The following is a 72089-nucleotide window of genomic DNA, read 5'->3' as shown; positions in this document are numbered from 1 at the left end:
GGGCTGACGTTTCTGCCTCTGCGTTTGTCACTTTTTTTCTGATAGGTAGCATCGTGGCACTCTCGGTTTTTTAGTGTGACCTTAGCATCAACTTTCTTTCTCCTTTGGCTACAGCTCTTCTTTCTTCCAATTGAGGTTATATCTAAGTTATTAGGCCTTGGTAGTGATATGTTGGCTTGACTTGTCTGTGCGGGGGTCATGACATGCAACGGGATGAATGTGTCCTCACCATTAAATGTCTCAACTCCAAACAACCCCAATGGTACAGATGGCTCATTTTCCGCACTAGAGACTGGTCTTTGTCTAGGGCATTCGACAAACAGGTGAGTGATTCCACACTCTAGACATCAAAGATCGGCCTTTTCTCGATTAGCGTGCCCCCATTCGGGGCAGCGTGAGGATCACCGATACAGATCAATAATCCATAAGGATTGCATTGCCCTCTTTGTCATACGATACGTAGGGGTGCACATGAGACTCTTCATCGTTCGACTCCTCCACACAGTGGACTGGAGTGTCGCTCGAGATGGGTTACGTAGGGTCCAAGTGGTCTAGGTATGCCTGTGGGGTTTATCTCCATCCTAGGAATGGCTAGTTTGGCATCATTGAGTGCCGAAAGAGGCAATGGGGCTCCCGTTCCAAAGAAGTTTTGCGGCCTATTCCCTAGGTAAGACTATCTATGTGGTTGCGAGTATGGGAGTCTCCTCTCAGTAGTCGGCAATGCATGACATCGTGACCAAACCTACTGTAATTGGCACAAGGCCAAGACCTCGGGTCTTGACACTCGGCTGATAGGTGGTTTTCGCCACAATACACACATTGAATGTGAGGGTGTGTTGGTCGTCTCATCATTTCTTGTAATTTTGCTAGCTCAGTCTTCCTTACTTGTGTCCATGCCCTTTCCTTTATCCTAAGTACTTGGGCCTGATCTTTCACTTAACATTAAAACTCTCTCAGATTTTCTAGCATTTGTCTCCTCTCGAGTCAAGCTCTTAGAGCTTCTATCTTTGACTTGGTCATCCACTCTGATTGCCTCATCAAAGACCCTAGCTAGCACATCTTGCTGCAAGCTTCAATTGCCTACCAAGGCCTTGTAGAGTTCCTCACTTTGTATCCCATTGATGAAGACTGCAGAGATTTCTCTTTCGATAGGTCGCTCACCAGTTGGGATCCTCTTGAAGAGACTGCGCACATGGGTGACGTAGTCTCTTATGTCCTCCTTGTCTTTCAACTTAACGTTCATCAGTCGCACCAGGAGGTTATCAGAGTACTCTGGCTCAAAGAATCTATTAATGAAGAGACTCTTGAGGTTGTTGAAGTCAGTCTACTCAGCAGCGTCCAAACTCGTGTACCAAGTCCTACCCTTATCTCCTAAGCATTGACCAAAATCTTGTGAGCACAAAGTAAGATCGGTGAGGCCGTTGGCCTTGCAGTCTTGCTTGAACTGCTCTACTAAGATATATGGGTCATCGTTTGACTGGTACTTGTCTAGCTGCTTACCCATGATAGGGATTCTTGATTGGCTCTTAGAGCCCTAGTTAACCCCTAATTCTGCAAGCAACAAGGTTTCCATTATAGCGGTGCTCTACTCAGGTGTGACGCATTGTCTAGCATTCACTTTGTAAGAAGCTTGCTCAACGTGAGGTCGCCTTCCAGCACTCTTTTCCTTTCTGTGTCAGGTCCTATTCTATTTCTGCTTGCTAAGGCTAGCACTCACTAAATCTCCCAGATTTAGTGGATATGCTCACCAAGATCGCACATCTCATCCCTGTCAAGACAAACTATAAAGCTTCAGGCATCGCAAGATTATTCATCAAAGACATATTCAAATTGCATGGGTTACCCAGAAGAATCATTAGTGATTGTGACTCTCTCTTCACATCACACTTCTGGAGGGCTATCTTTGAGGCAATTGGAACTCAACTATGTTTCAATACAGCTTACCATCCCTAGACTGATGGTCAAACAGAATGAGTCAATCAAGTCATTGAAGATATGCTTAGGGCATATTGCTGTCGCGAACCCAAAAAGTGGATTCAATACTTACCGCTGGTCAAGTTTGCCTACAATGCTTCTTACCAACAAAGTATTCAGATGACCCCTTTCCAAGCATTGTATGGGCATGATTTTCATACCCCTTTGAACTTCTCATATCCAACTTTGAGGGTAGAAGCCTCAAGGAAAATGCTGGAAGACATGGATGATTAAATCAAATCAATAAGACAAGACATTCAATTTGCCAAATGTTTATTGGGCTGCTAAAGTAGTGGTTATTGCAGCTTGTGTGTTGAACCAAACACCTACAGCTGGGATTCATGATTTGACTCCGTATGAGAAATTGTATGGGCACAAGCCAGGCATTAGTCACCTAAAAGTATTTGGTTGCAGTGCCTACGTACATGTGCCTGATGAAAAGAGTAAGAAGTTAGACCTAAAGGCTATCAAAAGTGTTTTTCTTAGTTATGCATAGAAGAGAAAGGCTTATAAATGCTATGATCCATCCACTCGAAAAACCCTGATCACAACAGGGATGTAGTTTTTGATGAGTTGGACTCATGGTATGGTAATCCGAATGCAATGGTCTTTGATGGACCAGCCAACCCTACTTATGCTGAAAATTATCCTTCAGCTAGTACATCTATGAGTGGCCCCCGACAGGTGATGGTTCATCTACTGTTAGTCCTTGGACAAGTCCTTGGACAAGACGACTACGCAGTCATACTACTGCATCCACTAACACGCATATGTTAGTGAGGGGGAGATTAGATAAAGGCAAAGAAAATATGTTTGATAATGTGACTGGTCCACTTACATCTGGATATGAGTCACCTAGCAGTGATAGTCTTGATAGTGAATTGGGCATACCATCAGTTATGACACCTAGTGCGAGGCAAAACAGGTATGTGCCACCTCATGAGAGGCAAGCCCAGAGTGCACCGCAATTGAGGAGGTATGAAAAGGTCAGAAAACCAATTGATAGGCTGACATACAGTGGGTATTCGGCTAGACAATATGCATATATGACTAAAGTGTCAAGCTATAAAGAGGCTACAAAGTTCAATGAGGCAGTTACAAATGAGAATTGGTGTGCCGCCATGGATGAGGAATACGCAACAGTGGCTGAAAATGAGACATGGGAATTGGTTTGTTTGCCTGAAGGCAAAGTACCCATTGGCTGCAAATGGGTTTATAAAGTGAAATGCAAGTTAGATGGTTCATTGGAAAGGTATAAAGCCCGACTAGTTGCAAAGGGATGTGCACAACAGTATGGCCTAGATTATGAGGAGACTTTTAGCCCGGTTGCCAAGATGGAAACAGTGAGAATAGTTATTGCATTAGCGGCTTCTAAGGGCTAGAAATTATGGTAGATGGATGTCAAAAATGCATTCTTGAATGGTGACTTGCTTGAAGAGGTGTATATGGAGCAACCTAAGGGTTATGTACACCCTGACTATCCAACCTTTGTGTGTAAGCTGAAAAAGGCCTTGTATGGGCTGAAACAAGCACCGAGAGCATGGAATGCTCGCATAAGCACTTATTTGCAATAGCTTGGTTTTCAAATAGGTCATGCAGATCATAGCCTATTTACAAAGAATACAGAGCATGGTTATGTTTTTCTGGTGGTTTATGTTGATGATTTGATCATCACTAGAGATGATGATCATGGGATTACTGAAATTGAAGCAATGTTACAAGTTGAATTCAAAGTCAAGGATCTTGGTGAGTTGTACTTTCTCAGGATTGAGGTTGTGTCTACACCTCAAGGTATATGGGTATTACAAAAACAATATGCTCATGATATGTTGTTGAAATATGGTATGATGGAGTGTAAAGCCATGGAAACATCATTGGATCAGAGTGTCAAACTTGTAGTTGATGTTGGGACTGGGATCGAAAATGTCACTATGTACAAACAGATGGTGGTGGGTAGCTTGATTAACTTTACTATTACCCATCCTAACTTGAGTTATGCAGTGGGGCTGATTAGCCAGTTTATGCTTAAACCTCGTAAGCCACACTTAGATGCAGTCAGGAGGATTATGCAGTATGTGAAGGGTACTACTGATTATGGGTTGTTTTATGAGCATGGAAAATCATTCGAATTGACAAGTTATACGGATGTTGATCAAGCTGGTTGTCTCTATGACAGGAGGTCAATCAGTGGTTATGCTTTCAGTTTGGGTAGTAGTATGATCAGCTGGAGTAGTAAGAAGCAGCCGACCATTGCTTTATCTAGTACAGAGGCAAAATATAGGGGTGCAGCCTTAGTGGCATGCAAAGCAGTTTGGCTTGTGAAACTGCTACACAACTTGGGTATACAGTTAGACAGGAAGGTTATATTGCATTGTGACAATATTAGTAGTGTGATGTTGGCTAGCAACCCCATCTATCATACTAGATCCAAACACATAGAAGTTCATTACCATTTTATCACAAAGATGGTACTTGCTGGAAAGATTGATCTACTCCATGTGAAGATAGAAGACCAAGTAGCAAATATCTTTACCAAATCACTTGGTAAAGAGAAGTTTGTGCATTTCAGGGAGCTACTTGGAGTACAACAGTTAGCTTGAGCTTGAGGGGGAGTGTGGAGAATCAAGCTCGTGATCAGTATCACTAACATGACCATCTAGACATCTATTGTCTTAGCTGTCTCTCTACATGTGTGGTGTAATAACTGAGTCGGTCAGACTCAACCACAATTAGTGGTACGGTCAGTTCGTGACCTAGTGTGTTTATCAGTTATGTGTGATTAGACTTTAGTAAGCATTATGGAAGAATGAGAAGAAGAGAACAAGATAGTTCACTACTGTCTATTACAGCTCCATGTCTTTGTCTCTCTCCCTCTGAATCTCGAACACAATATGCATATATCTCTTGTAATGCTCAAGTACATCAATATCCCTTCACTATTTCCTAATGCTTCTTGCCAAGATTTGACATGTACATTCACTACTCCTATTACAAAAGCAATGTCCAAGTAAGTGAAAATCATAGTATACATGCAATAGCCCACATAGGGTGAATATGAAACCTTGGCCGTTTTAGCCCTCTCCTCATCACATTTGGGATAATCATCAGCATTATGTTTCATATATCGAGGCAATGTAGTAATCACCTTCCCCCATCCATATTGAAACACTGCAATACTTTGCCAACATAATCGTTTTGGGGCAAATAAAGTAATCTCTTTATTCTATCCTTGATACATACAAAAATGTGATTTGCATGTCCTAAATCCTTCATTTCAAAGGTTTCCATTAACCTTTTCTTCAGGGCATCTATCTCATACTTGTTTTTTCTAGCTATCAACATACCATCTAGATAAAGAATCAACGATATCAAGCTATCATCTTTAGCCTTTCTAGTACACAAGCAATGGTCTATCTCACTTCTCTAATAGCCATGAGACTTGATAAAGGTATCAAACTTAGTGTATCATTCCCTTGGGGCCTAATTTAATCTATAAGGACTCTTTTTTTTGCTTGTAGACAAGCTTTTCTTTGCCATGTTCCATAAAACCCTTTGGTTACTGCATATAGATCTCACCATGAAGGTCACCATGCAAAAATGTTGTCTTGACATCCAACTATACCATGTCATCCTTAGCTACCAAAACTAGCATAGCGAAAAGAGTAGTCAATTTCACCGCATGTAAAAATACCTCATCAAAGCCTACGCCTTTTTCTTACTTAAATTCTTTGGCTACGAGTGTTACCTTGTACTTTAGTTTAGCATCGCCTCCAATCTCCAACTTATATATCCACTTGGATGGCAAAGCATTTTTTCCCTTTGGCAAAGAAACTTGCTTCCAAGTCTAATTCCTCACATAATGGAATTTGTTTCAAATTGCATAGCTAGCTCCCACTTAAGTTTATGATCATGAGTCACAGTCCCTTTATAACAAGATGGCTTCCCACCATTTTTCAACATCACATAGTTAATTCTAAGCTAAAATCTCTCAAGGGGACAAGAGATACGAGTAGATCCATGTAGCACAATGGGCTAACATGGAGTGTGAATTTCAGCCTCCACTCTTTCTTATTGAGGCACCATAGGGCTCTTAACCTACAACTCAATAGATCTTATTGTCTCCTACTCACTAGTAGAAGCGTCACTTGTACCCTCTTTCTACACATGGTGCACTAGTACTTGCCCTACATCACAAAAGAATAGCCAATACTCTATCTTAGAAAATAATATTTCTTGTTTCCACTCCCTTAAAGATTGCTTATGCATCTTCTTCTCATTAAAGATTGTGTCATTACTACAAACAATCTTTTTACCTTTTAGATCCCAAAGGTGATAACCCATCTTACCACTCTGTCCATAGCCCAAAAAGATATGTATAATGGATTTTGGCTCTAATTTGTTGCACCTTTCCTTTCGTACATATACATTAAGATTCACATCCAAATACTCTTAAGTGATCACAAGAGGGCTTCTTGCCTAACCATGCCTCTTCAGAAATGCCATCATCCAAAGTAGCATTAGGAAACCGTGTATAGCAATCTCCATAGTCTCAACCCAAAAGCCTTAAGGCTACCATTAGATAACATAATCAACATCCTTTCATTTATCATCATATTCATATACTTTGCAATACCAAGTGTAGCGAATCCCCTTTTTATCCCACGTGCTTCACAAAAAAATTTGAACTCATAAGAGACATATTCTCCACATCATCAGTTCTACACACTTAAGTCTCTTACAAATCTAGTTTTTTGCAAGTGCCAAAATTTCTTGAAAACAAGACAAAGTCTCATCTTTCCTACCCATACTAAAATCCCACACTTTCCTAGTTGCATCATAAAAAATGTGATGAAATAGGATGCCCCATATAGACTTTGTAGGCATAGGCTCAGATATGTCACTGTACACTAAGTTAAGTGGCTCATTCCCTTTATTATTTAAGTTTTCTTATGGAATAATGTGAATGTTTTCCATAGATGAAATTCTTACAAATAAAAATATCAAAAAGATCAAGGCAAGTAACCCAAATAAGATAACATCTCCATTCCTTTTTTGGATATACGTCCCAATCAGCAAGGCCACAAAGATACATTTGGCTACTTAGTTTGCAATTATGTGATTTTTTATCAAAGATACATGAAGTGGATACAATGTGCCACACTTGGCTCCTTTAATAACAAATGATCTCTTGTGGACTTTCCATGACTGACTCCCAAAAGAAATAGAGTATCCCAAGTCATCTAGTTGATGAGTAAACATAAAAGCTCTTAGTAAGCTTGGGCACATAGCATACATTCCAAAGAGTAAAAGCACCTATTCTGAAAGGAAAATTGCACACAACCTATAGAACTATGTCGCATGTGTAGTCATTACAAGGATGGACTAATCCACACCTATTACTATCACATGAATAGCACCACTCCTATAAAAAGTCACACGAAAAAATACACTAGAATCAAGTATCCAAACTTAAGCTATTTGTCAATCTGCTACAACTAGCATGTATCCAAGAATATTACAAGTAAAGAGCACTTACATCATCATCATCCAAAATCCCTACATTCATTTTCTTAATCTTCACATTTCCTTTATGTTTACCACAATGGAAGCATTTAATGCCTTTTTTGGACCTCAATTTGTTGTGACATTGCCTACAATCATGATTCTTGCCTTTATACTATTGTTTATCTCTTTCTTCCTAAGTTGCCAATGCCTAATTATTTTCGCATTGGACCATGGTTTCCTACATATTTCTTTACTCGTTAAAATGCCCACAACATCATTGAACTTCAACTCACCATCTGAAAGCCAAATTATTAATGGCTATCCTAAACATATCCCATGATGCAAGTAAGGAGCACAACCAAAAGATTGCCTTAACCCCATTAAACTTCAACTCACCATCTGAAGCCAAATTATTAATGGCTATCCTAAACATATCCCATGATGCAAGTAAGGAGCACAACCAAAAGATTGCCCTAACCCCATCTTCAAACTTCAACTTTTGGGCCTACATCAAACTAAATATGATTTAGAATTCATCAAGGTGGGAAGCAATAGTAGTAACCTCCTTTATCTGTCACTCAACCTTTTTATGAGATGTTTATTAAAGGCTCTCATAAGTGTCATATAGCTTCTTCCATAAGTCATGTGCAGTCATTTCATTCACAACTATAAAATACATAGATTCTACCTCGTGTAGCCTAATAGTGGATTTAGCCAATGCACCAAGCTCTAACCAATTCTCTTCAAACATGTCTCTGCAAGTTTTGCATATGTGTCTGGGCCTCAATTGCTTCTTCTAAATAAGGATATCTTGGATTTTCTCATTTCAAAAATTGAAGCTAGTATCATCAAACTTTATGATGTTATACAATTTCCTATCAAATTCAAATGATGAAGCCATTTGTCCAAAATACGAACTAATTTTCAAGTAACAACAACCAAAAAATCAACAGACTACACAAAACTAGCAATATTTTTGTTGGCTCAACATGGTTAGAACTGAGATAAGATACATGATGAATCACTACTTAGCAATAATGCATACATTCCTATCCAAACACCATGAAAATAACTCTATGGAGTCAAAATATTATATTAGTGGATCAATACTTTCTCACAAAGATAGGAGCATAACAGTATCCAATGGTTTAGAAGTACCTCACTATGCATATCTCCTTGAAACTACTACAATATATCAAAGAACCATGTTCTTGCTCATTCATAAGAAAATATACATAGAAGTATGATAGTATATGCAATCGAAGAATTGTTATAATATATACATCAAAGTGCCTACTCATATAACACTTGTTGCATATAATAGCAGCCAATACTAAACTCCAAAACTCTTAGATCTATAATCTGCAACATGTGTCAAACAACATGTAACCTAAAACTATGTGTTTCTAACTATCTGTTACTGTGGTAACCAATGCCTAATAACTTATAGATAGTGTCTCTACAATGAACATTGTAAGTCTTGACCTATTTTGCAGGTTCTGAGTACAAGCTATGTAAAATTGCAGAAAAAGATGAAAGATCTTGTGCAAGTTTTAAATATAAAAAACAGAGCCCAAAACCACTCTAAATTGAAACACAAAGCAAACTAATCCCTTGCGATCTTACTCTAAGAATTTTTCAACCTCTTTGTGTATGATGAATCTAGTCCAAAAATAGAGATTATGAAGATTTTTGTTGGCCCCAATGCTGGCTAGAGATTCTTACTTACTCTAATACCAATTTGATTGAGTTGCAAGGAGAATGCAGATTGCATAGAGAGAGAGAGAGAGGGAGGGAGGGCGGAAGAGGGAGAGAGAAGACACTATGTTTGTGGTACCTCCAATGGGTCTATTGTGTGTAGTACCTTATTGCCTTACCACTCAAAGAACGAAGAATGACTATACATGTATAGTTAGGGTTAGTGAGTAAGATAAACAATTGGCCACATTGGCCTTTTCATCAATAAACCATGGGTTTTATGAATAATGTCTCATGATCATGATGTTGGAGCCTCTTATGCCTTCCTTTGACGTTGATGGTTTCTCTAATAACCTTGTGCTCTAATACCGATGCTATCCACTTTACTCTACAATAGACAATTAATCACCATAAATTGAAAGAACACTTGAGAGCAAGAGAGATATAAAGACAAGTGTGCACATCAAGAGAATGGATACAACCTTTCCCCATGCATGGGTACAACATTCCCCCATGCATGAATACAACCTCCCCCATGCATGAGTGAGCACCTCCCTCATGCATGTATTTATGGGTTTCTTTTTCTTAGCTTTTTATACTTAAATATCATGAAAATGATCATTTTGGCACTCAAAAGTCGTGAAAATTCTATTTTTGGTATTTTTATTTTCCTCCCATGAATGATTTGCTATTGTCCAATAATTTTTCTCTAATTTTACCAAAGCCAAAATTATAAATTTTGACTTACAAAAATAATTAACTTACACTATCATCATAATATAAAGGTTACAACAATAACAAATAATCATGCACAAGTACACAAATAAGTATGCTCAATAATAGTGCTCAAAAGAATAAACTGTACCTATAAAAAGTGGTCCAATGGTAAATATAAAACTATTGATCATGTATTACTTTGGATACTAATAATTTGCACATTGCTAACACAAAATGCATTAGTTTCCTACCATCTATGTACATAACACAGTCACTAGTATTATAGACATGCATATAAGCAATAGATTATTGTTATTTGGCAAGTATAAGATAATAATAAACATCTTATTTTCATAGTAATAAAATAAATATCATAACATTGTTTAGAGGTTAAAAAGCAATTGTCCTCAGTGGATTAGTAGCAAACAACACGGCTCATCAATCACATGCTAGTGTTGTCTTATGCATTGAATCTATACTAAATTGATTAGGATAATCAAAAGGAAAAATATGCTACCTCATGTTATGAATCTACATCTTCACTATGAAAATAAGGCACCCATGGATCTTTCAAACATTGCCTCATGATCATGATGTTGGGGGCTCTTATGTATGTGTATGATACCTTCCTTAGATATAAACCTTGTCCAATGACCTTGCATTCTAATGCCAATGCTATCTCCTTCACACTATAGAATAAGCAATTGATCACCATAAATTGAAAGAACATTTGAAAGCAAAGAGAGAAATAGAGATAAGAGTGGAAGATAAAGAGGATGGGTGCAATCTCCCCTCATGCATGAGTGAACATCTCCCTTGTGTGTATATCCTTGTGCTTCTTAGCTTTTTATGCTCAAAAATCACCAAAATAATTATTTTTGGGATTTTGACTTTCCTTGCATGAATGGCTTGCTTTTGTCTAACAGTTCTTAATGAATGACTTGCTTTTGTCTAGAAATTCCTATCTATTTTTACTAAATCATAAATCATAAATCTAGCCTTAAAGATCATTATCTTTCAATAAGGCCATCATACAAAGGTTACAACAATAATAAATAATCTCGCTTGCAACTTAGATAAATTTGTGCATAGTAGCCCAAATTAATGAATTCCACGTATCAAAGGTGCTCCACTAGTAGATATAAAAATGATTATTCTTGGATTACTCCAATGCTAATCATTTGCCCACTAAAAATACAAAACATATTAATTCCATGCCATCTGCTGCCTAACACAATGTGACTAGGGTTACACATGTACACATGCAAGAAGTCACTATTATTATGTGCCAAATACAAAATAATCATGAAAATCAACCAAATAAATAACTGATATATTATTGGCATACTATTACACTAAATATCATAACATAAATAAGGATAGATTTTACCACTCATATAGAAATAAGGTATTGTAAATACTTCCAAATGAACCATGGATAAGAAATTAACAAAAGAAAGTGAATTTTGTATGTTCAAAAATTATGGTAGCATAAACTATTTAGAAACCTATAGATAATCAAGGGAGTGTGAAAAATGAGAGATGTAATCCCAATGGTAAAACCAAATAAGTTTTGTTAGTTTCCAAGAAACCATTTCCGATCTTTCTCAAATGGGTGTTGAACAATTATATTAGGGTGACCCTTCAACATTTCCTTTGTGAAGTAGAGTAAGAACTCCCATCTACAATTTTTTGTTGATTACTAGAGAACACTTCAAAGGACATGAGGGGGAAGCTCTCACACAATCTCTCCTAAAGGTGTCACATCAGCAAGGCTGCCAACTTTCACCCCAATAAATTAATTGTTTATTTTCTCCCTAACATAATTTTTTAACATCTCAAAAAGTTCCTAACCATTTTATATGTTGAAACTATCATTTTGCAATCTGTATTTTGAACTTATGCCTCCAAACACAAAGTTCTCTCTTGCAAGTTTATCAATCAACTCTTCTTATCTATATCTCGCATACAAACAACTAGAAAGGGATTGGGTGGTGTTGGTTGAGTTTTGGCCTACTTCTAGGGGGCACCTCACACATCTCTCCTTAAAGTGTCACATTAGCAAGGCATGCAAAAATTGACCCTTAAAAATAAAATTCTCTCTTCCTCCTAAACACATTTTTTTTTAAATCACGAAAAGTATCATTTTACATGTTGAAATTGTCCTTTTGCACCCTTAGATGTATGAGGCAAGATGGATCTTAAGATCTTAGGACAAGCTAGGTGATGTATGACAACAAAAAAGTCCATGCTTGGACAACATTTTCTTGCCATGTGCAATATCCCAAGTACATCAAAATAGAGCATGCAAGGCTTCTCCACTTTTTTGTTAAAGCCCATATTATCCTAAATAATGTGATGCCATTTTTGCAACTTGCAAGAGATTCTCACCATATAATCCTATGAAATCAAGGAGACCATAACTCATATAATATTCCACGAAAATGCCAACGAGATTATGATTCATTCCCATGGTTATAAGGCAAGATTCTATAGATGAAGCACAATCAAATAAGTCTCCCATATCACAAGTTTTTGAAGGTGGTGAGATAATGGAATAGAAAGACCACACTCTTGCTTGTTCAATTAAACAAAGTCTCTATAAACATAACAATGCCAATGTTGTGGCTAAGCAACCCTTCATACACATGGCACTATAAAAAAGGAGTGGCTTTCACAAACATGGGAGCTAGGTTGCATGTTTCAAGATATTCGAAACATTTGGAAGAAGACTAGTTAAGGCAACATCTAAATCCACTATTAGGAAAACATCATCATGTTGGTATGCATGGCATTTAATTTCACAAATGCCTTTAGATGATAACCAATAATCCATGTTGTGAAATGTACTAATATTAAGACAATGTATTAGATTTCTCAAAATCCTACTACATTTCCTATGTATGTTGAAGACAACACATCATAGCTAGCAAGCTAGATAGCATGACGAGGATAAGATATCATTGTATGTTGCATTTTGTATTGATATAATTAATGTTATCCTTCCAACTGACACTAGCTTACCCATGAGTCTAGACAAATTGTCAAGGATATGGTGAGAGGGACACCCTTCTACAATCAAAAGACACATGTAGAGCACAACAAGATGATGTTCTAGAGAAGAAGGTATGCAACACATTTGTCCCATGCAACAAAAGTAGTCACAAACTAAAATAGAATTATACTAATAAACTAAGAGGGAGAGGAGGTCATTAAGAAGACTATACTCAATAAGTATGGTATACATCAATAAGCATTTCTCAAGTTGTACCAAATCGAGTCAATCCTAAACCAAGACCGTAAGATTCTTTGAAAGATAGTCAATCATGTATTTTGGGCAATTAGGACAAGCCCACATAATCATGCCAAGAGTTTTGGCTAAACACCTAACAAATAAAAGTGCAATGAGATTATAATAATGAGTGGATCTCCAATGGTAGCACCATGTTTTTTGTCTACATGTAAGCATCCGTATGGTAAGCCTAGAATACAAAGAATGTGATTTTTCAACTCCACATGCACACACATGGATTGTAGATAGCATCAATCCCTAAAAATGTATGCTCTACATGTACTAGGGAGATAATCCCTAAAAAATGTATCTCCTACAAGTGCTAGAGGGGCATCATGAATGCATATGGAAGTGGACATGCTAACACATGCTACATGTCAAGACCAAGGGAGAGCAATAGTATTGAACATGAGAAACTAGGAGAGTAACCTAATGTTAAGCGCTCTCAAGACAACCACCTCTACTACCACCACACCATCCATAAGGAAAATGTATATATTTGACATGTAAGCCTTCTTTCTTATAGCTTTGCTTTGGAAAAGTATGAATCCCACATGCCTCCTTGCAAATAAGTATTTTTGGGCAAGTGTACCCTATTTTTAAAAATACTCTCTTAAAGCCTATGTATCACCTTACAAAGAACCATTTCTAAACAATTTACCCTTCTTGCAAATTTATCAAGTGCATGCACCTCCATGTACAATGTTCTTGCCTTTTTTTTTAAAGGTTTGGACATTGTTATTTTGGATGCGATATATATTTGGCAAAATGTTTGCCTGTAAATTATTGGTGCCCCAATGACCATATAGATGCATGTGAAATTCTTCAAAATGCTCAACTAATGTATGATAATTTGACAAAAAAACTCACCTACCTTTGACAAGGATTTGGAGAAACATTGAAAAACATCACCTAACTTGGAGAAGATTTGAAAGAAACCTTGAAAATGCTCAACTAAACTTGAAAAGCTACCCCCTTTACATGATCTCCCTCCCAAGATATGCTCATCTTTACAAGCAAACTTGGTTAGAAAGCGTGTCTTCTATGTAAATGTGTATTATATCAAGCCCACAAGCTACATTGCAAGGCAATTAACCAACAAAATGTAGATCATTTTATGAAACTATTGATGATTAGGATGTGTGCCCATCTACTCAATTACTCTCATCGCTTAACATTAAATGTAAACCTCTCCCAAGAATGCACAAAGAGCCTTTTTAAGTTAATTGCTCTCTACACACTTGTGATTTTTGTAATTTAGTCTACGCAAGACTTCTTGTGAAATCAAATACAATATAAATTCAATTGTCATCAAAATTGCACATTACAGTGCATTGGAGTCATGTGTGACTTACTGAAATGTCACTAAAAATATAGGCTAGATAAATCTCTATCAAAAAAACAATGGCATTACAATTTTAAAGGAAACGTTGAAAAACAAAGGTAAAAGCAAACATCAATACAACGGCATTGATGCAACACTCTATCCCACTAAGAAGATTATTTACAATTGAGTAAACTCAAAGCTGAGGCTCAAGTTGCACTCAATGACAATGAGCATACAAACGAGTATGGCAAAGATAAAAGACAACCTCTTGATGATAAGATACAAGAATGAAGGTTATTTCTGTTTACCACCTCAATATGAACAATACGGTGTGTGTTTGGGTGTGTTGCGAAAGGATGAGAAGCCATGCAAAGTTCTTGAAGGTGATAAATGTTGATACAAGGTGAACACGAGGGATCAATGTTGAAAACTAAATAGAGTGATGGCAAGCCAAGTGCATGATCACATTGTAGAAGAAACCACTTGAGATCCTTTCGTGACAATTCTTTTAAAAATTATTCAAAATGATTGCCAAATTACATCTAACTTACCAAGTGGACACCTCAACAGTTCTCCATCCATTGCGCAACTATCCATTAAGAAAAATCCAAATTTATTAAAACTACTCACTTGAATAAACTTCCTTTGGCTACACATTAGGACATCTTTGCATTTCTTTATCAAACCTCACCACATGACAAAATTACTTGGTCGCCCAACGTACACGCACAAAAGGTGGGGGATTGCCCCAAAATATATACAGAACTGAACATAGTTGTGCATGAGAGCACTTGGAAAAAACAAAACAGAAGTCCCTTCCTCGATGAATAGGAGTCTTCATTACAGTCCAATTATAAAATAGAGTTTGAACCTCTTCTCCATAGAAAGCAGCATGTCATGTTAAAATAGGCTGTACATATAGCATAATCGACCCTTGCTAGTAACTTAACGGTCACACCATTGGCATTAATTACCCAATCGGACAGTCAACCATATAAATGACCCATGTTATGTTCTTTTCACCACTCCAAAGATTTCCCTTGATTAACACGGACTGTTAGCTTATTCATGATCCAGCAATTTAGTTAATTAACAATAAAACAAAAATGTATGAATGAATTATCACTTTAAGATAACCATCAATATACTGACCTACACGACTTATCTAGTATCCATGACTTTCAGAATCTTATCAACCGCTCATGGGTATGGCAAACCTCACTGGAGTGTTGATTTGATTTAATACTTACCCGCTTTGATGGCTTCAAAAATAATTGTATAACAATTATGTGCAGGAAAATTCAGTATGTTCTTCAAGTTAATACCCTAAGAAAGTCCTTGCTACATACAAGTAAGACTCCACTGAATGTACTAGTTGATGATAGCACTATTTCCACAACATTCTAAATCACTAATTTGCTCCACAAAACTAACACCAATAGCCACTGTTCACCACCATAAGTATATATAGAGCCCCAATTGCAAAGCAAATCAAATCTATACAAGTAACAGCTTGCTTCTTCCAAGCTTATAAAAATAATGAAGGGGAAGCTAAAATAGTTTCTGTAGATATGCTCCATTCTATAACTGTTCTATGGCCATTCTGATGTCAGAAGGCTTGCCCCTTAAATTGAGTTTCGATACTTGTGGATTGATACTTCGCAGCATGCATGCTTGACCTCAAGTTACAGCTGTTTACCCTGTACGCTTGCTCTAATGGCTAATACATTCTATCCTGCACAACTACTGGCTCCTGATGAACACAAAGAAGTGAGTTTTCTTGGGGGTGCATGGGGTTTTATGGCTTGTGTGCAGATGAAGACAATTTGTTAGAAATCTTTGCAGTTAACAGCATGCAGTTGTTTGGCCACACTAACCTGAGCTATCTATCTAGTACAACTCTTAAGAGAACCCATGCAAAGTCCAATATTTGTAATTTTCCAGTGTATTCTATCCCTCCTGGGTTCTAAGGTTCAAGATAGTTCGTCCCTGTAGAAATTCAGAGCACGACTGCAAAATGGAGTCAAACTTCAACATTGATTATGGCCAATTGAACCATCTAAGTATGGGGAAAGGCAGGAAGAGCTTCGTCAAAAGCATGTCATTGGTGGTACCTTCGTCGCTTTTTCCCATCAGGTGTTCCATGTACTTGCGTTGTAATCCCATAAGTCTTCCTCTGGAAATTTTCAAACGCCTCTGAAATTGCTTCAACCTACACACACACAGTTCTGGTCACACCTGGCAGCCCATTCATCACATCCTATCACAAACATATGGTACAAAACCGACAAACTACCAGCTCTGGCTTTTTTGAGTACACTCGTACAATTCTATCTTCAAAACAGTCAGGTAGTAGATGACTGACACGCTCTTTTGGTATGCTGAATTTTTCATTGCTTTCATAATCCTGTCGAGAGGATAACTATTAGATCAGCTGTGACTACTGACAAAATGCAAAAACTCCTAAGCTTCTGGCGGGGGCTAACCTGGAAAAAATGCACCCTTTGGTTTTGCCAATGTTGGTCCAGGAAAGCACAATCAACCCATAAAATTTTGAGATATTAGAATGAGTGTGAATTTGAATATAATACAAAAGAGCAACGCATGCAATAGGTATACCATTCAGGCAAATCAATTAAAGCAGATAGAAAAGAGAAAGCAAAGTTCAAGATAAAACACCTTTTGACAGGATCCTCTTTTCCACGTGTCAAGTCAATCTTTACATTGCTGACTACAATGTCATCACTGCAAATATTTACTCCAGAAGTCACCTGCAACCCTATATCAATCTCCAACTCCACGTCATATGAATGAATATCCACTTTGGATAAGTGAAGGTATGCCTCTACCTGTGAGCATGCAATTTGCTCAGGCGTTACATCTCTGAAATGTTCCAGCTGCTCCTTCGGGACAGCATATTCATTGCAATACTGTAAAAAGCAAGAGAAGAGACTGGTAAGCTTGCTGTAGCACTGGACAGCTACTTTCTCCTGCTTTCTCAGTCAAGTCATCTTCTTCCATGGTTCTGTTGAGTCCCCTACCCTGTAGAGGTCTCTCCGTCGCATACGCAAAACAAGTTTTTGAGCCTCTCTCAATTCTGGGTCATCAGAAGTCTCAATAGTCTTCAAGACACCATCATCTAGCTACACGTGGAAAAAATTTGACAGCATTGTAAAGCTCTTAGAATTGGGTCCAAGAAAAATGCTTACAGAGAGAAAAGTACCTTCCAAAATGATTCCGGTGAATCGACTAGCTCAGAAAACTTCAGATAGTTATTTGCAAGTAAGAAGCAATCAACAAGCATGAACTCCAATGCCTGGTACAATATCATATTTAATCTCCATCCTCCCTCCAGGAAACTTCAGATAACTATTCATAAGCGAGAAGCCCTTGGAAAGCAGAAGTTCCATCTCAAATCACATGATGTTACACAAACCCCCCCACCCCCCGCGGCAAAAAAACACAGAGACAAACCAAAGAAAAAAGGAAAAAACATATTTAACCTCCCTTCCTCCATCCAATTCAGGAAACTACAGAAATGTATACATGAAGTAAGAAACACTTGAAATGCCCAGGATACCAATAACATTACCAACAACTGCCTCAACAGAACCTCTTCATTTCATTCCTTTCCACCCCCCTCTCTTCTATCTTTGCTCATAAATACAGACCCCCCCCCCCCAAAAAAAAAAACAAAAAAGAAAAACGGAAAGCAATTCATATATTAGCATATTACTTTAGTTTACTTGGAACAGAGATGCACTATCTTTCCAATAAGCTGTACTGGGTAATGAGTTCTGAATGACTTTTATTACTCAAAAGGAAGCAACAAAATGCAAAAGATAAGGCCTAGTGATATATGGAAGAAAGATTGCATTGAAGGGATCGAATTTGTGTAAACCCATGATGAGACTTAAGGATTTTATAGACAAAGAATCGAAAGATCCAACTAAGTGCCAGTATGATGCATGGACTATCGTTCTGGAACTGAGGGGTGAATGGCATTTCTGAAAAAGGATTTGCGCAACCACATCACAATCAAGGTATGGATTAATGGATTTAGTAAATTGAAGTAAAGAGTCTGTATGAGCCTTGGTTGCAACTTAAGAAGGAATCGACTTTGTACTAACTATTGACGTAAGTGTGTGTGTGATTTCTCTCTGTTCAAAAAGCTTGGGTTGGCCAAGTCACTCTACAGGCTGTCCATATGCAAATGCCTTGGCCACTATCCATATGATATTGGACATAATTTGGAGTAACAAATTGGTTATTGCCAATGGGGTTGTAGCCCAAGTGGTTTGAGTGTGTGGGTGTGTACGCGGGTGCATGAGTTCAAACCTTGGACACATCCTTGAGGCAACTTTCAATGTTCAAGTCTTCTGAAATACACACAAGCTTGCACACGCATGCACACGTGCATATATACACATATGGCTTATTTGTTGTCTTGTGCATGTTGTGTGCATCTTCCCATTGTTTTGTCTGTGTCAATCTGGTATCAAAATTTTCTTTTTTAATCAAGCTGCTGCATAATTTTTTATTGCCTGAGCTGGCTAGCAACATTACTACCTGTGTATTCTCCATAAGCATCATGGTAACCACCAAATATGTTTCACTGGCCCTCAAACACAAAGCACCTGAAATGTTTCTCTGAAAGGTGTAATGCCCTGAGTAAAAAGGCTGACTGAACTATGATTTTTAAATTAAAATTTGTTATTTTGTATGAGAGTTTCATTGGCCCTCAAACACAAAGCACCTGAACCGTTTCTCTGAAATGTGAAATGCCTGAGTGAAAAGGCTGACTGGAATATGATTTTTAAATGAAAAATTTTATTCATCTTGCTTGTATTAGAATTTTTGCACACATTGATAATATAGAATACTATCCTTATTGATCTTGTATACCCAAAAAAAATGCATCATTTATTGGCATGTGTAAACGCCCCGAACAACGTAGTATGCTTAACAATTATGATATTCTCTTGTTTTCAAGATTTAATATAAAAGAGAATGAACACTTAAAGCTGAAAATGAAAATTACTTACAAAATTACAGCCATGAAAACGTAAAAGTAATGGAGACAAGATTGAGGGTTTGAAGATGGGCAAAACCCCCCCGAAGGAATGTATTTCTGCTCAACCCAAGTCCCTTAGGGAAGAGCTCAGTTACAATCAACCTGAGAGTGAGGAGAAGTAATTATCACTCTCACAAGATCATGCAAAGATGTACAAACACACATGCATTATCTATTATGCAATGATAAGAACTGATTTCTTTACAGTATGAGAGAAGAAAGAGAGGAAATCAGCCTTTCTTCATCGTTGATCAGCAGTACATGGATAGGGCTTGCTTCTTGTTGCTAAAATGGAAAAAAGAGCTCGAGAAGGAGGTGCTGTAATGAATTTACAGGCTTGCTGTCCTGTAAAACAGCAGTGATAGAAGAGGGAATATGGAGGAAGTTGATAATGGAGAAGTGGGGGATGATGATGGGGATGGATGGGGCCAGTTTCTGGCTATCTGTGGGTGCTGTACATGAGTTTAAAACAAAGAAAAATAATGCTGAATGAAGAAAAACGAGCTCTTATTTATAGGAGAGGGAAGAGCTAGTACAAAAGGGGAAAGTGGAGTAGCACAAGACAAGTGTCCAGCCACATGTCATGAGATGTGACAAGTGGTGGGACACTTGGAAACTCGTGTGACAAGTGTCTTGACACTTGTCTCTTCTCTATGGCCTTCCTTTTTGGGCTGAATACTGTCAAGAATAGAAACAACCAAATTTAGTAAGCACTGTCAGAGTACAGAATTTACTATTTTTAGAATGACATCCCTATTTTTTAGGACTAGCATTTTTAGGTTAATTCGAGGCTCCTAAAATTTAGGGACCCTCCCAATATGGGTATCCTATGAAAGCTTTTTCCGTGTACATCGCAAAAACGGTATCAGAATCTTCATGTGACTTTCCTATGCAAAGAAATCTGCATTTCAAGCTTTCAGCCCACACATGCACATTGTACAAGCATTTCATGATCATGCCATCTTGTTGATTGTAACTATCTGTTCCGGCGGATCTAGCCCACACTTCAAGGCATCAATCCTTTCTATGTGCGAGTCTAAACCTGATATTAAATATTAATTTTCAATCTTTAAATACTAAAAATTAATCTAAAAATTATTTCAGTGCCCTAAAAAATAATCTGACTAGCCAATATTTAAATCGGCTAAGCAACTCATTCCCGAGTGTCTCTGCGCCATCTTTGACCATCAAATTGACATTAGGTACCATTAAATGCCACTTCTCTGGTGTCACCAACTAACGCTTATGGCCAAATGAATGACCTAAGCCAACAACTGACACCAAATACCACTAAGTACCTATGCAACATAACTTATAGCAACTTTTGTCTTCGACATCCCATGATTTCCTCAGGTCCCGAGCTCGAAAATTTACTCTTAATCCCAGTTACACCTCACATGTACAACATTTACTTACCATGTGATTAAAAATTAATCCACATGTTAAGTGAGGTTTCAAAAATACATATCCTCATGACAACAGAAACAATAAATGACTGATTTTCTTCAACTCTTCTCACAAAGAAAGTCTGAATTTTCTCTCCTTAGTATTCTCTCTCATCTCCCAACATTTCTACAGCCTTGCTCCAGAGATTACAGCATTGAGATCACTAGAGGCTAAGAAATTTCAAATTTCTTTGTTGTAAACTCTAATTTGTAATAGAAATTAGGGTTTAGCAACAGTCTCGAGAAGTGTGCCAAAAATTGGAAGCTCCAAGACTTGGATTCAATAGGGCTGAAGCTGTTTTCGGTCAAATTTAGGTGGAGAGACTAGCTAATCAATGAGTTTGGGGCATTTTCCATCTCCATCAAAGCGAGTGAAGGCCAATTGGCTGCCCAAATCAAGAGGCAAATCAGATTGAAGACTTGCTAGTCATTTTGGACGGCAAGGGAAGTTGGAATACTGAAAGGGATTGGGAGAATCCCATTGTACATCAACTTTTTCTTCAATTAAGTTAAATAAATACCGAAAGGGATGCCAGTTTTGAGACCAATAGGGTGTCCATTGTCCAAGATTGTAAATTAGTTTGCATTTCTCAATTTTATAATAAATGTTACTGCTGGAAACTAAGGTGTAATTAGGGAATTACCACCCATCCACAAAAGGAAGGCCGGTTTCATGGTTTCCATCACCGGGATTACCCCTCAATCCCTTGATTTGGTAGGCCCAAGGCACCTAATTTCAAGCCAAAGCTTTATGCTAGTGCTGATTTTACTCTCAGCTGAGAAATTACAACAATATGTCTTCATACAGTGAGATAGACTCAAGCAATGATGATGCCTCTCAATATGAACATTCCCATGGGAACGAAGGAAATGCAATGTCTGACCTTGGACAAGGCTCAAGGACAACAAGCTGAAAATGTTGTTGTTGGGCAAGATGCACAGCCTTCAAGGCATAAGGAGGCTGATGACCAGCAAAGTGAAGAGGAATTTGATGACCAGTTCAAGAATCAAATGAGGACAATAGCAGATCTCTTTGCTGAATTAGCAAAGGATCCTCAATTTATCTGATTTTTGAATGCTTCAAAGAAGGACAGCAAAGGTTGAGAAAAGCGGCAAATCTGAAAAACAGCTTGAAAAGTGGCCAAAACAGCAAAGGCTTGAAAACATTGGCACAACATAGGGAATTGACGGCTGCAAATAAATGTTTTATTTGTGAAAAGGAGGGTGACATTGCAAGGGACTATCCCAATAGGCAACAAGCTAGAAAATCAAAAAATCAAGGAGATTCTAAAGGAAAGAAGCCCAAAACATCAATGGGATTGGTGCCCAATGTTGTTAGCGATCAGCCCAATGGTGATGCTACTGAGTTGGTGATGCTACTGAGTTGTGCAGAGCATGGGACAAAATCAGGAATCAGCATGCATTAACTTTCTTTGATAATGGTATACGGGCCAACTTCATCTCTCTTGACATGGCCACCCGTCTAGGCATCAGAGAGGATGAGATGGGACCCATGGGGAAAGTTGAAATGGCATGTAAAGGCCATGCAAAGCCCGTCACACTATCATTGGAAAGCTTCAATTGCATATACAAGGATATATGGACAACGAAGAGTTCTTCATTGCTCTACTTGAGGGTTGTGATGTATTGCTTGGTAGTATCACCGTATGTATGCAGTGATTGATACTCATGCTATTCAGCATAAGAGAAAGATACTCACACTTGATGTAAAGTTGAAAGGTAAATTTGTCCCTGTTGTATCTGCAACTGTCATTTCTAAAGTAATGAAAAATCATATTTCAGCGTACTTGGTTTTTACTAAGAATAAAGATGATAGTGAGAATGTTGGAAATGCGTCTAAGTTAGAGAAGGATTGCATGTCATTAATGAAAATGTAAGCTAATTTCTTCTCTCAGTCACTTCTAGGGCAGCTACCGCCTAAAAGGTCAAAAAATCATGGCATAGATCATATCCTTGGAAGTAGCCCACCTAATAAGCCATCCTATAGAGTCAGTGCAGCCCAACAGGAGAAGATTATGAATCAAGTAAATGAGCTGTTAGAAAAAGGGATGATTCAATCCAGCTCATCTTTTTTTCTCCAGTACTTTTGGTGCAGAAAAAGAATGGTTCATGACATACGTGCATTGACTATCGTGCTCTGAACAAGATCACAATAAAGAATCGCTTTTCCATTTCTCAGATCGATGATGTTATGGATAGATTGCAAGGGGCAACCATATTTATCCATATAGATTTGAAGAGTGGGTATCATCAAGTATGCATTAGACCGGAAGATGTACCTAAGAAAGCTTTTAGGACATCTTTTGGATTGTATGAGTTTCTTGTTATGCCTTTTGGACGTACGAATGCTCCTGCCACCTTTAATCGGATGACAAATCGTTTCTTCAAGCCACATAGAGGAATAATGGACACTTTCTTTGATGACATCATTGTCTATTCAAAGAACGAGGCAAAGCATAGAAAACACATTGACATTATGTTCAATGAACTGCGTGAGCGTAGACTGGTTATCAATGACAAGAAAAGTGAATTCTTCTTGCATGAAATCCACTTTTCGGGCATATTGTATCAGCTGATGATATTCGCATGGACCCTGCAAATATTGAGGCAATACAATCATGGCCACCTTTAAGCAATGTACATGAGATCCGCAGCTTCTTGGGTTTATGTTCTTACTACATTAAGTATGTACACGGGTTTCCTGAAATTGCATCTCCATTGCATGCCTTGCAAAAAAAGAATGTGTCATTTAGATGAACAATAATGGAAATTTCAGCATTTAAAAAGTTGAAGGAAAATATGACTTCAGATCCTGTGCTTGTATTGCCCAATCTAAGGAAGTCATTCATAGTTCAATGTGATGCATGTGGTAACAACATTGGGGCTGTTCTTATGCAGAACGACCGAGTTATGACTTATGAGAGCCGAATTCTCCACGGTGCAAAAAAGAATTGCAGGTCTATAAGAAAGAGCTTTTGGCTGTAATTCATGCATTGTCTACGTGAAAACATTATTTGTAGAGCGCTGATTTTACAGCGCAGACAGACCATCAAACTTTGAGGTACTTTTTTATCCAAACAAAGTTGTCAAAGAAGCATATGAGATGGGCAAATTTTCTATCTATGTTTCATTTTCAAATTGTACATATTGATGGTTAAAAGAATATTGTGGCTAATGCACTATCACATAAGCCACAAATTTCAACCGTCAGCATGGTTTATCACATTGAGTTCGATGCCATGAAAGAGCAATATGTTGCTGATTCGGACTTTGCTAATGTTTATGATCAACTTTGCAATGGCCAAAGGCATGAACACTTTGTGCTTAGAGATGGATTTCTGATGATGCATGGACGACTATGTGTCACAAAGCAGTTAAGACCTAGAGTTATCATTGAAAGTCATGCTCCTCCGTATGCAAGACACAAAGGTATTGATGCCACGGTCAAGGCAGTGGAGCATTTCTTTTATTGGCCAACTTTGAGACATGATGTAGAACAATTTGTTAAGACATGCAGTGTATGTCAGAAGGTAAAGCATGATAGGCAAAAGATGTAGGTTTGTTGCAGCCCTTGCCTATTCCATATAGGCCTTGGCAAAGCATTGCAATGGACTTTATTTTTTATCTTCCTAAGGCACCTACAGGGAATGATGGGATATGAACTATCATTTGCAAGTTTAGCAAACAAGCCTACTTCATTCTGATGAGTAAGAAAATAAAGACTGATTATATGACACGATTGTTTTTACAGCACATCTTTAAGTATCGTGGTATGTCAGAGTCGATCATTAGTGATCAAGACCCCCAAATGACCAGTATATTTTGGAAGGGATTGTTTGAGAATATGGGTACCACACTGAAATTCTCATCTTCCTTCCATCCCCAGATAGATGGTTAGTCTGAGAAAGCAAATTCCACAGTGTTAGATCTTTTGAGGTGCTATGTTTCATACCACAAGACACAGTGGGAGCAGTATTTGCCCTTGGTTGAGTTTGCTTACAACAACACAGTGCATAGTTCCACGGGCAAAGCTCCATTTGAAATAGTTGAGGGTGGCAATAAGGTACCACCTATTCTGCAAACTAAGGATAAGATCTTTGAGACTGATCGTGATATGAAAAACTTGGATGTAGCCTATACAAAGATAAAATATCCACTTCAGAGATCGCAAGAAAAGAAAAGAGGACAGTGATCACCACAAACGTGCTTTTCATTTTGCAAAGGGTGATTATGAGCCACTCTCCTAAGCATTTCCATTGTTCAAGCCTTGTATCTCAACTCTCTTGAAGCAATATATATTGTCATCTAGCATTCAACACGATCTGAGTCCATATACTCTAAGCATTTGTGTTCTATCTATGTTTCATCCTACGTGCAGTGTCTTTCGTGTCCACATTCTGCCGCATATCCTGTGAAGTGGTATCAGAGAAGAACCAAGTCAAACACTAATAGAAAAGAAAGCTAGGTTGTTAGTGACTAAAAAAGACTATCCTTATTTGCATTTAGACTATATAGCTATTGGCATAATTCCCTTGCTCCATAGAGGACTCAATGTTTCTTGCATGGCTGCAATACTGGACACCAAACATTTAGAATTGATGGATATGATAGTAGGAGTAGCAATATCACCTCTTTCAAATGGCCCTATATTTTTTGAACTTAGACCAAATTATGTCATAGCCATGGATGACCCCTATCTACCAGAGGTTCTTATGTTGCATATTTGTACCATGGGATTACAAATGAAAGCCTCATCTGCACATTTAGCCATCCAATATAGAATGGCATTCCGTTGTATGTCCTTAGCTATGCCTAGAGTAGTAGAAGGTATGAATTCATCCAAAGATAGAGGACAAACTATAATTGTGAGATCTGATGAAAGTACACAAAGGTTCTTGCCAGAATGCATCAACTGGTCTAAAATAGAGTTACCTCATGAATGGCAATTTGACATATCCTCTATGTAAAAGAAAGAGCTTTTGCCCCCTAAAGTTATTTCAATCCAAAACATCAAAGGGAAAACTCTCCAATTACCACAAAGAACCCTGAATGAAGAACATAATGGCAAATTTAAGTCATCTCCTCAACAACCACAACTGAGAATTTTCCCTTCAAAAAGAGCTAATCTCTTGAGATTCCATACTCAACCATGTACACATTCTTCTACTACACATGGAATCTGCCAACACTGCAAGAAATTAATTGAACAAGCAACTTCTTCATATGTTGTTAATGTCATAGAGGAGTTTGAATATGAGCACCACATGTACAAAGCTGCACCTTATCTTCGCCCTCAAGATACTACCTCTTGGACTGCACTACTACCGAGCAGGAAGGAGTTGTTATGCTAAAAGCTTTTACCCAAATGCAACAAGAGCTACATTCATTATGTAAAGTCTTCAAAAGAATTCTCAGCGATCAAAAGCAAGTTGCAAAAGACATAACAGAGGTAATAGCAGAATTGCAAGCACATGCCATTAAACAAGAAAATACTTTTAAGCGTGTCAATCAAGTAAGGCTTAGATCCCCCAAACAACCAACATACAAAGTGAATGCATTAACAAATGGAGGTCCCATTCCTATGATATGTGTATAGTTGAAAAACATGCCACAATTTTCACTATATGTAGATACTTTGATAGATACAAGATCCAGTTTAACTATAGCTCCATATGAACTATTTTCACCCAGCTATATAAAGATCACTAGCCCCATCATTGTTGAACTTTCTAACAACAAGAAGGTTACATTGATACATGTCACACAGGCTTATCTACATCTTGGACACATTAAGGTTCCCATAGAAATTCAGCTCATGAAGCAAAAACGATAGGATTTGTTGCTGGAAATATATATTCTCCAACACCTAGTCCCATATACTTATCTAAACTACATTGTCTCCATCTTCATCAAGAGAGGATAAAGTGTATGCTACATAATGTTGGAATGCAGCTTGGTCTCTATAGTACCATGCGGGTAAACTATCCGGGGGACCATTAGGTGGATTCTGATCAATGACTTCTCCCATTGCTCTTGATGGCTTTGATCATGGCTAAAATTTCTCTTTGGTAAGAGGGGTAATTTTGTTGGGTTTTGTTGAATATGCATGATGCATATCTACATATGTGAATTTGGGGAGATAATGAGAAATGTGTATCTTCTTCACACAGGATTGCACCCCAACCGAAATCAGAGGCATCAATGTAGAGCACTACTGGTAGACTTGTAGGAAGATGTAATGGTGGAAGATTTTGGATGAGGTTTTTAACGTTCTTCAAAGCAATAGTATGAATAGACCTCCAATGGAAATGGCCTTTTCGAAGGAATGGGTACATGTCTTTGGTGTACATTGCAAGATTTGGGGTTGCTGAATTTAACCAATTTAGACATCCCAGTAACTATTGTAGTTATTTAAACGAGGTTAATTCTGGGGGAAAGTCTAAAATCTTTCTTAGCACAAGGTCATGGAGTTTTATTGTGCCATTTTGAATATAGATCCCCAAGAAATCTACTATTGTGGTAAACATCACTAATTTTGTCGAGGAAAGAACCATCCCTGCTTCTTCAACAACCTCAGAAAAGTGGTAGAGGTGCTTGATGCATTCCTCAATTGTCTTTGAAAAGATTAGGATATCATCAATATATACCAAGCAAAATGAGAATTTAGATAAGATTGAATCAATCCATCCCAGAAAATATGTTGGGGCAGTCTTAATGCCAAAGGGAACTATTGTCCATTGTTAATGTCCATGCGGAACACAAAGTCCTATTTTATAACAATCTTCCTGTTTTAGGGCTAGTTGCCAAAATCTTAACTTCACATCAAATTGGCTGAAGATGTTGGCCTTTTTAATTCTCCTTATCAAAACATCCTTTAGAGGAATAGGATGTCCATGGCCAATTAGATAAGCATTTAGCGGCTTATAGTTGATCAACATTCTCTTTTTCCCCCTTTTCTCGTTTGAATGTTTGTTGACGTAGAAAGCTTGACATGCCCATGGAGAATTTGTTGATTCTATCAATCCTTGAGATAGAAGAGTCTCTATTTCTTGCTTGCATAATATCAGATCGTCATCTTTCATTCCTGAGTGTACTGCTTTTGTTGGTACTGCGTTGGTTTTTAGAGACAAGGAAATAGCATAACCTGTTCTTTTCTCCCTAAACATCAAGGGATCTTCATTCATGAAAGTCTTCAGATGTGATTTCACTCTTTCAATGTCTTCAGTGTGTTTTGTCAGCTCTGCTTGTATCCAATCTTCTGCAACTTTAACTTTCTGTGGAGTAGGTAATTCTGAAAGGGAGTAGATACTATGTCCAATTTTTTAAAGTAGGGAAATATTTGCTTGTTTTCCTCCATCGGAAGCAGTGAAATGACCTGACCAAAAAGTATATGGGACTAGGTGTTGGAGAATATGTATTCCCAGCAACAAATCAAGTCGCATTTGCTTCATCAGTTGAATTTCTATGGGAACCTTAATGTGTCCAAGATGTAGATAAGCATGTGTTCATCAGCTGAATTTCTATGGGAACCTTAATGTGTCCAAGATGTAGATAAGCATGAGTGACATGTATCAATGTAACCTTCTTGTTGTTAGAAAGTTCAACAATGATGGGGCTAGTGATCTTTATACAACTGGGTGGAAACAATTCATATGGAGCTATAGTTAAATTGGATCATGTATCTATCAAAGTATCTACATATAGTGAAAATTGTAGCATGTTTTTCAACTGTACATGTATCATAGGAATGGGACCTCCATTTGTTAATGGATTCACTTTGTATGTTGATTATTTAGGAGAGTTAAGCCTTATTTGATTGACAAGCTTAAAAGTATTTTCTTGTTCTATGGCCTATGCTTGTAATTCTGCTATTACCTCTGTTGTGTCTTTTGCAATTTGCTTCTGGTCTCTGAGAATTCTTTTGAAGACTTTACATAATGAATGTAGCTCTTGTTGCATTTGGGTAAAAGCTTTTAGCATATCAACTCCTTCCTACTCAGTAGCAGCACTGGTTTGGTGGAGAGAGTGCATTAACTAAGTAGCTAGGATAGGGTAGCTACTCAAGATTATGTGGGACAAACATATGTGCTTGAGATTTAGTTTCTGCACCGCTCAACATACCTCGTTTTGGAAGGTCATAGGGGTTGTGGAAAAATTCTTGTCTGAGGTTTTCTTTAGTCTTCTTGTCTGTCCATTCTTCAGTTGTAGAAGACGATGTCTTGTCAGAGTCAGAGTGATACGGTTGCTTATCCTTCTATCTTTGCCTGGAGATAGATGCTCCAAGATTAAGCTTATCCTTTTTGTTTCCAAAATGAATTGAATGGGCATTGACTAGTATGAAAGTATTTGGGTCAATAGGAACATTAGAAGCTTGTGTTGAAGAGTGAGAGGAAGTAGAAGTAGATAGAGTTTCTTTCAGACTAGACTCAATATATAAGGTATCATCAGAGTCTATTGAGTTAATAGTGATATATGAACTTTCTTCTTCAGAAAAAGAATCATAATCAAAAAGATTAGTATCATTTGAGGAATCATAGGATTCAGAGGAAGAGTACTCACTTGATGAAGTGTCACTCAAGTAGTCCATGTTCACTTTAGCAGTTTCCTTAGAAGAATTCTTCTTTTTAAGGCATTTGTTGTCAGAGTGCAGCGATGCGGAAGCGTGGGACCAAGACTGAGAAAGAGAGAACGCAGAGAGAAGAGAGAGGAGACAGTGGAAGATGAAGATCTGCTGTATAAAGTGTGCTGTATACAAAGATATGCAGATATGTACACGGGCGCAGTGCGCGGGACTACGTGTCTCCACCTCGACAATGCAACCTGCTGTTCACCTTGAAGTCCGCTGCAGTCTGCACGATCTCCAGCCTGAAATCTGCAAACAGAGATACAATCTGCACGAATCTCCAGCCTGACACCTGCGATCAGAAGTGAGGAAACAGTGCAGAACATTGGCTATAAATAGCCAGCCAGAAAGTGCCCAAAATATGCAGGTCGGCTGCATTAAGTGCAGCCGACTGGTACAGTACAGTCGGACTGCCACATGGCAGTCCGACTGGTCAGTCCGACCAGTCGCCGTACTGTACGGCCAAGATCTGGCATCGCTAACACCCCCTCTCATAGCCTAGACGGGGCATAAGCCTGAGGAATATGGCATGTCTCCGAAGTAGAGCCTGGGGAAGCGCCTTCGTAAACAAATCTGCAAGATTGTCCTCTGTCTTGCAGTACTCCACAGCGATGGTCTCATCCAGAAGCTTCTCTCTTATGAAGTGGTACTGGATCTCTATGTGCTTCGTCCGGCCATGGAAAACAGGATTCCGTGCCAAGGCAATGCAACTCTCATTGTCGCATTGCAACAAAGTAGGACCAGTCTGGGGGCAGCCAAGCTCCTCCAACAATCTCCGAAGCCACACAACCTCACATGTGGTGGAAGACGCGGCCCGATACTCCGCCTCAGTAGACAAAAGGGCTACGGTGGGCTGCTTCTTGCTACTCCATGAGATAACACCTACACCCAAGGTAAAACAGTAACCTGTAGTAGACCATCTGTGGTCCACATCACCAGCCCAATCGAAGTCGCTCCAACCTGCAAGTACAAGATCTGAACCACCTATGCCTGCTGGATAATGAATCCCTAAATCAGATGTCCCCCTCAAATACCGAAGTATCCTCTGGGCAGCCTGCCAATGCACCGTCTGAGGTTCACTCATGAACCCTGCCAAGAGACCAACAGCAAAACAAAGATCAACACGAGTGTTGAGGAGCCAAATCAATGATCCAATCAACTAACGGTAGCGGGAAGCATCCGCCATGGGAGAATCTGAATGTGAAGTGGCCTTCCAGTTCGAATCCATAGGAGTAGAAATGGTCCGACAATCCTCCATCGCAAAAGAAACCAAGAGCTCCTGTACATATCTCTGCTGAGAGATGAAAATCCCCCTCTGAGACTGATAAATCTCATGGCCCAAGAAAAAGTGGAGGAGACCCAAGTCCGTCATCTCGAACGCCTGATGTAAAGTTGCCTTCGTCTCTTTGACCTTCTGTGCATGATCACCTGTGACAATCAAATCATCTACATACAACACAAAAAGCACACAACCAGCCTCGGAAGTGTGTACATAAAGCTGCGGATCGGCCTTGGAACGCCGATATTCCAACTGTGACTAAAGGAACGAATCAATCTTTTCGTTCCATGCACGCGGAGCCTGCTTGAGGCCATACAAGGCCTTCTTTAACCTGTAGACTTGCCCATCTGAAGATCCAAAGCCAAGAGGCTGCTCGACATAGATCTCCTCCTTCAAATCACCATTAAGGAAGGCCGACTTCACATCCAACTGGTAGACAGGCCATCTCCTATGGCCAGCCAAGGCAAGAACAGCTCGAATAATCACCATACGAGCAGTGGGGGCAAAAGTGTCATGACAATCAATCCCTGGGCGCTGTGCAAAACCTTTAGCAACAAGGCGAGCCTTGTGCTTGTCCAAAGAACCATCGCTAAGGTACTTGGTCTTGAAGACCCATTTGACGTCAATCACCTTCTTATTCGAGGGGCGAGGCACGAGATACCAAGTGTCATTTCTCTCAATAGCCTCCAACTCGGCTTCCATAGCTTTCTTCCATGGTGCGGAGTGTAAAGCCTCCTTCACGGAGGTGGGCTCTCGATCCTGCATAACACGGGTCATCAAACAATAGTTAGAGCAAACAAGCGCCGTAGAATGCGCCTGGTGCCTCCATGACCGCCACGGACCATCCTGCGGTCCCCACTCCTCAGGGACCCCCTCGATCCTTGAATCTCGAAGTATGTCACGGGTCCAACGAGGAGGAGGCCGGACCTCTCCTCGTCTCTCTCCATCAGTTGAAGACTCTGGGATATCCACCGATGGTAACTCCTCAGGGGTGACCGGTGGAACAGTAGACTCTGTATCAGAAACAGAATCGGAATCAAAAGGCATTGGCTCCAAAGGAACTGTCTCAGGAGCCCAACTCTCCCTTGGATCTCCAAGAACGGGATGCTCCTCACCCGCTGCTATGGCCGAAACCTCCACGAACCACACATCTCGACTAGTGTACACATCCCGCTTGACGGGATCATACAAACGATAGCCTTGGGACTGAGAGTTGTAGCCAACGAACACCTGTCTTCGGGAAGCTGCTTCAAATTTATCACGATGAGTCTTGGGAATGTGAACATAAGCATCACATCCAAAAACCCTGAAATAAGAAACATCGGGCTTAGTCCCAAAATAAGCCTCAAATGGTGTCATCCCATCAACGACCGAAGTGGGGGATCCGTTAAGGATGTGGACTGTAGTAGCCACAGCCTCGGCCCACAAAAACTGAGATGTCTGTCGGTGCTCCATCATGGTGCGCGCCATCTCGATCACACTTCGGTTCTTCCGTTCAAGAATGCCATTTTCTTGAGGAGTGTTGGTGTTAGCAAACTCCTGGTGAATACCTTTATCTACACAAAAACGAGCAAACTCATTAGAAACAAATTCACCACCCTTGTCGGATCGCAAGGTCTTCAATCGCCGGCCCGATCGGTTCTCCTCAAAGAGAAGCCAATCCTTGAAGTGGGAGAAAGCCTCCGACTTCAACGCCAAGAAATAGGCCCAAGTCATCCGGCTGTAGTCATCTACGATCAACATGAAGTACGAGCTTCCTCTCAAGGACTCGTTCCTCATAAGGCCACAAAGATCCGTAGATACAAGCTCCATCGGTGAAGTAGACCGCCGCGAAGCTTTGGTAGGAATCGCATCCCTATGCTGCTTCCCACGAATGCAGGAGACGCATGGCTGCTGGCTCATCACTATGTCCGGCAACCCTCGAACAAGCTATCCACGTGACGCCCTCCAAAGATAATCATAGTTGAGGTGACCAAACCGAGCATGCCATAGCTCTGACTGTGTTTGAGAGGTAAGAAGAAGAGTAGGGAGGGCGGTAGAAGACGTCAATTTGTAGATGTCGTTCTCATATCCTGATGAGAGAACCTTCCTTGACCCACGATCAAGGACTCACACCGAATCACTGTCAAACTCCACCAAAAGTCCAAGTGAACAAATCTTATGAACCGAAAGTAGATGATACCCCAAACCTGGCACATGCAAGACCTCTGAGGTATGGGTACCACCACGTCCATCTGGAATAAGCTGCATCTCACCCCGTCCTGCAATAGACACCGAAGAGCTATCTCCAATGAGAATCTGCCCACGCGAAGGGCGCAACTGGGCAACACCAACTGATGAAGGAGTCATGTGCCGGGAGGCACCACTGTCAACGATCCACTCTCGAGCTTGGGGAGCTGTCATCGCAGCATCAAAAGCCTTCGGTGTAGTGTCTTCAAGGACTGCTAGATGAAGAAACGCAGCTGATGAGGGTACAGCCACCGCTCCAGAATCCTTGGAGTCCTTGTTGGTGTCCTTCTTGTTTTTGTCGGGGCAATCCTTCTTCCAACGTCCGGGCTTTCCACAAATATGGCATGTGGATTCTTTGTCCTTGTCCTTCTTCGACTTATTGTCCTCCTCCTTCTTCTTTTGGTCCTTCCCCTTCTTCTAAGAGGCTTAACCTGTCAAGGCTTCCGACTTGAAAGCATATTGTCCCTTCAGTTGTCCCTCTTGGTCCAGGACCATAGGAACCAACTCTTCCCACTGAAGAGTAGACTCTCGCCCCGAAGCAATAAGGGCGGAGTAGAAAGCACTGAATCGTAGCGGCAACTAAGACAAGAGTGTGATCGCCATGTCTTCGGAGGAAATCAGCTTCCCCGCATTCTGAACCTGCATCTGAAGCTGTCTAAGCTTGTTGATGTGCTCCCACAATGAAGAAGACTTGTTCACGGACAAGGTCCGCATCTGCACCTCCAAAGAAACCCGCTTCATAAGGGTCATCCAATTATACATCTAGTCAAGCTCTAGCCATATCTCCCGAGCCACCGTCAAGTGCTTGATGTGGGCTATCACAGCTATATTACAAGACAGAAAAAAAAAAAGAGCAAATCCGGGCATTCAGTTTGTCCCAGTGAGACTGTGTCTTGGCCAACTCCGCACGAGCATCGGAAAAGAGTTTGGACTCATCTCTCACCGAGGGCCAGTCGATCTCCTGTACAAGCTCCGCCAAATCGTAGGACTCGAGGATGGCCAACATCATCACGCACCAAATGAGGTAATTGTCGCCATCGAGCTTTTGATCTGCGGGAAGAGCCGGTAAGATAGGCACCTTCCGGTCCATGATCGTCTGGAACTCCAAGTCAATCTCCGTAGACATCTTCACCTGTAATGCCTTCACAAACGCAAAAGCAGCCCCCTCTGACTATGAAAACGCAGCCCGCTAGGGCTCTTTCTTCCGCGTCCCGTCTCTTCTTCACCAGCGGGAGGCGATGAAAAAGCAAAACCTGCACTAACTGAAAACTCAACCTTCCTCCTCTTTAAACAGCAGTAAACAACAGCAAATCCACCAACTGGACTCCTTTCCTGCGCGCCCACGCTCGCTTCACCTTGTTCCGATGCGCAGCCCTCCCGCTCGCCCTCAAACGCTGGAAACGCAGCCTTGTGTCGCGATGGAATCTCCTCTTCAGGTAGGTTTTTCACTCAGTCAGCCCTTCTTCACTGCTTTGATACCATGTCAGAGTGCAGCGATGCAGAAGCGTGGGACCAAGACTGAGAGAGAGAGAGAGAACGCAGAGAGAAGAGAGAGAAAGAGACAGTGGAAGATGAAGATCTGCTGTATAAAGTGTGCTGTATACAAAGATATGCAAATATATACACGGGCGCAGTGCGCGGGACTGCATGTCTCCACCTCGACGATGCAACCCGCTGTTCACCTTGAAGTCCGTTGCAGTCTGCACGATCTCCAGCCTGAAATCTGCAAACAGAGATGTAAACTGCACGAATCTCCAGCCTGACACCTGCAATCAGAAGTGAGGGAAACAGTGCAGAACATCGGCTATAAATAGCCAGCCAGAAAGCACCCAAAATATACAGGTCGGCTGCATTAAATGCAGTCGACTGGTACAGTACAGTCGGACTGCCACGTGGCAGTCCGACTGATCAGTCCGACCAGTCGTCGTACTGTACGGCCAGGATCTGACATCGCTAACATTTGTCTGCTAAGTGAGAGACGCTTCCACACAAATAGCATTTCAATTTGTGTGTCATGTTTCTTAGAATTCTTCTAGAAAGACTGCTTCTTGGAATGATGTCGAAGCAATGATTAAGAGTTGATTTGAGCCTGTGGTGGCTTTCTTGCAAATCTTCTCTGGGGAGATATTTGTTATAATTTCTCCTTCGATAAGCTCTCCTCAGCATTCTCTCTCATTTTCCAACCTTTCTACAACCTTGCTCCAAAGATTACAGCATTGAAGTCACCAGAGACTGAGAAATTTCAGATTTCTCTGCTGTAAATCCATATCTGCAATAGAAATTAGGCTTTAGCAACAGCCTCAAGAGGCATGCCAAAAATTTGAAGCTCCTAGACTTGGATTCAACAGGGCTGAAGCTGTTTTTAGTCAAATTCAAGGGGAGGGACCAACAAATCAATAAATTTGGGGCAGCAGGTGATGGCCAATTGATTGCCCGAATCAAGGGGCAAATCAGATTGAAGACTTGCTAGTCATTTTGGACAACAAGGGGAGTTGGAATATCAAAAGGGATTAGGAGAATCCCATTGTACATCAACTTCTTCTTCAATTCAATTAAATAAATACCGAAAGAGGCGCCAATTTTGAGGTTGTCCATTGTTCAAGCTTGTAAGTTAATTTGCATTTTTCAGTTTTGTAATAAATATTACTGTTGTAATTAGGGAATTACCACCCGTCTACGAAAGCTGGTTTCACGAACACTGCCTTGTTGCATTTCGAGATCTGTTCCGAGTACAACACACTCTCCAGCTCAGATATGAGAGTTCAAGATTCAATATTCACTGCATAGTGTGTTTGCTGTATGAGCATTGTATATTCAATATTCATTCACTTCATTATTCATTGTGTTCACTATCTCTGAGTTACCCTAACCCTAACTGTGTTATGTGTTTATCAGTATGTGCTTTGTCGTACGATTGGTTTTATGTTTTCTGCATTTAGAGCATTCCTTCACATGAGAGTCTCCAAATCAGCAAGGCAGCCTTTTAGATGTCAAAATCAACTATAGGAGTAAGTGGAATGGTCGCCAACTGATAGATGATGTCACCTACGGTAGAAATGCCTCCAAGTCTGGTCGTAGCTGGCTGAGACACCTCCTAAACAAGTGTGGCAGTAGCTGGAGCAGATCCTCCACTAATGACAATGTCCTCCAGGCGGGCAGCAGCAGGTAGATGATGAACATAGGTTGAAGAATGACCAGTAGCTCCTCCAGATGGGATGTGGGCAACAATGTGAAACAAGTGTGGCCGTAGCTGGAGCAGATCCTCCACTAATGACAATGTCCTCCACGTGGGCAGCAGCAGGTAGATGATGAACATAGGCTGAAGAATGACCAGTAGCTCCTCCAGATGGGATGTGGGCAGCAATGTGAAGGTGTAGGTTGATGATGATAATAAGGGATTATGGATCCACAAGCACTGCATTAAATGCCTTTCGGGGCTGTTTTATGGAGAATTCACTAGGAATTAATGCACAATAAGTATAAACTAGTGCAAACACCAACATTAATGGCTCAATACAAGATCAGATGAGTGAGATCAAAGCAAAGCCAACAGCCACTCAACATCGTACAAAACAAACAGGGCCTCTCAACACCTTTCTTGACAAAGCTTTGGGCCCAAGAAAATTCCTCTCTTCCTATGGCCTGTGCCACATATGAGCTGGTGGTTGGTATCTGGCTCAGCCATGGTAGGGCTCCCATAGCATCTAGGAGATACAGAGAGTTAGCAGAGACCCAAAGGCACTATCTCCGGGATTGTCCCAAAGCTCGAGAGGTGTGGATGAGAGCCTTTAGGATGGTCTTTCATGGCACAATTGAGACTATGGTAGCTACTAAAGGGGCAGTAGATTGGGTCATGGACAAAGACCCAACATATGCATAAGAGGATGTTTGGGGAGCTAATCATTCTGTCGTTGGCCAGCACTTGAACAAGATTCCCACACCACATTACTCGTAGACACAATGGAGTCAAGGGCACTATCAAATGGGATCTGATTGCTAGCATCATTGCTTGGTTTAATTTTGGACTGCTACTGTGTCATACTATTGACATTTAGGATATCTCCACTTCACACAGTCTTTCTAGGATCTAGACAAAGACTATTCATACTCCTTGCACAAGGCACCACACATGGTTTGGCATTATAGCCTACCAGATTGGTCATTCACTCAATCATTGTCTTTATGGGTGTACGTAGCAGCTCGATCATTATAACCTGCCAAATTGGTCATTCACTCAATCATTGTCTTTATGGATGTACTTAGCAGCTCCTTTTCTTTGGGGAAAAGTCACTCCCCTTTAGCTTGGGTATATCTTTCCCTTATTTTCTATTTATTATTTTCTATTTCTAGGGCTTGACATACCTCTAATGAGTAACAAAAGGGATGAGAAAGGGAGAAACAAGAAAGGGAACAGAAACATGGAAACAGGCAAATTTCAAAAACTCTTAGTTTCAGGGAATTTCTCGTAACTATGCCTCACATGGTTCCAGAAATTTTTGTCGGCATGTAGATTGAAGAGACACTATTAATGAGTGGTTAAGGGACAGCCTTTGGGACACTATTTGAGAAGATATTGAGGTACACGATATAGGAGAGTGTTCCAGACTCCAGTTCACAACCAATTGCAACAAGAACACAAGTGCATCATCTATCTTCTACATCCTATCCAACCCCCTTCCCATTAAAAAAAGGGATCAGAATCTTCTTCAACTAATGCCTTTGCTGCCCCCCTAATGAAAGAAAATGTAGCTCCGCCACTGCCACCTCATTGTCTTCACGAGCATTGGCATGCTGAATTTACCATGGAATCTCCATATCCAACTCCTCTCAATGTGGCATCAACCAAGACGTATCGATATACAAATAATATAGATTATCAGCAAAACAAAGAGAGAAGCTTGTAGAAGGAACATCATTTGAAGAGTCAAATAAGCCATCAAAAGTACTTCAAGAGTACATTGTAGATATCGTTTCACTTTCTAAAAGGCTCTCAGGCCTGTCTACATGCCAACACTCATACCAATCCATGAAGTCCCCAACACTTAGAAACCAAACATACTCATAACAAACTTTTACACTAAGTTATTCTATCAATGCTTTTTGATGGCTCTTGAAAGAAGATTGTCTCAAGAAGTAGAAAATGCAAGTGTAAAAAGCTGATGATGTTCAGTGAATAACTTTGCCTATTGAATGCTATATGACCTAAAGTATTTCAATCAGTTTTACATTTATCCAAACCATAGTTTGGCTACTTTCTTTTCTTCAAGCTTTGTAGATCCTAGGACTTGTTTTTTATGTCTATATCTTCCTGCTATGCACACAGCTGAGCATTGGGCATCTAAAGCCTTGATACAAGCCTATCAACTGCATGTGTACTATATATTCTCTGGTGATCATGCGCCAACTGGATGGCTTATTTTGCAATTGTTTTGAGTTGTTCTAGATACATGACATGTGATGAATCTTACGCATGAAGATGTGTGATCTGGCTCAAGCATTAACATGTGTTGTGTCATCATGTGTGATTAAACCAGGATGCTCATCCTATATTAGTCCAATACACTGAGCGAGAATGTCTCAAACTTCTTTGGGGCATCAAGCCATGTCTTTAGACTAGTAAGCTTCTCATGTCATCTTACCAATGACTACGGATCAAAGACAACGAGCAGTCATTTAGGAAAGGCAATCTCAAGTATAATCTCCTTGAATTACTATTGTTAACTTCACAACATAGTAGGCAGGAGTGTCTCCAAAAACCTTCACTTTTGCATGAGTGTAAACTATTCTGAATAAATCTGCTCGAGTTTGAAATAGCTTGTACACATTTACACCTATCAACAAACACACCAACAAAGAATCAGCTTGATAGAATCTCCATTGTAAGTAATGAAATGAAACAAAGGCTTATATCAGCAAAAATTACCTACATTCTTTGGCACGATAACAAATCTCATTGTCAATAACTCTCATATTCTCCATTAACCTGCATGCACCACATCATAGAACTGAAAGAAATATCAAAATTTGAAATACAGTGCCCAGACAGCCCACTTTGAATTGAGCCATCTAGTAATTAAAGGCTTTTTCAGCATTACTTCTTGTTAAAGAATTGAGTTAGTATCTTAAACTGTCTATCCAAATTAGTATTTATGTCTGCAGAAAAGGTGTGACTAATTATATTACCCAGAAGAAAAATACAATGAAGTACAAGTGCTCAACAGTCTAGCTGGACCTAACCAAATATGTCCAAGGCCTCTCAGGGAAGTTTAAGGGGAATGGAAGAGAGAATCCATGGTGGAGGGGTATGACACCACCAAGATTTGCCATCCTGTAAGGCCAACTTAGTCTGCATATCTCTGTAGTTTTGGCAATGGTCACCCCGCACAGTCCTCTGCTTGCGCCAGTGGTGGAGCCTGTGTTGGAAAGGGTGGAGCTCATGATGAGGATGAGAGTCTGTGTTGGAAAGGGTAGAGCTCATGATGAGGATGAGAGGGTAGAGGAGGTTATAATACACATAAGACAGAATTTACTGCAATGCCCAGGTTTAAAAATCTTGTCTGGAAGGATGAAGAAATAAATGAATAAACAATGTACAGGAATAAAAATAGCAGGCCTGCCAAAAAAGTGTTCAAGTTAGGGAGAATCTAGAACCTCCTCATCTCTGTGTGGAAAGCCGTAAAAGTAATACATAGACTGATGAGAGAAAGGTCTATTGCAACTTTGGGTCTTTGGTGTGTGATTTGTGTGATTTCCAGCAAAAAGTAAGCTCAAACTAGCAGATAAAGAGTGAGAGCTTAGTCAAATCTGGGCCTCCACCACATAGAAGCTTACCCCTATTCCTTCCTGCCTAACTGGATACTAGCTGCTCTCCACCTACTAGAGCCCATGAAGAATTGTGGTCCATCTTGTAAAATGAGTCACTTGCAACCTATTACTAGTGGATGCAGCTTAAACCACCCACCATCCAGTACTCTTCTCTTTGAAGAAGGCTGATTTCCTCTCTCTCTCTCTCTCTCTCTCTCTCTCTCTCTCTCTCATCCACTAAATTCTGAGGATAAGTAGATCTTTCTCTGATGGACTTTTGCCTCCCTTGAGAATAGCGCTATCCTTTTAGTACAGCTTGGATACAAGAATCAACTTTGAACTTCTAGATTGAAGATCCTTACAACACTTGGATCCTCCATAAAGAGCCCCCAACTAAATCACATTTTTAAAGTGTGTTTTTTTTGCATCTGAGTCACAAACTATGCCATCTTACAGTATCCGTCCAAGAGAGAGCAGAATCTCGTAAGTTGCGAACCGTGGCTAGCTGTACAGAATGCCTACCACCAGAGAACAGAGTTTGTAGTTGCAAAGACATTCCACCCTCTTGACATAGGCCCTTGGCACAACAATTGTAGATCGGGATCAATTACCAATGATCCCTACAGAAACCACCTCAGGTTCCACATCGGGAGGTCTTCCCATATGCTCCCTGCTTTGGTTAACATGTCGACAGGGCCTTGCATTCTACATGCTAGACTCTAGCCAATTCTTGTACAAGTTTTCTGTCTTTAGTTGATTTGCCTTCATTTATGAGTTATAGTATAGGTAGATATGACATCAATCCTAAGTTTTAAGCAATATTATGGGCCTTTGGCCTTTCAAAAGATGTTGATAGAAATGCATTCTCTTTTTTTTTGTAATGAGTTGATAGAAATGTGTTCTCTCCCTCCACTCTTTTTTATCCCTCCTCACACACGAATGGCAAAAAGAACACTAATATAAAACTTCCAACAGAACCATAACTAAAAAACCCAACATTATATGCAGTTGCCATACCGATCAAAACAGAAACTGCTGGTGATACCACATGCACGGCAGTCTCGATCAATATAATCAAATCTGGCATAAATAACAAAGAAGTCATCAAATAAATTGTTCGTACAAAAACTCCATGTTTTTCAGCAGCCATTTAGGAATAAGGTGTTGCACTGTTGAAATACAAAAAAGGACTTGGTAGCACTAGGTACATTGACTTCCCAAACAGAACCTAAAGAAAGCCTTTGTGTACCAAGAATAGCACTAGGCTGACATGTTTAGCAGAGATGATCTCCATTGTAGATGTATGCTCATTACTACCAGGACACAAACTTTATACATTAGAAAGCTGGTCAAGTACGTGGGAGCTCTAGCACACCGCTTATCAACTATGACTTGATAGTACTAGGTATATCATTTTAAAAGAACTTAAAGAAAGGCTTCAAGGACTAAAGGGAGCACTACACCGACATGTTCATCAAATACAAGATCCACCACAGGTATGTGGGCGCTTAGTGATCAATTTATTTCTCCATACACTAGTTACAGAATTTGTGTGTAGCTGAAGTTCCCATAATGTGGCTCTCAGTGGATATTGTAACAATTTAATCTACAATATGCAGTGTGTTTGTTTTAGCAGTATCACATGTGAAACGCTGAAGTTTGGGCCTATAATGCAAGAGGGTTGAGAAAATGTTCAATCCCCATTTCTGTGCTAGCGCTCAGTGACACCAGGATCCAGGCTGAGAGCAGGGACTGATGTAGCTGTATATGATGTAATAAAGATGACAACTGACAGAGTTACACACACAAATTTGATTGTCAACTAATGGCATTGAAATATAAGAGAGAGAAGCATTTGAAGTTTTCAATTGAGCTACCATTTAATTATCAGCTTTCATTCTTAAATGGAGCAACCCTAACCAGCAAAGTGACAACCTTACATGGATTCTTCACAAATAGAAAGAAGAGCACATAAAATGGCATATCAAGAAGGTCTTCCCCAATGGTTTGTCTCAAAATAACTAGACTTGGTACATATACATAAATTTATTTCTTTAACACAGATGATCTAAGCATACAAAAGTCATCCCTTGTTTTCTTTATTTCTTTGATATAACATCATCAAACCTTAACAGACAAAAGTTTGTTCCATGGTTTTGTTTCTTCCATAACAAGTCTATAACCCTTTTTATCGCATGCTATTGGGTTGCTTAAAAAACATTTATTTAGTATTAGCCCAGGTATGGGTAGATGGCTTTGCTGGCACAGTCAATATTTAATAAAGTACGTGGTTTCAAAGTGAGGATCTTACTTGTCAACGTCTATACTATTGCGCCCATTTGCCACTATATCATAGAGAAACTGTTTCTCACTGGTAATCTAAGTGACCAAAAATTAAGGTAGACAGTAAAAAGCAAAAATCAGCTCCAATAGATGTTTACACAAGCTAAAACTTCATCCTTGCTGTACCATAACAAAAAAAAAAAAAAGCCTCACTTGAGCATGCGACATTCTGGAGCTAGCAACAATCATATCCTGAAAGGAAAAGCAATCACAAGACAGAATTAAGCACAGGCCAAGCCACATCTTGAAATATAAGGCTTGCTTCCACATATTTTTTAGACCACTTACTTTGACTCTTCTGAGATCCCCAGCATCAATGTCAATATTATGTTGGTCCACAATATAATCCACCATTGCACGAGACATATTCTCATGACTCCTTTGATTACAGAATCAAGAAACGGACTTTAAAACAATGATAGAACTTCGTTAATGTATGTTCATCTCTTCATAATACATTATCTTTAGCAGTCAAACAGTAAACCATCATCGATGCATAACTTATCACACCACAAAGAAGACATCAGGCAAGGTCATATATGTAGCTACACCGCAGACAATACTCACCACTTTACACCCCCAGGTAATACACGTGGCAGAAACTCGTTCTCAAAAACATGACTGAAAGGGCCATGCCCCACATCATGCAGAAGGCCTGCAGCATCAAAAATCAGTAAATTAAATTGTTGTCAGAATGCATGATGTGTCAAATTATGCAATAATTGAAAACTAAAGCACTTTTCAAATTCTAGATGCAGAAGAATACTTTTTTTTAGAGTAGAACTGATGACAGTAGATGGAACACTGTAGAGAGACTAGAAAACGTGCTCAAAAAAGTAGATAGAGCAAGGTATAGAGGTAGGACACACACTTGAGGAAAGGTTGATGATGTATCACATGAAACATTGTATTCTCAATGTTCTCATGTCAGAAAAAAAAAATGTCCTCTAAGAGAATTCAGTGAAAAGAAGGAACTAAAGCTGAAGAAAAGTCAAAGACCTGCTAGCCTTACTGTAACTATGTCTGAGCGCTCAATCCCAAGTTCGTCTCCCTGATTTTCAAGAAGTTTTTGTTGGTGAAAGCATGCAATTTTTCACAAAATCAATAATAGTTTCATATGATGCCTGTGCATCAGGATCACATTTGAGAGCATCAAAATCTAGACTGTGGACCAGCTACCTGATATTGAGAAAGGCGTTGCACAGCCTGCCCAGCTAGCCAGTATACACCAAGTGAATGTTCAAATCTAGTATGCACTGCACCTGGAAAAACCATATGGCACATGCCTACAAAAAGAAACATATGCTGAAATCTTGACAAAGCAGACAGTGCATCACTCACTTCTATATAGCAATTAGAAGCTTAAACAGACTTCAAGAGAGACTTACCAAGCTGTTTGACATCCCGTAGCCTGCTTACAGAGATAAACACTGTCAAATTCTATGGTCATTACACATCACGTCGATGAAAATACAAGCTACTAGTTACATTAAAACAAGTGACATGGCACTAGAAATTCGCTTTAGCAAATGAATATTATCTTATGCTGCAGCTGACAATGCAAGTGTCCCATTGGTCTCTGAAAAGTTGAGAAATGGACTGAAATTTCTACCCTGCCAACATCGGCTATTTCCCCTTGCACCCATCCAGTGGAGTTTGTGGAGACCCAAAACATAAAAGATGCAAGTGAAAAAATGATCACATTGAGCAGAGCCTTATAACGTCCGTGTGGATCTATAGGAGCAAACACAGGCTTAAATATAAGTCCTAAGGTTAGTGTGTACAATAGACTCAAGCCATGCTACAATGTGATAGCTTTATAAGTGGAGTTATAGCTATTGAGCCATGGAGAGATTTTAACCACCTACAGACCAACAATTTTATGTGACGTGACCGAGTGTCTTAATGGACATCGAAGTGTCAAAATCTCTTGTTGAGCATGGAGACCTTTTCTCTTCAATGACCCTTGTGTCTAGGCACCTAGCATGCAAGTACACCTCAGCTATCCCTGGTTCAAGCCACTTGTACAAACAAGCTCCAGAGGCTTAGAACAACCCTTGATAAAGGTCAAAAAGTTATTCCATTGATTTAACTGTTAGGAGAATCTAACATGAGCTCACCGGTGATGTCATCTAAAAGTTGTATTGTAACTTGCCTACATTATGAAGCATTGCTCTCTTTATCATTACTATTAATCATGTCAATGATCATTAATCCTTATCGATTAGGCTTTTATCTCCTCATGCATTCTCTCAAACTTCACTCCAAGATGCTTCTCCAACTCAAGAGTGCAGCATTTCAGCACCTTATATCATGATATTCACTGTTGTTCCAATCCAACACTTCATTCTCCTCCAAATTCAGTCTCAATGACCTCAATTAGTGGTACACTAGTTGCAAACAACCTTCATGCATACTATCCCCAAGTCTATTTTTTAGCCATAACATGTGAATTTATTTATGTATTTTGTAAAAGAAAAAGGTCACGCTCTCCTCCATTATATCACCTCCTAGTAAGCCCACAAAGAAATGGATGATCCTCACAAAATAGCCATCATCAAGTTAAAGCTCACATACGTTGGCACCCTTTTGCATTGATGAAGAAAACATGTTTCAACATGAACATAACTCCTTCAGCACCCCAAGCCCTTGACCTTGTAAAGAAATGCTCTACCCCAAAAAACACAAAAACAATCATACAATGAATGCACATACTAATATAGAACACAATTAGGGTTGCACAATGCAGAGACAATGAGCACAATGAATAATGAAGAATGAATACTGAATAGAATACAATGCCCAATGCAGCAAACACACTATGCTGTGAACAATGCTAACCCCCGAACTCCATGTCTCAAGGACTGGGGCAGAGAGTATGAGCTAGAGAGTGTGTCATACTCCTAACAGATCCCTAAATGCAACAAGGCGGCCTCCAAAGGTGCCAGGCAGCATCAAGCGCAGTAGAGATGTGCCAAACTAGTGAAAAGCAGGCACCAAACAAGGTAGAATCAGCAAAGGCATATGATGATGATGACGTCATAGCAAAATGCAGCACAATAGCAACTAGGCAGCAGCTGATGATCAAAATGCAACCTCCAGAATGATGTTTGTGGCTGGGTGGTAGCTGGCTGGTCAAAATGCAGCCTATTATGCAGCCACCAGCAGTAGGCAACAGCTCCTGGCTGGTCCACACAGGCTGGATTCTGGAAAGCAATGAACAGCAATAAACACAGCCTTCTGGGCTACCAGAATGGAGGCAACAGCAGGTAGAGAGTGGACAGCAGCTGAACAGTGGTTGGAAACTGAAGAAATCTGCGGGAGAATGCGGGACAGCAGGCGCTGATGATGGTAGACAATGATTAGTATGATCGACATTGACTTGGCACTTCATCTTTAGATGCCTTTTGGACTTGGAGTAATGATCGAGAGCTAGAGTCTCGCAGTATTTCCAATGGTACATTCGCTTATTGCAAGTATCTCCTTCGAGCATCTCTTCTCATTGTTCTGTGTACTATGCTGGTACATGTCTCTGCTAGATCATTGTTGTAATATAGGATATGGTGATGGTTCCTAGGGGCTTAGTTTTCCCCATCATTATTTCGTTTATTGTATTAGAGAGAAACTAGCGTGCAACAGTAGAGTAGCCCAAAAATGCAATGTTTCCAATAGTCACAGGCAGCAGTAAGTCATCCAGCCCCGAAATAGGATAGCCAGCTCACAAATAGACGACCCAGAGTAGACAAGGGCCTGGAGCAGCAAAATACAAATCTTGGCAACTTCTGCTAGCAATAAAACAGGCTGCCCTTACAATTGACAAGTCACCCAACCCTAGACAAGGGGCAAGAAAAGTAAATGCAAGTTAGAACACCTCGCAGCAATAGAAAGCACAGTAATTTCAGACTTGTAATCAGTCTAAACAGCAGCACAAAGCACCAAAACCAGTAACATTAGTTGTGTGATACCATGTAAAACTGGATATCTGATAACCATGTGAGAATGAGCAGCAGAAGCGAATCACAACTATTGAACACTGAAGAATGATGCTGTAAAAGAGAGAACACAAGAACTCAAACAATGAATGAATAGGTGATGGAATCCATAATAGAACACATGAGATATCCGCTTCAACAAGAGTTGGGGAGAATTGGAGCATATATAGACTCAAGGATGAGACCTAAGACAAATGAGCTAGCCCTAAATGGGCCACCCAACCGCCTAGAAAGGTGCCCGATAACAAGCCTGTAAACAGCCTAACACTCATGAAATGTACACTACTAATAAGACTTGCTAGCTATCCTTGGGACAAGGGAGTAAATGGGCACATTCTAGAAGGGCCACACTCTCCAAATCACAACACCTAAGTGTTGAGAAACCCTTCACATGCAGTTTGCGTTCTGCGTTCTGCGTTCGCATTTTGCGTTTAGGGTTTCACATTAGAGAGCCCCAAAAAGGGGTTGGGCGCCCAGAGTGAGACGCCACCCTAGACAACCGGTGCCCTCCCTCCAATCGACACCCTAGACAGTCTCTTGCCTATTTATAGACTGCCTCTATCACTCATTCTTGACGGCTGATTCATTCAATCCGCCACCTCTTCTCTCCAGCCTCTCCACTACCCTCACACCCCTTCAAGATGACATTGCGGTTCGTGGTTCGTGGCTGTCTTCATCATTTTCCTTGTGCTACAGCACCCTTGTTCCCTTATATCACATTCACTCCATGATTCAAATCTTCATCATTCCATTCATCAGAGTTTCTTCTCTCTTCTCTTCTCTTCTCAGTGTTTACCGAGTTCATTCTGTGTTCCTCCCCGCAAACCCTACTGTCTCGCTAGTACATCATCTTTTGACACTAAGCCGTAACTTAATTATGCTAGAACTCCATACAATGCATTGGGACAGCCACATTACCGCATCCAACCAAGGGTGCAATTTTATCCTCCAAGATAGCGACAAACCTCATGATCTACACACTCCAAATCAAACTACACTTCTATACCATATGTAACAAGTTACTTATACAAAGAAGCATGACCATGTTATTTGCTCTCATCTAGCTGAGGCATAATTCAAGGAGAGTTGACAAAAGTCATGGCCTTTCAAAGTAGCTCGTGAATCTATCTTTCAAGGCTCACCACCGAATAAGATGTTTTGTGTTTTTGCATCAATGTTCCTTGCGCTTGAGCAGGTCAATTTATAAACAAATAGCTAATGCATGAAAGATAGTACAGCTGATTAGGATCATGTGTAAGTACATTACATGACTATCCAGTTTTCCTAATAACTATATCCTGTCCCAACTCTAGGCAGTTTTTCCAAAACTTTAGGATATTTGCAGATAAGTAGATAGTAGCCAAATTTTGCATAAAGGAAAATTAAAAACTCACACACTCCTTGAAAGTAATTGCAACTGGTCAAGAACACTTTTAGAAAAGCACAATTCTAGCAAGCTAAAAATTGCACTTGTTTGAAGTGTAGACACATAAGCTCAATGTGTCAGCCTCTCGCATAAATCCACAAAATAATAGTTGATCACAATAGGAGTCTCTATTACAAGGCAATATAATTCCTCATACTTACAAACAGAAAAATATTTCGTGCTAACATTTTAAAAGTGAAAAGGTTTTTTGAATACTTATTAGATCAAAGAATTATCGACCCCTAGAGAAAAAATTTTCAAGTAAAAGAGGGCATACCTTTGAAACTGCTCTGTATCAATAAACTTCAAGCTCAGCTGCAGACAAATTATTTGGATAATGTTATAGGAGCAACCTCATATTCTCTAAAGAAATAACACCTACAATGACTGCAGTCTGTAATACCTAGTACCATAAAAAGGTGCAAGTAAAAGAAATATTAAAACAATATCACCAAAAAACCCTGATTACAAGCAAATCTAGTTTCAATTTTTAACATTTCCTAATCAGGTGAGCTTCAAAACTTCAGTGCATCTATGTAATCGAGAGAATGCAGCTGGTACTGCTTCATAAAAGCAAGCAGCAAGACAATGACCTGCTTTAGCGAAGGAAGTACCAGTATGAACCATTTGCCAACATTAAAGCTTTGTTAAACAATGATGAATCTGAAACAGACACTCAATGCCAGCACATATACCACTCCTACCAACTTCCAACCAAAGTGATTTTGAGGCTTATTAAAAGTGCAGATAATATCCGGCACCTGACATGGAAGTTTAGAATAAGCCAGGTTACTTCTTATCACGTGAAGGCAATGTTCAAGGTATATGCATGCCACACTTTCCAATAACTATACAAAGGATGTGCCATGGCAACGCACCAGCGTGGTTACACTTTTCGTCACTTTCAGATTATTAGGAAAAGCACAGCTTCTCCAAGGCCTTCAATGTACCCTAATAATAATAATAATAATAATAATAATAATAACAACGATCCCTGCAAGCTCCTTCTTCATTACCTACAGCTCAACCTTGTCGTATCTGTATTGGTGAATTCACTATAACTAGCAGAAGAGCTCCACTATGGACGTACAAACAAAAAGCGACTACCTTTCACCTATTGAAGAAAAATGTATTACAAAAGAAACGTTCCTTTCTATCAAACGATACGCAACCACTGAAGCACGCATGAAGAAAAACGCAATATCATATACAAATGGTACATCAAAGCCATAAGGCAACCTGAACATTCAATAACCTGGATTGACGATTTGTAAAAACATATTTCGGTTCACCATGCAAAGAAAAAAGAAAAACATTGGGATTGGAATAAAGAGAATACCGGATCAACATATATGTTCCTGTGGACGTTATCGAAGAGAACCTTGGTGTGACGACGATCCTGGAAAACCGGGGCCGTGGCTCGCTGGGAGAGGGGGAAAGCATCCTCGTAGACGGCTCCCATGGCAGAATACGAAGAAGGAAATGAAGAAGGCAAGGAAGAAGAATGAAACGGGGGACCTGCGGCAGCTTTCTCTCGATACACTGCTCCTCTCCCTCGCCTGGAAGAGGGAGAGAAGCCCTGGCCAATGCGCTGACAGCGATTGGAGTGAAAAGGCAAGAACGATGACGGAGGGATGGAGAGATGAGCGTGCTCAAGATAAAAGATTCGATGGCGGAACGGGCAATGGGAAAGGGGAAAGCAGCTGCGAGGCGGACGTGATTGAAGAGGAAGCGACTGACGGCAACGAGAAGGCGAAGGAATGCTAAAATGACAGCCATCTTTCCTAATTTTTTTCCCTTCCTTTCGAGCCTCTTCGCACTCCCACTGATGTGCACTCTCTCTCGGCTTGTGCTTTTTCGCGGGCGCTTGCTTTTGGAGAGAAAGTAAAATTTATGTTTTTCCTCTTCTCGTGCTTAATCCCGGTATTAATTACTAGTTCCGATAAACTCTTTGGCATTTTATGTTTTTCCTCTTTTAGTGCTTAATGCCGGTATTACAGTTCGGATAAACTCTTTAGCATCAGCATGGCCTGCACTTACAACTTTTCAGTGCCTTTCTAGGGAGACCTAGTATACAAGATTAAGGTCAAGGACGTTTCAAAGTACTTGTGGCAACTAAAAGCTTATATGGAACACATTGTTGACTATGTACATATTATCCAAGTTAACTACATGTGTGTTTTATAATACATTATGTGGTTAAAGCATGCCATCATTCTACCGCCCATCTTTGTCACCTATTAGCTTTAGTGCCCATCTTTGTCATCTCAGCTTTATGGAAGCCATCATCTTTTCATGTTGTCTAGGCACTACACATTAAAAGAAACTCCTAACTACATGTGTGTTTTTAGCTAAGATGAGTCATTGAGCATGCCATCGTTGTAGTGCCCATCTTTGTCACATGCTTTCTTCTCTATTGAGGAAGGTTATCAAAGGTAGTTGAAAAATGAATGGGACAAGCTAATATGAGGAAGGGCATCTCATAGAGTGTAGCCTTAAAAGGATAAATGTAGGAGACAAGCTAGAATTATGTGATGAAGGGCATCTCATGGAGTGTTAGCCTCAAAAAGGATAAAGGTCTTTGTATGCTTTCCTAATCTCCATAAACTAGCAATCAATATCTAGGGATGTTGCTTTTGATATTTATATTACTATTAAGTCCCGTAGTGACACCTGCTTGAAGTAATTGATGAATAAGACACTCATCTAAATCTTGCATTGGCTTCACCTTTAAAAGTTGATTAATGCCTTCCAACTAGAAGACAATGAAAGCTATCAGGAAGTGATTGTGTGTTTAAACCTTGCTTTTATATTATTTCACATTGGAGATCATGAGAGTTGTTGATGATTGTGGCTTCAAACTTCATTGTAAGTAAGCTTATTTGGCTACAGATGTGCAGGAAGGATCCAATCACATGATCCTTTAGTCATGAGTGTATTAGGTTAGAAGATGCAAAGTAACCTTACTTAATTGTAGACATTCTATAAGACTCAAGCAAGTATTAGTCATAAGGGAGAAAAGAGGCAACCCTTTCAATAATGAGTTCTTGAGTCACTATAATCCTAAAGTTTGAGACTTTTCAGGTTGACCATCTAAGTGTCATTAATGTAGGCAACTAATTATCTTGTGTTATAAGATCTGAGATACACGCTCGGCCTTCTTATATACTTAAAAGATATATGGTGAATATTATGATGGCGCAGAGAGAGAACAAATGAGAGAAAAGAAAGATGTAGAGAGAAAGAGAGAGAGATAGAAGGATTGACAACACACTAGGGACTGGAAGATGGGCCAGTCCCCCTGGGGCCCTTGTGGAGTTATATTATTAACAAGGAGCAAGCTCCTTCGTTACACATGAACCAGTTCTTAACTTGTAGATCTTGGGAACAAGATCACGGTTCCTTGCACGGTATACAACTGACTAACACTTGCACAACATGGAAGTTAGCACATTTTGATCCTTCTTGAGTCTCTCCTTCTCTCCTCCACAATGTGTAGGGATCTCCTCTTGGAGCTTGATTTCAGCAAAGCTTTCGCAAGACTTGCACAATTTGAGGGTTGGAGAGCTTGAACTTACACAAACCCTTGCACGATATACAACCGGCGAGCACTTGCACAACTTGGAAGTTGGCTCCTTTGATCTTCTTGATTTCTCTTCTTCTCTCCTACACAATATGTGTGATCTTCATGCAAGATGTGGCTGTTCCAGGACCTACTCTGCAACACCAATTTTGGAATATCTCTATGTGCATTGCTCAGATGGAAAAACGTCCAACACAAAAGTTATAGATCTTGTTGTTTCTGATAACTCTAGTGGGCCGTTTTTAAAGATCGGTTTTCTATTACATTATATTTTAAAAATGGATTCACCATGTCTATTTTAAGAAAAGTGGCTTTTTAAAACTCTATTCTTAACTTATAGTCCATGCAACCACCTTGAGCCATAGATAAGGAGAGTTCATTAGATTGCCTTGGGCCTCAACCTTAAGATTGACTTCCACACAAAACCTTGTGTCATCTTAGACCTTAGAAAGAGAAAATCACTTCTCTCCTCACTTCCAGAGGATCACGTCTCTCGTCTTAGTGAGAGAATTACCTCCCTCATCTTTCTTAGTGAAAGAATTACTTCTCTCCTTAATTCATTAAGAGAGAATATGAAGAAATTCTCTATTGCAATTCTCATAAGAGAGCTTCATAAGGATTTGATTGGTCCACCATCAAATCCCCATGATACTTGGTAGCTAGCTTTCTAATGCTCTTAGGATTGTTTGTCTTTAATATTTGTTCTCAATAACATTATTTGATGACCTTGATGAATCTCTCCCAAATCTTGATGTAGGTTTCAATGTTTATTGAGAAATCCTTTAATAGTTCATCCATATACCTTTTGGCATGTCTTAATATTAAAGGCTTTCTTCATCAAATGTTGATTTGACAAGAGAGTGAGCCTTGAATGGTTTGTCCATATCCCATTTGTAAAATAAAGCTTTATTCCTACTTTATTAATAATCACATCTTAGCCTTATTATAAGACATGCTTTTAGTAAGATATTGGGACACACACTCTCTCACATTGAGCATACATCCTTTTTAAACTATGCCTTGTAGCCTTGCATAAAAGGCTTTTTGGTGGTACCTCGATTAAAATACATTTGGTGCTAGCTTGGTTAAAATATGCATGCACTTCTAGTCTTCTTTAGCACCATCATGGAATCAAATAAGGTAAAACTATTTTGAGTTGGTGATAAGGATGTCAGGTTGGGGGGGATGTTGTTCTCAATTATTAGTTTGCATTGATATTCTTCTTATTGGATTTTGCAAGCAACTTCTTCTCATATACTTCTACCTTGTTGATTATGGCAACCCACTTTTCTTCCTATACAATGCATTGTAATCAAGCAATGTATTGTCTTATCGTTTCAAAAAAAATGTTTTTGGAATGTTTCTTATGTATAGTGGTGTCTACTTTTGATATGTTCTCCATTATATGCAATTGTCTTATTTTAACACATACACTCTTACTCGCTCTCTCACTTGTACAAGTGTTGAAATTTTGTGTGTGAGTGTGTGCGCATGTACACATGTGTGCTCCATTGAGGTGGATTTACTCCCTTCATTGAGGTCTCCAACCTAGCACTCAAATTCTAGATTGAAATTAACAAAAGTGCCATGATGCATGTTCCCCACGACACGACTTGACTTTAAGCTTAGACTTATGATGTATATGGGAAGGTTATCAAAATGAAATTTGGCATTGTTGTTATCACAACCAAATTTGATGATAACCCACTGTATGAACATTGCCATTGTTGCACTTGTAGATAGAAAGGAGAAGCATTACAAGTACAATTGTTTGTTTTACACCTATCAAATATAAGAGGTGGAACAATATTGTTTAATGGGTGATGATCATGCATAAAGGTGATCAAGGTTGTTATAGATGTAAGAACAATGTTGATGAAATGTTGTTAGCTATAAGATGCTTAATTATTTGTAGGGAAGTTTTGTTTGTTTTTCAAGTATACTTATTGATAGACAAGTCATGTAAGTGTGGTTAGGGTTAACTCACTTTACAAAATAGTTAGTGGCTTCCTAGGAGAACCTCTCCTTCAATCCAATAACTATTGTTGAGTGGAGCCAACCATCCATGTATGAATTGGAGATGTAACTCAAGCAGGTAGATGATCAAATCAAGACCCTGACAAACAACATCCTAGGTTATGCCAAAGCAATAGTTGAGCTCTATGTAGATACTCTCATATTGCATGTCAATTCACCTTTAAGATTCTAACTCTCTTCCGTAGTACAAATAAAAGTCTATACTATGTAGAAAAAGCTTATCCTATTCAGACCATATATATTGGGTTAATATTCTAACTCTCTTCCATGGTGAAAATTAAATTGTATCCTATGTAGACAAAGCTTATCCTATTCAAACTATATATCGGGGCCATCTTTTGGGAAGTTGCACATACACCCTTACTTTTAATACCTTATTGCCACAATGTTGGGTAAGATCTTCCCAAACAAAAAGTCATTCGGAGAATAAATGAAAAATCCTCAAATTCTACCTTTCAACAAATAGAGCATAGGAGCTCCTAAAGACCCTTGAAAATGCAAATGTATTTCTTGCATGCAACTGAAGCATTGATGTTGTTGTGGGACTTGTAGGGTAGCCATGTTAGGAAATGATCACTTTAAAATACTTGAAATTTTTTGCATCTATGCACACAAGGATTCAAAAACCCATCCACTTAGTGTGAAACATACACCTAGTTTTATTGACAGAGTGAACAATTCAAAACGATGATGTACAAAATGCTTTTGCATGTTACAAGATGCAAAAACCTAGATAAGATGTTACTAAATTGATTGCTTATTACACATTATCTATTTAGTAAATTTATATCAATAAATTAATAGCTCACTTTTTTTAAAGTGTTGATGATGATCCAGCATGGCCATGAGACCATTTAGAGACCAATATTCCTAGTGCATCACCTAATGGGGTGATCAAAGCACTATGACGGGGATATCTGGTACAGGCAGTACAAGTTATGAAGGGGGAAGGAAGTGTTTTCCAAGTGTAAGAGTGTACATAAGAACCAAGGAGTTATACATAAATGAAGATGGATTGAGTTTTAAGAAGAGCAAACACCTTAAACCTTGACTTGTAGGGGAGATGATGACCCCAAATGAATGCAATGCTCATTACACACAAGTAAACGTTCCCAGGCAGATGCACGCATAAATACATATACACAATGCTAATGCACTTCCTCTTCTTAGAACTCAATCCATCTTCATTTATGTGTAACTCCTTTGTTCTTGTGTACACTCTTATACTTTGCAGACACTTCTCTCCCCCTTCATAACTTGTACTGCCTGTACCAGATATCCCCGTCATAGTGCTTTGATCACCCCATTAAGTGATGCACTAGGAATACTGGTCTTTAAATGGTCTCATGGCCATCCTAGATCATCATCAACACTTAAAGAAAAGTGAGTCGTTAATTTATTGACACGAATGTATTAAATAGAGAATGCGTAATAAGCAATAATTTAGTGACATCCCTCTGGCTTCTAAACGGTTGACCTCAGCTATAGAGGGGATACATAGTCCTTAAGAAGATCTGGAAAGTCTTGTAGTTCTCTCTTAGTCATAAACTGAGCGTCCAATGGGGGATAATTCTTAAACTTAATCAAATACTTCCATAATACCTTACATGACCTTAGAGTATTGTCCTGATGGTGTAAAATTCTTTCAGGCACAAGGAACTCTTCTGTTTCTTCTATGTCAGGTAAATCTTCCTTGATTGGTTCCATTGGAGGTTCTCCAATATAGGAACAAAGTAAACTTATATGGAAAGCATTATGAATGTTCCAATGACTTGGTAGATCCAAACAAAAAGTCACATCATTTATCTTATCTATGATCTTGAAAGGGCCATAATAGTGATTAGAACGCTTAACCACTTTACCCTTTTGACCTTTCAGCTTCTTCAAGTGAGCCTTCTCAAAATTAGGAAGAACATACTGTCCCAACTTGAGATCTAACTTACGATGATGCTTATCTGCTTCGCGTTTATGCTTCTCTTGTGTCCTTTGGATAACAACTTTTACTTGAGTGAAAATTGTATCAATGTCTCTAACAAACTCATCTGCTATAAAGATCTTATCATTCGTAAGAAAAATGGGTGGTAAATGAGGCTTACCATAGATGATCTCAAAGGGTGCCTTACCAGTACTAGAGTGCACCGTATTATTGTATGCAAACTCTACTAAAGGCAAATACTTTTCCCATTCTCTTTGATTATCAGAGACATAGAATTTCAAAAGGTCCAAAACAGTAGAATTAGCACTTTCACTATGCCCATCCGTTTGGGGATGATAAGAGGATGAAAACTTTAACTTTGTCCTGAGGTTATCGAAGAGAGCTTTGTTGAGATATCGAGCTCCACTCGTGATATGCCAGGGTGACCGTTGTGCATTTATGTCACCGACTTGTTAGTTGCAGATGCGGTTGGTACACCGCCTATGAATAATAGTTAGATGACAGCTATCCTTATCTACTCTAGTTCGTGGCTCAGTTAGTATGCCACCTTAGTTAGTTGAGTTTGGTTTGAGACCCATATATAGGGTTCTTCTATTTCTATGTACTAGAGTTCTTTTTGGCTTACACAACTAAGAAGAGGAAAACTGTTTTCAGCCTCCACCTTTGTGTGTATTCCCCCATTGTGCAAGCAAGAAAGCTACAAGTGAGACTCCTTCTTTCTCTCCCACAATCTTGACATGGTATCAGAGCCTTGTTCGTGGTAAGGAGCTCAAGAAAGCAAACCAAGTTCGCGGTGTTCTGGTAAGAGGAGCAGTGTTGCTTTCATTTTCTGTTTTGGGAGCAGATCTCTGCAGGTAGCACAGCCGGAAATTGTAAGAGTGCATTGTCTCAGGTTGAGACGCCCTTCGCGGTGAAGCAAGAGGGCAGTATATGCTGCGGGCAAGGGCTTTAGCCCTTGGTGACCCTGTTTTTTTGATTTGAGGCCATTTCAGGGCCTGTTTTGGAGGCGGAAATTTTCTGCACGCACTCAGGAAAAGGCCCTATTTTATGCTGTGCGACCACTATTCTAACAGGTCGGTGAAAAGTTATTGTAGAAATTGCATCGTATACCTGTGCGCAGAGACATTGGGAGTTACAGAATCATCCCTGTTGCCTGTTGATGCAAAATCATCACTAGGAAGTGACTGTGTGGTCAAATACCACTTTCGTCAGTTTTGCAGATTAGCCCTTGGAGGCTGAAGTTGTGTTCTTTGCAGTGACAGAATTTTTTACAGTGTTCTGTAATGGCGTCTGATTCTCTTTCACAGATTGTCACTGAAAAGCTTGACAAGAACAACTTCCAAGCATGGAAGTTTAGAATGACGAATTTCCTTATGGGAAAAGGATATTGGAAATTTGTTGCAGGAAATGAAGAAGAACCAGTTCTTCCTGATGTTCCCAATCAACAGCAAATGCAGGCATTTAAAGCATGGCATGAGAGAGCCAGGAAAGTTATGTACTGGCTGTCTATCAATATTTCAGACTCTATGATTGTGCATATTCAGGATGCAAGTACGCCAAAGGAGGCATGGGATACTTTGTCAAAAATGTATAGCACAAATACGCAAGCCAGGAAAATGCAGCTCAAGCAAGAGTTGCATAATGTGCAAAGAGAAAATATGAGCATCAATGACTACCACATGAAGGTGAAGAAGATTGCAGATGCACTTGCTTCCATTGGGTCGCCAGTGGAAGATGATGATTTAGTTTCTGTGACCTTGAATGGTCTAGGAAAGGATTATGCATAGTTTCGAACATCCATTTCCGTCCGTGAAAGATTTCCTGATTTTGAGGAGTTGATTGCTCTTCTAATTTCTAAGGAGCAGAGAAATGGTGATGCATCTTCTTCAGGAGGAACTTCAAAAGAAGCTGTCTTCTACTCAAATGCTGGAAGAGGTAGAGGCAGAGGTAGAGGAGGCCGATCTGGAGGCCGTGGTAGAAATCAGAATATGCAGCAAACTCAAGAAAACCAGTCCTATGGAGGAGGACGTGGTAACTCTAGAGGCAAGGGGAGCCAAAGAGGTCGTGGTGGATGGCAAAGAGAGCAAAATGCAAATGCATCAGCCTACAGATGGGCCAGTTGTCATTTATTGTGACAACATGAGTAGTATACACTTGGCAAATAACCCAGTCTATCATGCTAGAACAAAGCACATTGAGGTGCATTATCACTATGTGCGGGAGAGGGTTTTACTAGGTCTTATTGATCTAGTGTATGTCAGCACAGAGGATCATGTAGCTGACATATTCACGAAGGCATTGGGCGCAGAGAAGCTGCGCAAGTTCAGAGACCTGCTTGGTGTGCAGGAATTGGGATTGAGCTCAAGGGGGAGTGTTGAGATATCGAGCTCCACTCGTGATATGCCAGGGTGACCGTTGTGCATTTACGTTACCGACTTGTCAGTTTTGCAGATGGGGTTGGTACACCGCCTATGAATAATAGCTAGATGACAGCTATTCTTATCTACTCTAGTTCGTGGCTCAGTTAGTATGCCACCTTAGTTAGTTGAGTTTGGTTTGAGACCCACATATAGGGTTCTTCTATTTCTATGTACTAGAGTTCCTTTGGCTTACACAACTAAGAAGAGGAAAACTGTTTTCAGCCTCCACCTTTGTGTGTATTCCCCCATTGTGCAAGCAAGAAAGCTACAAATGAGACTCCTTCCTTCTCTCCCACAATCTTGACAAGCTTGCCAAGAGAGGTTGGTCATGTGGGGATCTTGATCACTTATAATGGACTTAGGCATGCCGTGATGCTTGAAAATATGAGCAATGAATAGCTTAGCCATATGATCGGCTTTGATTGTCTTTCGCATAGGTATAAAGTGAGCTTGCTTACTGAATCTATCAATGATAGTCCAGATTGCATCATTGCCTGCTTGTGTGTGAGGAAGCTCCATGATAAGGTCCATGGCTATACTTTCCCAAGGCTCATTGGAAATAGGTAATGGCTTCAATAGACCAGGTGGTTTATGCCTATCATACTTTACTTTTTGACATATCTTGCACTCACGGACATATCTTTCAATGTCAGTTCTAAGAGTGGGCCAAAAGAAATATCTTTCCAATGCTTGAGTAGTGGGTAGAATACCCTATGTCCAACATATGGAGATGCATGTGCTTCATCCATTACCTTGTGTCGCAACGGTAATGCCAAACAAATTGCTTGATGATGATACAAATAACCATTTCGAATCGAGTAAGGTGTAATCGACTGACCTGAGTTAAGCTGATCCAATATGGTTGAGAAGTCGGAATTAGTTGCATACATTTTGGGTAAATCCATGAACTCGTTATGGTAAACAATTGTGATTGCATTCACTCGAGGTCGTCGTGATAGAGCATCTGCTACCATATTCTTAGTTCTAGATGTGTGAAGGATTTGAAAATGAAACATAGATAAGAAATTTGGCCAACACATCTATTTTTCTGAGAGCTTTTTACTTTGGTGATCTGTTTTAATAACAAAATCTGCACCAAGTAAATAGTGTTTTCATACTTGAAGAGCATGTACCACCGCCGTAAGCTCTTTCTCATATACTGGAGCATGTAGCTCATGGTCCTTGAGGCATCGGCTCTCAAATGCTAATGCATGATGCTCTTGGTTAAGCACAGCTCCAATGCAATCCCCATAAGCATCACAGTGAACTTCAAAAGGTTTTTGAAGATCCAGAACTATGAGAACTGGTTCTTGAATCACAAGAAACTTAATTCTTTCAAAGGCTTGTAGTTGCCTTGATCCCCAAACAAAAAGGCATTTGCTTCTTAGTAAGGTCATGTAGAGGAGATGCAACATATGCAAAACCTCGTGTGAACCTCCTATAGTATGAAAATAGGCCCAAGAAACTTCTAACTTCATGTATAGAAGTAGGTGTAGGCCATTCAACAATGGTTCGAATCTTCTCAGGATCCATTCTCACCAAATTGTGAAAAACAATATGGCCTAAGTAATGATTTTTTGAAAGGAAAAATTCACTCTTTTTAGCATTGACCTGTAGTCTATGCTTGCAAAGCTCTTGAAAAACAATAGATATATGTTTTCTATGCTCTTCTTCAAATCGTGAAAATATTAGAATGTTATCAAAGAAGACACCTGTGAACTTTGAGTGAGATCTGAAAATTCTCTCCATTATTCGATTGAATGTGGCAAGTACATTAGTCAAACCAAATGGCATGACTAAGAACTCATATAGTCCAAATGTTGTACGAAAATGTGTCTTATGAACATCTTTAGGTGCTATCCGTATCTGGTGATAGCCGCTCTTAAGATCAATGTGACAAGATACTAGCCCCCTGCAACTTATCTAAGATATCATCTATCCTTGGGATAGGAAAATGATTCTTAATCGTGATTTTGTTCAAAGATCTGTAGTCTATGCACATACGGAAAGAACTGTCTTTCTTTTGAACAAGTAAGATTGGAGAGCAGTATGGAGAAGAGCTAGGTTGAACTAACCCTTTTTCCAACAATTTGTTTACTTGTGTTAGGATCTCCTCTTGCTAACTTGCACTTGGTAAGGCGGTTGGTTAGGTGGTGAACTACCTGGGATAAGATCAATTGTGTGATTTTTCGGGTGCTTAGGAGGTAACTCTCCTGGGAGTAAATCACTAAAATAATCTTGATATTTTTTAACAAAATCATGTCTGGCTTGATCAATTAAAGAGAGGGGTTCTTTTAAAGTCTGAGAGTTAGAAGCACTAGTTGGTATTGTGTGTTCATTAGAGGCATCAAGTGCCCTTAAATCATTAGCTTCTTTTGACTCTCTCACAAAAATCTTTTGACTCTCACAAAAATCATGTACACAGAAATAGCTTTCTTCATTTCTTTAGAAATGTTAACATGACTAACCGTTGGCACAGGCCAATCTCCAGCATCAGTAATGCATACTATGTTCCGACCCTTGAATTGAAATGCGAGGGTCTTCTTAACAAAATCGGGAAGAGGTCTAATCTTGTAATGCCAAGGCATGCCTAAGGTAACATCACAGTTACCTATGGGTGCAAGTAGAAAAGATTCTTAGTCGCGGTAATCTCCAATTCTAAGATTCAACTTCCCTTGAATAGGAGTAGAATTGGTTGTAAGTCCTTCAAATTGCGAACCTGATCCAATTGGTGTTCCCAATCGATCCGGTGGAATTTGTAGCCTTTCAACAGTATCTGATGACACAAAATTATATATGGACCCTGGATCAAAGAGTATCAAAATTCGTTGATTGTTGAGTGTCCCCCAACCCTTTAAGAGTTATCTTTTCTTCTCATTTGAATGAGTGTTAGCTTGCACATCCAGAACAGAATTTGAGGATGGTGGAGGAGGATCTTTAACCACATTTTCTTCCTTCCTTTTGTGAGGACAATCAGGCTTCATATGCCCTAACTCACCACAAAGAAAGCACCTTCCTTCCTCTTTGTACTTTTGTATCTTAGAGGGTGAGAGATACTTGCGCTTCTTCTTATTACCCTTTGGCTTTGAATATTGATCATGGGTAAAGGTAGGTCTTCTTCGATTAGTCCTGTCTCTTGGTTGATCATAGAGCTGCTCTTGTCTAGCTCTATAAGAACTCATCTCCAACTTTCGAGATGTACCAGGTGTATGCAAACTTTCAACTATGATGGCAGACTCCATCATGCGAGATAAGGTTTCATATGGATACACCTTTATGGTTTTGTGTAAATGAGGGAGTAGGCCAGCTTCAAACTTCCTTTTCTTCCCTTCATCGCTGATCTCCATGAAAGGAGTAACCTTGAGAAGAGTAGACCAAAACTTGTCCACATAACTAGTGACCTTTTCATGCTCTTTCTAGCCTAGCCAATCCCACTCCTTCTTGACATCATTCTCAAAATCAGGAGGCAAGAACTGAGCATAAAACTTCTTCTTGAACTTTTCCCAAGTCATAGGTTTCCTTCCCTCCAAAATGAGAGTCAACCACCAATTGCTAGCTGTGTCTTTCAAGTGCATGCCTACATGCCTTAGCTTGGACTTTTCTAAGAAATTACCATTAAAAAAAGCAACTTCAAATTGCCTGACAAAGGCTAACGCCTTAGCAGGATCTCTCTTACCAGAGTAAGAGTCAAACTTTATGTCCTTATCCCCAAACTTGAAAGTCTTAGTATTCTTAAGCTTGCTCCTCTTATGGTTCCTCTTTGTTCGTTTGTGGATTGCACGAGAGTTAGAACTAAGAGAGTAGAAACTAGAAGATGATGAGGAGGAGAAGGAACTTGAGTAATTAGGGGAGTAGTTGATTGCTGAGGGAGATGACTCCCTCCTTATCCACCTCACTCGAGGTGAGGTCTTTTTACTCTTCTTGACCCGAGAATCCTTCTTCCTTCTAGGAAGCTTCTTAGCAATTGGATGCTTTGCATCTTCACCATCAATTGGTGCAATGGTGTTTCCTCCAGTATCACCATCTTTTGGAGGATTTGGTCCTTCATAAGTAGCTTCTTCCCTTGTCCTTAAGCTGTCAATCAATTGACGTACTTCGGGAATCTCCAACAAGCTATGATACTATGTCAATTGAGCCTGTAATTGCTCACTTGTAGGTGCTTCATCAGTTGCCACCTTTACCTTCTTCTTGCAAGGATCACCTTTACTTTGAGAAAAGCAAAGAGACCTGCTCTGATACCACTGTTATAGAATCCAAGATACACGCTTGACTTTCTTATATACTTAAAATATATATGGCGAATATTATATTGACACAAAGGGAGAATAGATGAGAGAAAAGAAAGATGCAGAGAGAGAGGTAGAGAAATTGGCAACACACTAGGGACTGAAAGATGGGCCAGTCCCCCCCCCCCCCACTTGTGGAGTTATATTATTGACAAGGAGCAAGCTCCTCTATTACACATAAGCCAGTTCTTACTTGTAGATCTTAAAAACAAGATCACAGTTCCTTGCACGGTATACAACCGGCTAACACTTGCACAACTTGGAAGTTGGCACCTTTTGATCTTTCTTGAGTCTCCTTCTCTCCTACAAAATATGTGTAGGGCTCTCCTCTTAGCGCTTGATTTCAGCAGAGCTTCCACAGCACTTGATTTTCAGCAGGGCTTCGCAGCACTTGCACCTTCTCTTCTCCTCTTGGAACTTGATTTCAGCAGAGCTTCCGCAGCACTTGATCTCAACAGAGCTTCTGCAATACTTGCCCCTTATCTTCTCCTCTTGGATACATGCAAAGTGATGCTTCCTTCACCTCTCCCTTACACCCAAGGAGAGCCTCCTCTTTTATAGGGTTTCAAGAGCTTCTCTTCTTGGAGAGAGAGTTGAGTTGATCTTCATGCAAGATGTGGTTGTTCTACTCTGCAACGCTAATTTCGAGATATCTCTTTGTGCGTTGTTTGGATGAAAAAACGTCCAACACGAAAGTTGTAGACCTCGCTATTTCCGATAACTAGGGTAGCCCATTTTTAGAGATCGTTTTTCTATTGCGAGATATCTTAAAAATGGATTTTCCAAAAAACAACTTTTTAAACTGTACTCTTAACTTGTGGTCCATGCAACCACCTTGAGTCATAGATAATGAGAGTCTCAACCTTAAGATTGAATTCCACACAAAAGCTTGTGTTATTTTAGACCTTAGAAAGAGAAAATCACTTCTCTTCTCACTTCCAGAGGATCACATCTCTCGTCTTTCTTAGTGAGAGAATTCCCTCTCTCGTCTTTCTTAATGAAAGAAAAGACCTTAAACCTTGACTTGTAGGGGAGAGGATGACCCCAAATGAATGCAATGCTCATTACACACAAGTAAACATTCCAGGTATCCCTGGATGCATACATAAATACATATACACAATGCTAATGCACTTCCTCTTCTTAGAACTCAATCCATCTTCATTTATGTGTAACTCCTTGGTTCTTGTGTACACTCTTACACTTAGCAGACACTTCTTTCCCCCTTCATAACTTGTATTGCCTGTACCAGATATCCCCGTCACAGTGCTCTGATCACCCCATTAAGTGATGCAATAGGAATACTGGTCTCTAAATGGTCTCATGGCCATGCTAGATCATCATCAACACTTAAAGAAAAGTGAGTCATTAATTTATTGACATGAATTTATTAAATAGAGAATGCATAATAAGCAATCAATTTAGTGACACTTTTTTCCAACAACCTCCCACTTAAAGGCCAATGTACCTTTATGGGAGTATAAGAAGAAAGCAAATATACTATCCAATGCCCATTAGCACTCTGCAGTGTGCAAAGCACTCAAAAGGTAAACTCTTCATGAGAAGATTTGTAGGGTTATCATCCATATAGATCTTAACAAGCTCAATGCGCTCGTTCTAAAACACCTCCCTAGTGAAGTGATACTCCACCTTAATGTGCTTTGTCTTTGCACAAAAGATAAAGTTCCGTGCCAGCTAAATGGCACTTTGACTATCATAGTGCAATGTAAGTATCTGTCCTGCAATGCATAAGTCTCCCACTAGATGAGTAAGCCATATAGCTTCCTTGTAGGCCTTAATGGCTACAACATACTCTACCTTAGTGTGGTAGATAAAGCCATGCATGGATGCAATCAAGAGATCCAAGAGATTGCACCACCTATGAAAGTGAAGACAAAGCTTCTAGTAGACCCCCTAGCGTCTACACTCCATACAAAATCAACATCTACATATCCAATAATATATGCATCATTCCTTCCAAAGCATATGCACATAGATCTAATGCTATTCAAGTATCTCATGATACTCCTTACTATCTCCCAATGCTCTCTTGCCAATGTTTGCCATATACCTACTCACAACTCCGACTACACAGGCAATGTCTAGACATGTAGCAACAATGGCATACATCAAGCTACCAACTGCAGATGCATATGGAATATTAGCCAACCCTCCTTTAAATAGTTTTCCTAAGGAAAAGGGGGCCAAGGGGGTAGTCTTTATTTGATTGTTTAGTAGGGGGCTTTTTTCCTTTTATCATTAAGGAGGATTTTTTGTTATTAGTTAGGTTAACATTTTGGTTTTATTCTTAGGATTGACGGAATCTACTATTGAGGGTACACACTCTAGGAGCTCACACTTCAAAATAACAATCGTATTTGTTTAAGGAGAACGGATCAAGAAGTATCAATTTATTTCTGAATTTTATTTTGTGAATTTTTCATTATTGGACTAAACTAGAATATGTAGAGAGGTTAAATCTCAAAAATTATGCCGTAATGTTAAAATATCAAGAAAAAAAAAACCCCAAAATGATGGTATCTAGATATCATACTATGCACGAAATTTTTAATTGTTTCCCTCATTAATAAAAAGAAAAAGGGGGTTGCATTAGTAGCGCCATCAAGAGGGGGTCCTTGTTAATTGCAGGGTCGGGGGCATTGCCTTCGTGCGGCTCCCATAAGGCCCCCTTTAAGCCTTAATATAAGGCCCTTTTTGTAACTTTTTTATAGTAAATGTTATTATTTTATCTATTATTATTATTATTATTATCATCATCTCAAAAAGAAATTTGAAAATTTAAATCAAAAAATTTGAAAACTTTTAGTTTAATATCCACCAAAATTTGGAATAAAATCTGCGATATATTAACGATCCTTGGGATATTTAAAATTTTTGTAAAATTTATCAAAAAATTAAAAATAATTTGTAATAATTTAAAACAATCAAAAATAAATTGTAATAATTTAAGAAACTTGTTATCAACTTAAAAAATTTAATAATAATTAAGAATTTTTTTATACTTAAAATTAAATTTATTAAAATATGATTAGTATAAATAATATAATTTAAATTTAAAAACCATGATTAAATCATGATAACATTATTGAATGTCAATTAATCACAGTCTAAAATAATTCAAGCTTCTACAAGGGCACATGAATATGTATACATGCAAAAATGATGGACAAGCAACTGAGGGGTGAAAATAGGGAGTGAGCATGTGTTTCAATGGATTAGATATGCTTCACGATTGATCTTTTTTTAAGACTTGTGTGTGTGTGTGTGTGTGTGTGTTGTAGGGGATAGAAGAATTCTGGAATCCCAAATGCTATTTGGAAAAGGCCCCTAGAGTAAATTGAGTGTGACTTTTTCTTGAGTGGAGGGCTATTTTGCACTTGCAAAAAAGAAAATGATAGAAAAGGAAAAAGGGTATGTTACTTAAGTGGAATGGAGAGAGATCTTAAAGGGTATAAAAGAGCAAAATCTTAAAGGGAAACCCTCAATGATTTTCTTTTAAAAAGAGGATACTTATGAAAATGGGATTTAAAGGGTGGATTTGTGTGCTAGAGTGAGAGTAATCTTAATTATGTATTTGAAAACATACATGGAAGGATAGTCGCCCTGCCAAAAATTGATTACCCTACCATCAAGCCACTTAATTTTGGTAAGAAAAAAAGGAGTAAAGCCGATAGCACTCCTTTTGATCACATAGTCTTATTTAATTATGCCACACTTAAACAGTGAACAACCATGCAAGAGTAAGTGACTTGGACACAAGTCCCAACTCAAGTGCATGGAATGACTTGAGAGTAAGGCTTAAGAGTAGGCAAATTGGGAGCCAAGGGAAGAGTATATGAGTGATAATCTAGTTGCGAAGCTCACTCATCACTAGATAGGGTTTCACCTTAGGGCCAGTTTAGGGAAGAGAAGAGAAGCAAAGGAAGGCATCAAGCATGCCTTGGATCTTGAGCAAGGAAGAAAAAGTTCAACACTTACCTGCAAGCTCGAGTTTTCTATATTGTAGAGTTGTGAGGAGAAAGGAGTAGGGTAGGAAAGATTTAGAGCACAAAGGATAAGGATGAGATACAGCCCTATTGACTTGCCTTGTTGCCACAAGAGGCAAGAAGGGCAAGGCTAGCCATTGGGATGAAAAGGGTAGCTTGACAAGTAGGCAAGAGCACAAGGCATGAAGGAAGTTGGAGAAAAGTGAGTCATGAAGGAAAGAATAGGGATGAGTCCCCACCTATTGCTTCCCCTTAGTAATAAGACTAGGCGCTTCACGCCTAGTCTCCTCTTGGTGCTTCGTAGAAGGGCTAACACTATGCACTAGTACCATTGTTACTATTCGTAAACACATTTCACATCTTGATGCATGTCTTACATGGCAATATGATTCATGGCTAGTTGATTCCCTAAAAAACAAACCATGAGAGACCCCAAAACTATTATAAATCACTTGTATTATTAATAGTTAATGTATTAATGTACACTTGTATTATACCAAAGGTAGTGGCTAAAGGTTTCATAACATAGAATGATATCAAGTGGTTTGAGGATCATCAACACTTTGTATAAATAATGATCCCTTCTTCAATATGCTTATTGGAGACCTTTGAAGTTATTGAGCCTTCTATTAGAACTCATGCACTTGTTCATGCTAACAAGTTGAAGGTAAAAGGTTGTGGTGTCGTCAAACTGAGAAGTTGATAGCTAGACCCATGCATGGATTAATGTGCATACCAAGGTTTCCACATTGAGACTCGTGGTAAAGGTTGAGAGGAAGCTATGGGTGGTTAGGGACAGAAAGCAGTCTCTGAAAGTAGGTGATTCAATGTGCAAAGCCTTCTACTACTATAGAAGCAAGCAAAATAGCCCTTTTACTTGCTTATGAAGCCCATTGTATTTCAACCATACACACATTTATAGCAAGCAACTTGTGAGTTAAGCTTTAGGGACTCACTTCCTCCATGCTCTTGATTGAGGGACAATCAAAGCAAGTTCTTTTCAATGTGAGATGCAACTTTGTGCAATTTGACATAGGTGAAAGATATAGTTTGCCTCATTTTTAGAATAGAGTTGCATAATGTTGGGTGACCTTAAGCTTAAGATCTATGCTCATTACTATTACTCTTAAGTACTTGTTTCTTATTGGGTTGGCAACTTTGATTTTCTCAAGCTTTAGGAACTTGGAAAGAGGAAGAGGTGGACATTAATCGCTTCAAGATTTAGGTGACCATGGTCTTAACATATCTTTAGATAGGACTTTCATTGAGTAGCCATAGTATCTCTCTCTCTCTCTCTCTCTTTCTCTCTCTCTCTCTCTCTCTCTCTCTCTCTCTCTCTCTCTCATATTCTCTAGTTTATGTATTTTATTAACTAAGAATTAGTGCTAAAGTATGTGTTCTCATGTTCCTATATCATTATTTTCGAGTTTCCTACTAGTTGCTTGATGAGGTATTAGATATTTTATATAGCATATAGCTAGCTAGTTGTTACTACTAGCTAGGTAAAGCTATCTTTTTTTCTATTAGTTAGGTAGTTGGTTTAAAGACAACCTAGTTAGCTTGAACTTGCTACCTAATTGCTAGCTAGTTAGTTAACACTAGCTAGCTATCTAGCTAATATAGCTAGCTAGCTAGCTAGTTACTAGCTAATTTGTTTGCTCTTAAGTAGTACCTACTTAACTAACTAGCTAGCTATTTCCTTGGTTACCCTTACGACATCATCTTGGTGCTAGCTAAGTAGTTGCTACTAATTTGACTAACTAGCTAGCTAGCTACTTGCTACTACTAGCAAGGTAAAGATTAGTGCTAGCTATTTACTACTAGCTAGCTAGCTAGCTAGTTGGCTCCAATTATCTAGATGAATTTAGGAACATTAGAAATGGCTCTTCAAATTACAATATAAAATATAAAAAAGAGATATTGTTACATGAGATCTTAAAATGAGATGATAAAAACAAGCTTATATTCTAAGATTTGGACATGACAAAGGTTGCTTCCTAGTACATAAAAATGCTATATATTGGTAAAAACATACAAATCCACAAAAAAAACACGAGTCTAATTCTACCTATTAGCATAGTGCCTCTTCCAACATCCAATGACTTGTTGACTCTCTAAGTTAGGTCTATGATCAAGCTAGTGTTCGATAATAAAGGGCAAGTGACCTTTGATTGCAAGCCACTTTTCTAGCAATTTGCACACATCCTCTCTCAAGTAGATTAGCATTGTAGCTTTCTTTTGTTTAGCAACTTCTTCACAATTAGAGATGTTCCTAGAGAATTCCAAACACACTTATATTCATTGTTAGTAAGTAGTAATGTATTTGTAGGAGTGTAAGTAGGTTGGTCTATCAAAAAACTATCAAGCTTCTTATAGAAAACTAGCTTACCTCCACGTGGTTCTACAATGAAATGCTCCTCTTCATGATAATCCTCTTGTGACTAGCCCTTTTTAAGCATTGTATGTTGCTTGAAGCAAGTTGCTTGTCTTTTCCTTTTTGCATTAGGTCTAGACAAAGACATCAAAGCACTAAAGGCACCAATCAAAGAATATTTTGACATTAGCTTTCATAGCAAGATCCACTCCTTTGAGGTCCCAATGGTACGTCTTCATTAGTTTGATATAGGAAGGTGCAATCTCTCCTTAACCCCTATTTACTTTGAGGTCCCAATGGTACTTCTTATTAGTTGGATATAGGAAGGTGCAATCTCTCAACCCCTATCTACTATTATTAGATCCACTCCATTTGAGGTCCCAATGGTACTTCTTCATCAATTGGATATAAGAAGGTGCAATCTCTCCTCAACCCCTATCTACTATTATAAGGTGTAATCCATTGAAATCCAAAATGAGGGCTGGTTTGTTTTCAAAAAAAGGATGTTCTGGGACCTCCCAATATCAATATCCTGGCTCGCACCTTAATAAAATGCTCAAATATACAATTTATTTTGTATGTACATGCTCAACCACATCAGTATGTGCCACAACATGTTCCATGTTAGCATGTGCAAATTGTAGTGGGAGCTCACACTCAATGGCTAAGACCCACAGACCGCTTATTGTTTCAAGCATTTCAAGTGAGCACAAATGGCTATCTCTCACCTAGCCGATGCGCCTTTGATCCTACGAGTAGAGTGAGCTTACCTTCATGCTCGATGGAGTAGCCTCCTCCCTCAAGCCCTCCGATAGCTCCACGATTCGAGATGCAAGCTCAAGCATCCTCAATCCTCCACCTTGCTCCATCCTCCATAGCCATGCACGTGAGACGAGGGAAGAGAAGAAGAGAAGAAAAGAGGAGAAGAGAGCTTCTCCACCACGGTCCCTCACCCTCTCACACTCCCTCTCTCAAACACAAGCACAAGCAAGCAAGAAGAAGAGAAGACAAGAGGAGAAGAAGAGACCACTTTAGCCACACACCAAAGAATGAGCTCCTCATTCACTTTTCAACTTTATATACAGAACCCCCAAATCCCTTTTGGGTGGTCATTCCCTTATCCCCTTTTTTACATGGCTGGACGTGAAAAGTGATGGGGGGTGGCATCCTTATTGTAAAAACCTCCCACTAAGGAGTCGTAGCTTGCTGCACCCTATCAAAACTTGGCCATGCATCTTCAGTTGGCCTTCACCTCTCTTCACCCTTGTGTTCTAGTGGCTCTGCTTTTGTGGGCTTGGCAATTTGTGTTTGGATGTGTAGGCCATGCCTTAGGGCCCTGCGGGTGATTATCAACTTTTTCTTTAAGGACTCAATGGCCTCCTCTTCCTCAGATTGTGTGGCGTCTAAGAGAGTGCAAAGGAAGGAGCATTGTTGGGCTCCAAGGTGACCTGTGCAGTCTCTACCATGCTCTCTGCTAGCACTTTGTCGCCTTTCATAAGGGCTAGTCGATGCGCTAAGGTGCTCACTCTTTCTTCGCTCGTGTTCACCCAGTCGTCTGCTTTTTTCCTCATATCTTCCAGGCTTTCGTTGTGCCTGTGCTTCTTCCCTTGATCATGTTTTGTCTGTGGGTTCTATCCCACATGTATCTCTTTGGCATGCCCATTTGGGCCATATGTCTTTGAAGGGAATGAAAATGCTTTCTGGTTTGCAGTACTTACCGCCCCTTGATTATGCATGTTTTGATTCATATGAGCATTGTCTTTATGGCAGGCAGACTAGGACTATGCATAAGAAGTCTGGTAGGCCACGCATGAGTGAGCCCTTGGCATTGGTACATTCGGATGTCTGTGGACCCATGCCTTGTCAGTCTATGGGTGGTGCAAAGTATTTTGTTACGTTCATAGATGATTTTTCACGAAAAGTTTGGGCTTATCCCATTAAGCTAAAATCTAATGTCTTGGCTGTGTTTCAGAGATGGCTTGCATTGGTTGAGAACTAGTTTGGGTATAGGCTAAAATGCCTAAGGACAAATAATGGGGGTGAGTATGTGTCACGTGCTTTTGAGCAGTTTTGTGATGAGAGTGGTATTAAGCGTCACTTGACCGCCCCCTACACCCCCCCCAGAATGGTTTGGCTGAGCGGATGAATAGAACCATCCAGGAGCGTGTACGCAGTATGCTTAGCCATGCAGGCCTACCACATAGCTTTTGGGCTGAGGCAGTTAGTACAGCTGAGCATGTCATAAACAGATCACCCTCTAGTGGTTTGGATTTTTAGGTTGCAGAGGAGATATAGACTGGAAAACCTCCCTCTTATGCGCATCTCCGTGTCTTTGGATGTGAGGCATTTTGCCATGTGCCTAGGGACAAGAGAAGTAAGCTGGATCCCAAGAGTTTCAAATGCATTTTCCTTAGTTATGGGGATGCATGTGAGATAGGTTACCGTCTTTGGGATCCGCAGGCGTGGAAAGTCATCTGCAGTCATGATGTAGTCTTCCATGAAGACAAAATGCATAGGCAACTTGAGAGAGTTGTTGAGATCCGCAGGGTCATATTTTAGGAGGAGCTAAGAGCTCCCACATAGCCAATTGGATAGCCTACAGCTGCAGCATATGTTCATGGTTAGGGTGTTGGACAGGCAGCTGGGCAGGCAGCAGAGCCTACCGTGAGATAGTCTACTAGAGACAGACGTCCACTTGATAGATTTTAGCCCTCAATGCATTATGTCTTGGTTACAGATGCAGGAGAGCTTTTCACCTATGATGAGGCTATGCGTAGGGGTGACAGTCATTCCTGGGAGAGGGCTATGTAGTCTGAGATAGACTCCTTGCATAAGAATGACACTTGGGATTTGGTTTCCTTGCCTACGGGCAAGAAGGCTTTGCCATGCAAGTGGGTGTACAAGCTAAAAAGTACCCCTGGACACCCCAAGCTGGCATACAAGGCTAGATTGGTAGCAAAGGGTTTTAAGCAGGAGCATGGTGTGTACTTTGACGAGGTCTTTTCTCTTGTGGTTAAGATGACCACCCTGCGCTTAGTCTTGGCTTTGGTTGCTCATCTTGACTTGGATTTATACCAGATGGATGTCAAGACGGCTTTCTTACATGGGGACTTGCATGATGAGATTTATATGGAGTAGTCTAAGGGCTTTGTAGAACCTGGCAGGCAGCACCTAGTGTGCAAATTGAAGAAAAGACTTTATGGCTTGAAACATGCACCTAGGGAGTGGTATCATAAGTTTGATGCCTTTATGCAGTCACAGGGCTACAGTCGAAGTGCTATGGATCTGTGTCTTTACACGAAGAAAGCCCGTGATGGTTCTTTATTGATTTTGGTACTCTATGTGGATGATATGCTGATAGTAGGGAAAGCTCATGATGAGCTAGATGCTCTTAAGGCTCAGCTCAAGAAGAGCTTTGAGTTGAAAGATCTGGGACATGCCGCTCACATACTTGGTATGCACATTAGACACGACATGCATCAGGGACTCCTCTACTTGTCACAGAGGGAGTACATTCATAAAGTCCTTGAGCGCTTCCACATGCAGGACGTAAAGCCTATTGGCTATCCATTGCCTTCTTATGTGAAGGTATCACAGGATGATTGTCTGCAGATAGATGAGCAGAGGGCTGAGATGGCCAAGATTCCCTATGTATCCGCAGTGGGCAGTCTTATGTATGCCATGATAGCCACTCGTC

General features: G+C 39.7%; 1 protein-coding gene across 6 annotated transcripts; it reads right to left on the bottom strand.

Annotated features, from left to right (window-relative positions):
* Positions 1-14752: 14752 nt before the first annotated feature.
* Positions 14753-49626, bottom strand: LOC148040660 (uncharacterized). 6 transcript variants are annotated; one of them, XR_015687526.1, is made up of 20 exons: positions 49089-49626; positions 48027-48064; positions 43720-43742; positions 43511-43617; positions 43331-43382; positions 42899-42986; positions 42620-42710; positions 42485-42523; positions 42300-42367; positions 41006-41068; positions 39112-39167; positions 38942-39015; positions 17737-17829; positions 17555-17656; positions 17363-17443; positions 17193-17284; positions 16810-16920; positions 16628-16725; positions 16391-16523; positions 14753-16266 (listed from the first exon to the last, which is right to left on the bottom strand). XR_015687526.1 is itself a non-coding variant. In XM_087660627.1 (20 exons), the coding sequence occupies exons 1-20, from the start codon at positions 49209-49211 to the stop codon at positions 16487-16489; spliced, it is 1452 nt and encodes a 483-aa protein (XP_087516753.1). In that variant the 5' UTR covers positions 49212-49622; the 3' UTR covers positions 14787-16486. The 6 variants fall into 6 exon arrangements, 5 of the variants coding, with proteins under 5 accessions (XP_087516768.1, XP_087516780.1, XP_087516753.1 ...); XM_087660627.1 differs by adding an exon at positions 17000-17015 and having other exon boundaries at positions 14787-16523; positions 49089-49622; XM_087660642.1 differs by having other exon boundaries at positions 14775-16523.
* Between the last annotated feature and the right edge of the window lie 22463 nt (positions 49627-72089).

Source organism: Lygodium microphyllum, chromosome 2 (assembly GCF_053477565.2).
Source record: "Lygodium microphyllum isolate KBCC chromosome 2, Lygodium_microphyllum_v1.1.10, whole genome shotgun sequence".
Classification (NCBI taxonomy): domain Eukaryota; kingdom Viridiplantae; phylum Streptophyta; class Polypodiopsida; order Schizaeales; family Lygodiaceae; genus Lygodium; species Lygodium microphyllum.
Note: the sequence above shows the minus strand (reverse complement) of the source record. Positions and strands in the feature narration are given on the sequence as shown.

Coding starts and splice junctions, on each gene's coding strand:
- LOC148040660 (XM_087660619.1), bottom strand. CDS start 49,211: ATGGGAGCCGTCTACGAGGATGCTTTCCCCCTCTCCCAGCGAGCCACG. Junction 41,069..42,299: donor AATAGTATAGACGTTGACAA/GTAAGATCCTCA, acceptor TATTTATGCCAG/ATTTGATTATATTGATCGAG. Junction 17,657..17,736: donor CACCGGAATCATTTTGGAAG/GTACTTTTCTCT, acceptor TTCCACGTGTAG/CTAGATGATGGTGTCTTGAA.